This window comes from Amblyomma americanum, chromosome 2 (assembly GCF_052857255.1).
Source record: "Amblyomma americanum isolate KBUSLIRL-KWMA chromosome 2, ASM5285725v1, whole genome shotgun sequence".
NCBI classification, from domain to species: Eukaryota; Metazoa; Arthropoda; class Arachnida; order Ixodida; family Ixodidae; genus Amblyomma; species Amblyomma americanum.
In genome coordinates this window covers 143,718,694-143,790,782 of record NC_135498.1, presented here as the reverse complement: position 1 = coordinate 143,790,782, position 72,089 = coordinate 143,718,694, and the positions used below count along the sequence as shown (strand labels likewise).

The following is a 72,089-nucleotide window of genomic DNA, read 5'->3' as shown; positions in this document are numbered from 1 at the left end:
CAAAACATTCCGGAGAAAAACATGATAAGAGTACTAGGGATGTGGCTGAAAGCAAGCAGAAAATGCAGCCACACACTCTGCCTGCTCGGCAAGTCGGCCGAACAGGTAGGCAGAATGATAACCAGAGTCTCCAACCGAGGACATGGAATGAAAGAAGAAGACTCGCTAAAACTAGTAAGAAGCCTCATAGTCAGTAGAGTCATCTACTCGCTGCCATACCACCCCATGATCAAAACGAAACGAAACAGGCAGAGACAATCCTAAGGAAGGCCTACAAGACGGCACTCCCCCTACCAAGAAACACATCGAATGAGAAGCTGCTACAGCTAGGAATCAGCAACACCTTTGTGGAGCTGGCAGAAGCTCAGCACGAAGCACAGCTGCAACGACTAAGAAACACGGCTGCTGCAGGAAGTGTGCTCCTGGCAAGGTTGGGTCGCGACCCAAGGGGGCATCTCGATCGATCCGCCGATATACCCGACGAGATCCGTAAAACCCTGCAGGTCAATCCCATTCCGAAAAACATGGACCCAAATCTCCACGCGGCCAGGAGACAGGCGCGGGCAGACTATGTGGAGAGGTACTAAGCCAAATTAGAAAACACAGTCTTCACAGATGAAACCATGTATCCATGGAATAGACGCGAAAGCTACTAAAAGGCAGCTTCGGTGGTAGCTGATAACGCAGGCAATCTAATCAACTGCGCAACTACACGTAGCGTCAGGATAGTGGAAGCGGAGGAGGCCGCTGTTGCGCTGGCAGCGGCTGAGGGCTATCGAAAAGGCGAATCATTGGTCATACTAACGGACTCAAAATAGGCATGCAGAAACTATACGAAAGGTAGAATCTGCAGGGCTGCCTTAGCTATCCCCCGCGACGCAGTACACCTCAGAAAAACAGCAATCCACAAATTAATCTGGATTCCGGCACACACGGGGATAAAAGGAAACGAAAGGGCAGACAGCTTGGCTCGAGATATCACGTACCGAGCCGAGCGGCCATACGCCCTGGGACAGCACTTCACCGTGGAGATCGGATTTTCAGAATACCTAAACTATCAAAGAGGCAGGAGAATTAGATACTGCCCGCCACATAAGGGCCTCACACAACAAGAAGCAGCTAGTTGGCGGAGGCTACAAACGGGAACATTCTTTAACCTGCATATATATACTTAGCAAGATGTATCCTACACAGTACAGGAACACATGCCCGTAGTGCGGGGCAACCCCCACGCTTTACCATATAACCTGGGAGTGTAAGCGAAACTACACGTTCCACCAACACAAAACCCCGAGTGCGGAGCAGTGGGAGAGCCGACTCACCAGCTGCGAGCTCGCCGCCCAAAGGGCAATGGTGCAGCACGCAAGCGAAGCAGCGCGACTCAGTGGAGCCCTGGACTAGGGGCCCAACCCTGCTTTGAAGGTCAAGAGTCTGCAGCGATGAAGACGAGGATCGAACGCTAAACCCTTAATGGACCCAATAAAGTTTTTCTCTCTCTCTCTTAATAATTAAGATAAGAGAGTTAAAGTACCATGATAATTGTATACCTATTTGTGGAGCACCTAATCTAATCCTAATGATAACGGCAAAAATGACTGCACAAGGAAAAGCGCTATTCCCGCGGTAATGAAAGAGGTAGTAATGATAGCCTTGCAAGCAATGGAACTGTATGAGAACCAAGCAAAGGCAGAACTGCCGAAGGACCGTGACAGTGTGCTATGGAAAATCTTGCCACCCTCTAAGGGCGCTGTCTTGTGACCTGAACACAATCGGAAGCTTCGAATAATGCAATACATTAATAACTTATTTGTTTATGTTTGATACCCAGTGGCCCACAAGACATTACTGGGGTGCATGGTATATAAAACATAAAAAAAATAAATTGATTACAGAAGGCGTTACTGCAAACCTCAAAGAAAACGCTACACACGATAGCGCTAAAGAGAAAAGGAGAAAATAACGGGGACAAGTACATCAGTCGAAAACTCAGAACACGCGAACAAACTATACAAAAATTTAGATAACAAAAGAGCAAATTAAGACAGACAATTTTAACCAAACACCCAAAATTAGAGAGGGAAAAAAGAACATAACGATTGCAACAAATATTGAATGCAGCAAATGCGTACGGTGCAAAAAAAATATCACAGAGTGCATGGCTTTAACGAAAGGAAATACGCAGAATCACAACAAAATGAATGAAGGCTATGGTAAGGAATAATGTAATATATACGTTTTAAATTCATCGGTGCCTTTGGCAACTTCAATGCCTGGTGTTAGGTTTTTCCACTGGGACCATGTCCTTGGAATGAAAGAATTCATGTAGAATGTTGTAAAGCACCGGGGAAGGCAGAGTTTTTATGGGTGAGTATTGCAGGATGAAACATAATTTGGTGGCGTGATCAATGCACCCTTAACAATCGATTCGACCTCTTATATTTTAAGACGCAGACATACGCATGACACGTTTCTGCGCAGCGAATTAGTGGTTAATAACAAGGTGTTTTTTATTCTTTGACCGTAACCATCACAGTTACGGACGACAAAGCGTTCTGTGTGGTTCTGTACTGCTTCGAGGCCGTAATTTAGAGATTTAGTGAAAGGATCCCGTATAAATTTGCATATTCTAATTTGAAGCGGCCAAATGACTTGTACAGAAGGAGCTGGACAGGCGCCGGTGCTAAGATGCAGTAACGTTTCAGATATTCCAGCATGTCGTTAGCAGACGTGACCATAAAAGTGAAACATGCCTTTGAAAGTTATATTTCATGTTAGAATGGCGCTGTGAAATTTCTAAGATGATACGGGTGTTAGCATGGAACCACAATGCAGGGAAAGGAAAATGTATTCGTGCGACGCCAAAAGTGTATTTCTTTGCATTAAATCACGTCAAGCGCCATTTGTCATTGCGAACAGCGGGTTAGTACAAAGGTTAGATCTCCCCGGAGTAATCATGAGTATTTTTTTTTATATCAAAGTAAAACACAAAGCCAACCGCAAAGAGTCGTACATGCTGCGTGCTTAGGGAAAATCGGTTATATAAGCAACAGCAAATGGTGGCGCATTCGATTATCTTGCAAGGAATACTAGTTAATTATATTGATCGGTAGTTGAGCGATATCTGCTTCCCCCCCGATTAGTGGAGTGGAACTACCTTACCCAATTTTCATTCGTTGGGGGGGTCGCACATTTAATGGGATTGCTCAAGTATTGTGGATGTCATTATCAGGATGAACTTTTATGATTTTGATTATTTAACTGATTATATTATTGACAGCACTAGAGGAGGATCATTTTATATGATCTATGATACTTATATTGCCTTCAAAGTGCGCGTGCGCAAATACTCGACAATCTTGAATAGCAAATCAAATACTATCCTATTGAATTATTTGAACTACACAAAAAGCGTACGCTCAAAGTTAATCGCAACTAATCCAGTATATCAAATTGTGTTAGTGAAAATACGGGCTAAAGTGCTCAAAAATTTTCTGATTTAAACGACTTGTCAATGATAAAAAGATGCAAGACATACCTGTGCCAGGAAAATTAAAGTCAGCGGAAATAAAAATGGGGCGATCGGGAATTCTTGTGTTGCAGTATTTTCAGAATATCATGGTCAGCCCAAAACCTTGACGGGTGTAGATGAGGATGAACTGAACAGAACTGAACGTATACAGAGACAAGAGACAAAGACACAACGGCGCAGAGGCTTCTTATACTTTCTGCCCGAAGGCAAAACACGTTTTCAAGACCCGTCACACCAAACATAAGACGTGACACAGGAAATACCATGCAACCATTCAGCCCAACCAGGGTTTAAACGATCAATTTCTTTTTTTTTGTTAGCGTATGGACGGCGTTCTAACACACTGGTCATCTATCTCAAATACCAATTGCTGTCTGTGTCTACCGAGAACTTTAAACGTGTAAATTCCGGCGAAGATTTGGCGGGGGCAATCTCCGAATTTAACTCATCGGTGTGCAAGAGCATGCACAAAATAAGAGTCTCATTGTTAGCTTCCATCTGTGGGCAAATTATTTCCACAACAATATCAAAGTTGCCGTCAAACCATTCGAAATTCTCAGATATGTACATAGGTTAAAACGCCGCCACCACGGCCCGATGCAAGGTCACAATGAGATACACGGTAACGGCGAGCAAAATATTTCTTTTTTGCACAGATTCACAGATCCAAGTTTCCTCGTGGAAATGATTGGCAGCCGTCATATAGGCGGCGCCGATAATCAGTCACGATGACGAATCACGGCACGAATATAGTAGTAAAAGATCATGATGTTGCGAAGTGTCTGCCCCGGTCGATGCTCATATTTACTAAGCTACCTTTGAGATGAAGAGCCAGCGTTTGTTGAAACGCGTGTTGTTTTGCCTCAACTCAATCATTTACTGGGAAGTATGCATAACCCTTTCTTTTCAAAATAGCTTGTTTTAACGAAGACTAAACGATTTGTCGAGTACAGTTCCCCTTGCGAATTCTGCGACTCTTCTCATTATGCAAGCCGCTGCAATCCACTACGCCACATCTTTCTGTCTTCTTTAAGTTTTTTTTCTCCCCCCCCCCCCCCTCACATCATGGTTGATCTGAACACTGATAAATGCGACAGTTGCTGCCCCTTTCCTTTCCTCGAAGCAAATTTCACTCCACGGATATTAGACTAGTGTTTCGTGCTGCAGAAAGCACACCCAACCATCAGGTTTCGTTTGATGCGCCGCTGTATTCTCATTCACTCAATCTAGATTTATCGGTTCATGCCTGCATCCTAAAATTGTACAACTAGGCAGCTCATATTACCCGTCATGAAAGGATGAAATAATGTTTACGCCATTGTATTGACGATGTTGAGTTCAAAAGGCGAATGTCTCTGTGGCCATTTGGCAACTGTGTTGCATCCTGAGCAACGGAATTTGTTGTTTTCAGAATAATTCACGCTGTCTCTAAAAGACAAACCTCCATTCCTTCAGTCATAATATTGTGCTAGTTATTTTATACCGACTGACACTTCGATTGCAGGTGTTTGTTTGGGTTCGAAAGTCAATGCGAGAACATTTATCAGGTACATTTCAGAACGTCGCTTAACGTTGAAAGTGCAGAATTTTCGCTAGAGGCTCAAACTTTTCTGACTGAAAAACGCCTCGTTTAACGCTTTCAACTTTGTAAACTTACGTTGAGTGCAGGTTTTTCGGGGAGAGTAGGCCTGTTTATTAAAACATTGCTAAAGTAATTCTTATTGAGTTTCTTCGGTCAAAATCTCTTCAGCTCGTGCTGTACTCAATGCGCCTGGTCACTTTTCTTATGACGCAACGAACTATTGAGTATAATGAAAGGAGAGTGAAATCCTAATGTGGTTGTCTGCGCTTTCGTTTCATTTAATTGCTTTTTAAGAGTCGTCTACGCTAAAACTATTCTCGACTGTCACTTTCATATTCATCAAGCTCCGATTGTTCACGGAAAAAAACTTTCTGCATCACACTATATTATTTTTCATTCGTAAAATCGGCTTTTTAGTACGTCGTTGACTTCCCTCTTTCTATTCTCAACAGAGCCAGTAAGGATCTTACTGTGGACAACTTCTTCATTCCGAAGGGAACCGTAATTATTTTCAACCTCTGGGCGGTGCACAATGATCCCAACTACTGGAAAGAGCCCCAACGATTCGACCCGAGTAGATATTTCAACGATGATGGATCTATAATGCCTAACAAACCGCACAACTTGATTCCCTTCTCAGTAGGTAAGATTGCCTGACATTTTGCTTCTCATGTCTTAGTGCAACGTTTCAAGCGGGCTTCACATGCACATTGAATGTACTGGTGAATGTGCACGTCATGCGCCAAATAGTTTGGTCACTTAGGTTAGAAGACTTATTTATATTTTTGGCGAAAGAAAGTGTTCTGACCGAGAGTTTTGCGTGGTGTGAAAATCAACCGCATATCGAAATGCCAACAAATAAGATTTATATAGAAAGGCGAAAATCAGAAGCATATTGAAATGTCCACATATAAGAGTTATATAAAAAGGCGATACTGTTCCTGCAGATTCAGCACATAATGAAGACTAAACGTTGAGGTAAGGAGAGCGCATATCGAACACACATTTTATTGCTTTTTCTTCGCATTGTTGTTTGTCAGACAAATGCGTTCTGAAAAAAAGGACATCTACACAACGGTTGCCACATTTCGGAAACTCACTACATTAGGGCTCTCTTCTGCCTTTTAACCCCTTTCTTATCGGGCCCCCATCCTCGCCTCATGATTTCAGTACGTAGGCGTTACCCAGCTATGCTTCCTTGATACCTGTTTATTCTTAATTTGCATTCTACCATACAGCGGCGACATCTGATAGCACGGGGGCGGGCATGGGATAGTAAGTGAGATAACACGAGATAAAATGTTATGAAAGACGACTTCTGAAAGAAAAAATCGACACAATTTCGTTTAACGGAGCAGAAAAGCAAAGGTGTTGGCGTCAGTGGGACTCTCACCGGACAATCCGGATTCATATATTGCATAGACACAGGGTTCATATCATCGTTCATTTCTTGATTTCATCAGATCAGCTCAACTTTTTTCATTCATTTAAGTATCTTACTCATATTTCACTTTATAGTTTTTATGCCCTGAGGCAATAAACACCGCTTCAAAAAAAAAAGCAAAGGTGTCGCTGCTGGCACATACTATACATATCCTTGGAAAGCATCTCATTGCAAGAGTATTTATGCTAAGAATGACAAAATCATGCAACTGGTCCTTCACTCATCTGGATACTTTCTTTTAGATTCTATTAGATATTAGTGCTTTATTTTATTACTGGTGTTGAGAAATCCTTCTATGCACATAACTTTTCCAGAAACTCTTGCCTGCCTCTATTTTTTCTGCATACTCAACGGTGATCGTTTACAGACTTGATTTACACGCTCACACTTCCCAGTTTCCCTCTCTTGTCAAGCGCCATTTGAGTTTGCAATTCTAGCCATTCTAGGTGGCCTTACAGGAAACGAAGTGCGTTAGAACGTTCATCGCATTATCTGCAGCAATGGGCTCTTCAGATGCGGAATTACCATAATATCCAAGCTTCCAGATAGAGCAAACTTCTGCACCCAAGGCACGGACTCTTAACTGATGTCAGCGCTTTTAACGCGACAGCGTTAGAAGCCTTAGCATGGAGAAAAAAACGACGCGGGTAGACATCAAATTGATTGGTCGAGACACTGATGACATCACAGGGTCACGTAACTTGGCCGATGGCTTGTGGCACGTCATGAGCCCGCGTGATTTAACCGAGTTGTAAGGTGAAATAGAAAAACGAAGCAGTTTCATAAAATTCGCCGATTGGTCGAGACTGTGTTCACGTTGCAGGTTATGTAACATGGCCGAGCCGAGCGCTGATTGGTCGGCGGCGTGAGTGACGTAATTAGGCCCCGTGATATGGCCAAGTTGGCAGGTACGCTCGAAAAACTCGGCATATTTATTCATTAAGAACACGATATTGTTTCATTAGGTTTGCTAATTGGTCGTCATAGTGGTCGCATAACAAGGCTGAGCCCTAATTCATCGACGAGATGTGTGATTAGGTGAAACAACGTAAAGTAGGCGGTTTGGCAGGTGCGTTGGCAGGCGGCTTGGCCGAGCGCTGGCATGCTGACATGACCGAGTTCGCAGATGTGCTGGCAGTTAGCAGGTGCATTGTTCACTTGACATGGTCGAGCGCGGTGGCGGGATCGGCGGCAGTTGATAGCTGCGCTTGTCTACGTGCAGACGTCTCTATAGTGGAATACAACTCAAGAAAGAAGGTGATTTTCCCCTTCAAAGGACTCCTCCAGCTAATGACGTCGGCTAATTCTCATGAATCTGCTAGCATGACAATGCAGGTAAAGGAATGTACCCGCGCATGAAGGGAAGGGACAACTGCCTTTCAACTGCCACTCCCTGCATTGCCAAGCTAGCGGGCTCATGAGAATCGACCGACGCCATTTGGCTGTTAGGGGTCCTTTGACGTGGAAACCTCGCTTCCCTTTAGAGTTTTATCCGAATACAGACAGATCCGTGTATCAGATTGGAATGGAGCCCGAATCAACGCCTCGTGTGTCTACTGTGGTCGAAAATCCCCACAAGCGGAAGGGTGACCACAGAAGTGGGTGGTTGAAGAATACTGGCGGCTGCACTCGCTCAGCAGATAGAAGAGCAGCAATGACGGAGGACAAGCAGGTCAAGTGGACTTCAGACTTTAATGCTTTACTGATATCGCATTCTGTCACTTAGACGGGCTCTGAAAGGGGCTGTTAGTAATGTTTCAGTATGCCTAGGAAGTTAACGGAAGGCGCTTCACAAATATCCTCAAGCAAGATTTGTTTTCAATACGGTTTGTGGAAACCAAGTTTTCGGCAGTAAAAATTTGAATTTCCGCGTGCGCCGTTCTGTCATTTCTCGACACTTTTTGCGCGCTGAAAGTCGGCGCTCCTACGCCAGCCCCACTCACTCGGCCCCATCAGCCTGTTGCCGACGCGCGCGGGAATTCCCCGCAGGGCGGTTTTGTCGTAGTGCATCAATGGGCCTCTTCGGTTTAGCGTGCTCGGGCAGCCCGCTAGCTGCCAGCAAGTTCGCCCCTGACAGAAAAGCGCGTCATGATCGCTTAGGCTGGCGGCCACCGGAACCTGCCTTTCGGCAATCACGGCGACGAGCTGCACACGGATCACGGAGGGCAGATGCTCTGCATAGCTTCGCGTTCTGCTGCGTCTCGTTGCTACGCGCGCGTACGGCAGAAATAGGTTGCTTGAGATCGAAAACAACAACCTGGAGTTATTGAGGGCTGCCGCAGACTGCAGAACAAATAGCTGATCATGGTCGCAGCCGTACACGTCGGCGACGACAACGCTAGCGTGTGCCTTCGGTGCGCAGTGTGTGTGTAAGCTTCGAGAAATCCTCAAAAGCATGCGATGAGCAACCGCAATCTAACGTCTTTCAGTCGACACCCCATCGGAGGGAGAAACTGCCCGTGCGTTCCTCATAAGACGACACGCCGTACTCTCGGAGTATCGCGTTTGGTTACTACGCAGTAAGTAAGATTGGTATATGAGCGCAGACGATCAAGCCTGCATGGTGATTGACTCTGCGCTGTGGTGATTACGATTTCGGCGTTCGTGACCTCCTGAGGGCTGTAGTCATAAAAAAAATCGGGATAAGTTCCGTTCAGTTGTAGTCTGTCGGCCGCCGACTTTTGCTGTCAGCAAGGAATGCACGCATAATAGAGCCACAAAAGCGATCAGCTGATTGAACGTTCATCTAGAACAAGCGGGTGTACTGTACAAATTAAGCTGCGTATTGTGTCTGTAATGCTACAGTTTTAAAGCAGAGGACTGGTACTTGAATGAAAGGCGCTACAATAATAGACCGGCTTTGCGTATCGGCGCCTCACGTGCCGCCGTGTGCATGCATGCATTATTATCCGCACGGGGAAATTCTTTTGATCTCTCTAATGAGCCAACCGCGAAGAGATGCATGCGTAGGGTAGTTCTCAGATATTTTGCCTGTTTTGGCAGAAGGTCCAAGCATCAAGCTGTACGACCGTCGGCGATGGCAGAATCGGCACTCTCCTCGATCGGTTGCCTGTATGACTCGAGCAATGTGCTCGTGAGGGCTTTCTATAAAGGACATGTTATAATCAATCAAGCGTATCTCAAACTATATCCGCCTTTCCACTGCACAGAACGTAATGAAGACCACGCTCTTGAATCGCGCTCAACTATAACGCCTCGCCAAACACGTTCAGCGCATGCATATATGCGCACGTCTGAGCGCATACTCTGAGCTGTAATCTGCGGCCGCTCTCATGAAAGGCCTCGAACACCATCGCAATATCAGCCGGGCGCACGAAATTAATAGCCGAAAAATTTTGTGAATTAGCGATCGTAATATGAAGCGAGCATTTGTGCTCGCGAGGTGGTGAGACGATCGAACTGCGATCACACACACGTACGATAAACAATTACATAAACAGCGAGAACTATCGCAGAAGGCGCCATTGCAGGCTACACAGACGATATGCACGGTGGTCTAGTCGAAACAATCGCCTGCATCGCGCAAAACACCATATGAATAAACGCGGTCCTTCTTGTGCATATAAAAATGGCCGCGCGCGCTTCCCGCTACCATACCACTTCTCCGTCGTCTGCTAGTTGCCGGAGCGCTTCCAGCACAAAATCGTCCTGGCGAGTCTGGCTGCCAGCTGGCCGCCCGAAACTGCCCAGCCAGAGAAAAACGAACGCGTTCTGGGCAGCCACCGGAAGTGCGCGGAGATGCCCGAGAAAATCGAGCGCCTGGCGCCGCGCTCTGGCATCCCGCGGGCTGCCCGCGGGCTGCCAGAGGCGGATAATCGAAGAGGCCTTATGATAGCGGTCCGCTGCTGACGTAATGAGCGCTGCATGACGCGTTGTGCGCGGATTCGAGCGAAAGCCCGGCACCGCTCGTCGCCGCGAGACGCGGAAACGGGAGTTTTTAATAATATATTGCAAATTATCAGCACCCCTTTGAGATCTTCTACGTACCAGAAGCGCTCGCTCTCACAAATACATTTTATATCCAGCCTCAAATAGCCTTTCTGGGAACTCCAAGTTTTGATTGCCTCGGATCCCTCACTTCAATCCAATGTAGCCTGCTTCATTAAACTTGGAAGCAATCATGTTAACTCAAATGCTTGCTTCATTATTTATTATTGCGCTTGGCATGTTCGGTGAGCCCAAAAAATCTACCAATTCAGAGTTCACTGCTCTGATGGTGGAAATGCTCTAAGCTTTTTACAGACAGAACATCACTTAGGGGACACTTAAGCTTCGTCTGAACGCGTACAACGCAACAGCGTCATCGAGTCCTGTTCGCATCACCTACTCACATTCACACAACGACGTAATTACTAATTACCATGTTCACAATTACTCCTGTACGTATCATTACATGTCTCTAAGACAGTTCATTGAGTCAGCGACCAAAACGAATTCACTAGTACACCTTTATCTAGCTTGAACCAACGAGCCTTAGTGGCCTATGGACTGTTAGCCATTCGCCACGAAGGCTCGTGAATCTTTCCTGTGCACGTGCAGCAGAAGTAGCGCGGTTTCTTTCTCTTTTGAGGGGCCAACTGCCCCATGTGTGCAAAGTGCGAGACAGCGGAACACGTTTTCCTGGACTCCAATACAGTGTCAATATACTGGGATGCAATGCGAAGTTTCTTCCCTGGCAGTTGGGAGGTCACATGGGCCGGCCTCCGCCGCTTAGACTCGGCGGACTCGCCCGTAATGACGAGCTGCGTCCTAGTACCGGGGCACCACCACCTCTGGTGGGCACGGACTGATTAGATAGAGCGCGTACACAATCCCAAGCCAGCCTGGCAGCACTTCGTCGACAAAGTTGAACGGGTAACGTGACTTTCCGGTCTGGCACTCAGAACTGAAAGATGGGCTTACACGCGGCCAACAGGTTGCCAATACATTAATACGCGCCAAATTAATCGTTTCCTGTCACACTGATTGAAGCACCCGTCTTTGCCGGGTAATCATGTACAGTATATATCATTGTAAATAAACATGTTTTTGCTTTCAAAGAAAAAAAGACTTCGTGACCTATGTTCTATGAACATGAAATATCTCTTTTTTGGGCTTATTGGTACATACTTGAAATAATGAAGAAATACTGGCAAATCATGCAAACCCAACAAAGAATGAAGACGAGACAAAGGCGCTGTGTCTTGTGGGCGTCATGGTTTGGAGCTATTTTTTCACCAATTCATGTGCACATGAACTGTGTACAAACCATGAGAACAGTCTCAAATCAACGCAATGCATAATACGGCACAGCTAAATAGACAAGTACGAGAAAAAACGCAGCACTGGGCACATCACTACTACATCATAATACCACACATTGCTTCACTGTAATAAATACCATGTTAAAAGAAACTTTTTCAGCATATAGCTATCATGCCAGCCTCGCAATCCAAAGATCGGGGTTCAATCTACCTGCACTGAAGTTAACGCAACTTCCTTTTCAGTTCATTTAATTTCCTTTGGTTGCAGGAGACCTCCCAAATTAATTTGGCATCAATCCACTCGTTATTTGACCTGTTCCTGAATTTTGTTAATTCTTTGCATCCAGCGACGGCAATTTTCGCCTTTCTTTTTTCGCCGTCTTTGCTGCGACACGGGACATTTAACGAGATCGCGGTTAAACGTGCGCGCGCTTTGTGTTGTGTCTTCATTTTGTTTTGTCCCGTAAAAAGCTCAACGCGTTGCTACATTTATCAACAACCAACTTGACCCGATTCTCACACCTTTAGCATTTTTTTCAGCCGCCAGTATATGTGGAAACGATGGAAAGAGAGAGAGAAACCTTTATTGCCAGGAAGATGGCCGTCACTGCAGTCACCTTTTGGGATATGGTTGTTATTAGGCCACCGGACGGGCCTCGTACAAAGCTGACACACGACAAAGCTGTCATTATTTTTCTGTATTACTCAAACAACACTGATATAGTTTTAATATTACTCGATGCCTTTCATTGTAGCAGTATTATTGTTCTCGCCGCTCAAAAGCCGCAGGGCCCTTTTTAATCGAACTGCATTGTGAGCACTCGCATGCTTTTGTATCCCTGCTTTACAGGCCGACGATCGTGTCCCGGAGAGGCGTTTGCCACGGTAGAGATGTTCCTGCTCATCACTTTTGTGCTCCAAAAGTACCGAGTGCTTCTGGATCAGCCGATACAGCGTGACTTAGACGATCCAGACGCTGCACTGCAGGACTTTTACAATGTCAAGTTTCGGTTTTCGCCTCACCGATCGGCCGAACCCTAACAGTATTTTTCTCAGTTCCTTCGGGAACTGTTCTCGAGTCTTCGTACGTACCCGCATGTAAAGCAGCGGTCGTTTCCCCATTTTGCACGAATTAAAGAGACAAGCGTTGTACAATTCATTTAACAGTGGATTGCCTAGAATAAAGACAGAACTTACCGTTTCGTTCTTCTGGTGATGCAATGCTTAAAAACCGTTCTATTGCATCGGTCACAGTTAACCCCGTCAAGGAAAACCGGGACCTTTTTACTTCTTTGCGCGGCTGGCCTATCCATAACGGCTTGAGAGCCATAAGTGTGTCATGCGTGACCACAACCGAGACGCTGCGGCGTACCACATTTCTTGCATTCTTTGTGTTACTTGAAAGTGTACACAAGAAAGTATACCACTTCTTTAATAACACCGGCATCGTCTTGTGAAACTCCTATTGGAAGTCGCTCTCATCCGTGATCGAACGAACGAAGAAGACCGCTGAATATCTACGGAACATTACTTCGCGTAAAAAACTTCGCCCGAGGAGCTCTCAGTGCAAGCTCTGTTGTGATGATATGCACGCTTTCATCAGTCAGCGTATGCGCGTTCGGATAAAGAGACCCCGCCCTTTCTGCCGCGCTTGCATCGGTACAATTCACTTTGAACCAACGATCCTCCGCGGCCAATGGATAACAGTCCATAGGCCACGAAGGCTCCTTGGTTCAGGCCGAACACACACTAACCTAGTGAATGCGTTAGGGTCTTGGACATAGTGAACTGCCTGATTGGCCTGTTCTGATGCGTGCATGAGTATTTATGAGCATGGTAATTACGTCGGTGTGTGGGTTGAGTTGGCGATGCGAACCGGACCCGAGAACAGGCGAAGTTTAAGCATTCCCTATGTTCTTGTTTTGTCTGAAAAAAAGTTTTGCGCTTTGCTGCCGTCAGAAGAGCGAGCTCTGAACTCGCAGAAATGCTGCGATGTGATGCGCAGCGCGAAAATTATGGGGGCGCCTAAGCAATCCTTATGATGTGTAAATGCGAGAGCCTTTATGCTTGTCGCTGAGCTATTGTCTGGCGGGCACATGACGTTCCACAAGCCATCGGCCAATCAGCACTCGACCAAGTAACGTCACACTGTGACGTCATCAGAGTTTCTACCAGTCCGCAAATTTGATGACTAACCGCGCTGTTCTCTTTCATGTGTTGGGGCTTCTAACGCTACCGCGTTAAAAGCGCTGACACCAGTTAAGAGTCCCCGTTTCGGTAGCAGAAGTTGGCTATACCTGGAATCACGGATATTATGTCAATTCTGCATCTCAGGATAATACGATGGAAGTTCTAACAAAGTTTGAGTCCTCTTTAGCTTTTGTTCTCAAGTGTGAATACAGCAGGCAGGAACACCGCAGATGTAACACTTGCTGGAATGTGTATGTCTGTTTGTTTGGATGTGCTCAGTTGCACGGGCCATTTTGTATCAATCTATGGTAGAATGATTTACCATTCGTGTCTCCCAATTTTCGTAAGTTAGGTTTACGTAATCGCATTTTTTTAAATATCTTCTCTTTCGCCCTGAAATCCACTTTCGTAAATTTTAACAACCTTTCAATCTTGACTGAATAGGGTATATATTGATCATGTATCAGCTATATTTTACTTTGATTGTCTCCCACATCGATGTCAAAAAATTATTAACACGTGTGCTTGGATAACTGAGACAGGTACTCTTTTGGAGGCCTATAGAAGAGTACCTACTACCTGCTAATCGCGGTGAACCAGAACAGATGAACTGTTTTGTTAGTGGCGAGCTAGATATTTTCCGTGAGTGTTTAGAGCTGGGTTTTCATTCATAGCCTTTCTATTTAGAGCGGTAGCTTTTCTTAGCTCGTTCCTCTGTTTGTCGCCGTCTTAAGTCGGCGGCATCGCGTAAAGACGAAGAAGTCGAAGCGCTTCTTCGTAATCGTGTGGCCGCGCTCGTGTCACCCTTTCGTTCACACCGGGGCATTCGGTGGCGAAAGCAAGCGGTATTCGCCGCAATTGTAGAGATGCCTACCAAAATATCTTTTGAAGCGAACCGGTCGCTGAGTTCCTGACTACATAGAAATAAATTTAAAACTCTTTCTGATGCTCTTCGATTGTTACTGCAGGATTCACCGGTTGCCTCTGCCTTTGCCCTGTGCTAAAAGGTGTAAGCTCCGTTCGCTTGCGAAAGCCGAATTGTTATTTCCCTAGCAGTATGTTTAAGAGACGTTGAAGTTGAACAGTCTTCGCTAACGGCTAAAAGGACAACAACGAAGAATGAAAGGGCTCAAGATATTTATAAGGTATAGTATATCTTGCTAATCTCTGTTGTTTAGGCTTTCTTTAGTTTAAGGTTTTAACTAATACCCCAACGGTTTAAGGAGGCCGTACTTTAAGCGAAGCGAATAAAAAAAAACCTCTCTATACTTTTGTAGATGAGCACGTTTCCGTGGTGTATTTTATGGAGGTGGCATTTAATGCGTCAACGTTAAGGGTCCCTTTCAGCGGAGGAACTGCCGCGGTTGGAGTTGACGTCATAAGAAACTGGTGATTGGTCGAGAGGATCGCGATGTCAAAACCAGGAGACCGGGTGCGTGTAATTAAAGCACCCTGAAAGCATTACATAGTGCAAGAATGAGCACGTCACTACAAAATTTTTCATTGGTCTGCAAGGCCGTGACGTCATTACTCCGCCATTAGATAGTGCCTATAAACAAAGAAAACCAATCGCGCTGAAAAGAAAAACAGTCGAGCCGGGACTCGAGCCGCTGCGCCTTCAGGCGTAAACCGGGCACGCTACACCTCGACCACTAAAGAAATTCTTTTACGCGGCAGCGTATACAGCTTGTTCGGTCGAAAAGCCGTCGGCGTCGTAGTAGTACTTGTAGTTGTGCGTCCGTGCGTCGGAAATATTCGGGGGCTGCGTAAAAATCTACGCATTCTAAATGAATAAAAAAGAGGTGGGGTCTAGGCTGGGAAACGGATCAGGGCCTTTGGCGTTCGAGACGAGGTCGCTTCCACCCCGCGACGACGGCTTTTTTTTCTTTACTGCATGAAAACAGCGCCGAAAATAAAAATCTAAGCATGCTTACGCCACAAAGCAGAAGGCCCCTGCACGTCCCCACCTTCCCTAGCATCAAAATTCTGGGAGGCACACACATGCGTCTAGATAAGGGAGCTAGCTAGGCGGCTCTTCCAGGCCAGCATATACTCCCTGCACCAGAGCGCACTGCTCACGAAAAAAGATTTCGACGACCGTGGTAGCGTGGCGGTCCATCATGCAGCTCCTCCAGAGACTAAATAGTCAAAGCGACATAAATAGATCACATAGCACAACAGGTTTCCTCCATAGGCAGAAAACGCATTTATAGGGTGTGATTTCAATTTCCTTAATTGTTCTTTTGGCATCTGAATACGAATAAAGGCGCATCCACTGAATGCACGGGTTTCTCAGAAACGTATCTTCGAGATCTATACTGAGGCGTGCGTGACAAATTATGACCACGTAAATTGCAGGCGTCGCAATTAAGCGAGCACCATGCGTTTCCAGTAAATTTACTTCGTGCTTGGCGTGCAGTCCTAGCGCCATCGTGTGGCACCAACTGAAACCCCCTTCGTCATGCACGGCACTGGCCCGGCAGATGGCGCGCGCGTAGGCGACCTTTTTGCGTCACAGTAGTGTCGCTCGTTTCTGAAGAGGTGTGATGGAACCGCAGCCGTCTACGAGTGCTAGTGTGGAGCAGCGTCGTGTTGTTTTCAGAAGCCTGCTAGAGACACCGAGCAATTTTCCCAACGGGCAAGGCGATGGCGTTCCGTAGACTGGATGGCGTTCCACTCTTAAAGGCGATGCATAAGCGTCCTCCAATTTTTTTGTTATTGGCTTCAAAGATGTGGGAATAGAATGCAGAGCAAGCCAGGTGGTTATTTACAAAACAGCACCACCCCTAGCTGGCAGTGAACATTCAAACTCTCGCAGTTGTGCTAGATTTCGAAACAGCAACCCAATTTCATCATCGCGCTCTCAGTTCCTCATCACGTCTGGACTACTAAATGATCGTTCGACTTGGTTAAAGCGAAGCCTTGTGAGGAATATAAAAAAATATAATTGTAAAATAAAGAAATAAACAAAAATTTAGAACAGCATTCAAGTCTGAGAAGTAATATGTAAAGATGGCTGCTCAAGGGACGCACTGAGCTCTCGCATCATGCCCTTAAGGCAGAGCTAAAGTGCACTCCAAGTTTTCACCAACAAATAAGAAAGAATTATAGCGACACCGACTTCAGGATCGTCAAGGTATAGTTAATAAATTCAACTTTCACTAGCGCATCTTGAGAACTATTTGTTTTAGTCTTCCTACTACAAAAGCAAGGAATTCGCCAGCAGATGTATTTCACGCTGCTGGCACATGACCCCAATTGCCCGCTTGTGGAAGACTGCGTCATTTTATTGTGCTTACAAAGTACACAACAAAGGTTCTGGGAGCACGCAAGCATAATGGAGAAAGTCTTGCATTTTTGTTGACAGCCCCTGCAACTTTAAATCACCGTGAAGGGGCATTGGTTTTAGCATAACGGTAAGCCTGTCTATGTCCATTCTGCCATCGAGTGTGCAGAAGCGCAACATGTATATCATCTGTCTGCCAAACAACGAACTTACAAAGAAAGAAGACTGGCCGGACTAACAGCATTTCGTCTCTTTCTAATCTTCCCTTTCTTGTCAGTTCGCTACCACCTGATTAAGCGCTCACAGCGTTCGACTCACAGCGGCTTAAAAATTTTTGGTACACTTTTCGTTTGACAGCGAGTACTGTGAAAGTAAACGATACACTGAAAATCTATTTTCCATACGAACATTCGGGTTCGAACCCGACCGCGGCGGCTGCGTTTTTATGGATAAAAAACGCTAAGGCGCCCGTGTGCTGTGCGATGTCAGTGCACGTTAATGATCCCCAGGTGGTCGAAATTATTCCAGAGCCCTCCACTACGGCACCTTCTTCCTTTCCTCTTTCACTCCCTCCCTTATCCCTTCCCTTACGGCGCGGTTCAGGTGTCCAACGATATATGAGACAGATACTGCGCCATTTCCTTTCCCCAAAAAACCAATTATTAATATTATACGAATATTCTGACACTTGCATATTCAGAGAGCGATATCTAATAACAGGACACCGAATTAATCGAAAGATAGTTTCGGAGATAAGTATAATCGCCACTGCCTATGCCTGTCGGTTTTACCTGCACAGTCTGAAGCTTTCGTACTGTGCTTTAGTCTTGGGTACCACTACAAATCATAATTACAAAAGATTAATTAGCCTGCAAAAGAAGTGTTAAGAATATTTGAACAATATCACGGCCCACCAGAATTACTGAGGAGAAGGCCGCTTTTCCCGAAATACAAAATTTTAAGGGCCAATTAACGTTATTATTTCAAATTGCTTCAGTACATAAAAAAGCGAAGCTTTGCAGTGTGCAAAAATTCAATGCAGCTCCAGCATACACACTCCGTAAGGAAACTTTACTGCCACCAAAATAAAGGACGAATTATGGACGACAACATATTGAATACCAAACAGCTAACTTTCTAAATAACATTCAATAAAGAACAAATATGGGTGCTAATGTCTCCAAAACCACGCTTAGAGGTCTGGGTCTGGAAAATAGCTTAGAACTCAAAAAATCTTCCATATTTCTGTCACTAATTTGTATTTTTAGGAGTTCATTAGCGATTTGAATCTTGCTGTTGTGTTTTGCTATTATGATTTTGCTATTTTGTTGCTGCTAAGCTTGCAGCAACCGTGTTCAGAATGTTGTTATATTTGCATCTTAGTACCAAGTATTTTGTGTAGGCATGTACGGATTATTGTTTGCTGCATACGCTTATTTTTTTCGGTACATCATTTATTCACCTTTTTTTCCCCTCAGTGTTGTGTGACATTTTCTTATTTCCCCCAGAAGATTTTGGTGTGAAACTTTTCGCTTCAAGCTATGTTAAATAACCGTTTGTGCCAAACTGTTTGCGAGGCAAGAGCCATCATCAGACGTTTCGCCTTTTGCTCTTGCTCCTCTTTCTATATCAGAAAGGAAACAAATAAATCAAACCAAATCAAATGCGCGCAAAGCCTTTTTCTCAAACTACGCAGCAGCTGCTGTTTTCAGCCTGTCTGGTCGTACTCCATCCTTTCTTACGATGAAGCCAAGGAACAATAGCTCATCTTAAATTAAGTCGCAATTATCTGGCTTCATATTCAGCCCTAACAACTAGATAACCTACAAACTTTAGCTTGACACACGCTCAGCAGCAGTGGTACCGAATGCTCTGCAGACTTGGTCCCTCAAAAATGCGTTTTACCTCTGCATGTTGGTGCAGGTTCTTTCATATATTTGCTGATAGCCTACAGTGGTTCACAGGTCTTGCCCCTCATGAGTCCACTGATGACTAATTTTATCTGTCATGCTGAGAGTGCACACAACAGTATCATGTTGGATCTTTCTCGGGAGTAATTGAAAGTGCGTGCGCACCATAAGAGAAACGAAGGTGCTAGAAGTTCCTGAAAATATGCAACATTCAAAACTGCGAAAGCGTGAAGCGGACCAAGCATCGCAAAAGAAAACGCTGAAATCAATCTTGCTTAAGCAATTTCAGACATGTATAAAAAGCGACGTGAACTACTAAAAATAAAGACTCAAGTCGATGCCCTTCTGAATATCGTTGCCACTGCTGATGGCATCGAAAGATCTATGCAGGCAATGTCGCAATAAGTTTGACTAAGTGCTAACACAAATTAAGCAGCAAAACACTTACACATCTAGCCTCTAGAACCGGGTGGTAAACATGGGCTGGAAGCCAAAAAAACAGAAATTGGTAGACTCAAGCACTTTAAAACCTTGTCATCGAAGGAGTGCCTTTTTTCTGGTGAGTCCGCGGCAAGCATATTCAATGACAACTCTTAGAAGGCTGGGCTTCAGGGTCGTCTGTAATATATGATTGTGATGCCACATCACATGTAACTTATAAAGTAGAAGCTCGACTTCTATGTCCCCCCCCCCCCCCAAACAGAAACAGAGATTTGTAACCTGCTCCGAAATCAAAACTAACAGCGCTTCCGGTATAGAAGAACTAAAATCCTAACCCATTTAAACACTATCTACTTTAATTAGTCAGATATTCTCCTACATATGCGACCTTATTATCAGTTCTGGCATATTACCACGAAAATTAAAAATCGCGAAGGTACCTACTGTTTTTAAAGATGGTAACAGAGAATACCTTAATAACTGCAGGCGCATTACTGTCCTCTCAATTTTTTCTAAAGTTATCGAAGAAGTTAGTATGTGCGGCTCTCAAAATTTTTACAAAAACACGATCTCATAATAAAAGAACTGCACGGCTTTCAATAGCACCATGCCCCGGAAACAGCATGGCGCAATATTAAAGACAAAATACTAGAGAACTTTGAACATCAACTGATCGCAATAGGTGTTGTTATCGACTTCAAAAAGGCTTTTGATTCTGCTGAGCATTATACTTCCATAAATTTACTGATATAGAATTATGGGAGCACCATGCATCTAATAAAGAATCACCTGCAAAATCGCCTTCAGGACCCTAACAATAAAAGCAGATCAAACAGATCCGCAATCATGCATGCCGTCTCGCAAGGCTCCGCGCTTGGTCCGCTTCATTTTTTTTTATGTACATTCAGCGCATCACAACCATAACATTCACACGAGCAATGATCTTGTACGCTGACGACGCAAGCCTATTTTTCTGGGGGACTAAACTGCGTCATCTTCAACATTGCGTCAGAATATGGTTGGAAAATCTATCTCACTGGTTGAAAACAAACGAGATGGAATTAAATGCCAATAAAACAGATACTTTTTTGGTCACGTAAGAAGCAAATTATAGTTGAAAAACTTATTCATTTTGAGGACAAGTCAGTGATCGAGTTACGTCTGATAAATTTCTTGAAGTTGATTGCCACGAAAGCACGGATTGATGGCTTCAGGACACATGGTAACTAGCGCTAAAGACAAGGCCAGAAGAGAGACAGACACCACGAACGCTAGACATCAACTGGTTTTATTCCAGACCGACACAATCAGTATATAGGCAAAACATGTACAAAAGCTCATACCCTAAAGCGCATGTGCAACGGCACCTTCCTGTTCAAGAATCGTAATTCCTTCGATGACAATGTTAAGGATGGGTTGCTTACGCACGACTGTCGTTCCATGTAAATGAAGAAGGCTTCAAGTACTTCACGCTCCTACAGGTCTGAACTTGAAAAAAATGACCCGTGTCTGAATATATATCGGAGCACACTTATTCTCACAACGTTTGCAATGTGCCGCCAAGTGTCCCAAGCATGATAGTGCCTCGAGAGCCAGCCTGTGCTCCATTAGCCGAACATTGATCCAACGGCCAGTTTGGCCGATGTAGCATTTCTCTCTTAACAGAGGAATTCTGTAGACCACATTGGTTTTTCAAGCCACACAAGGCATTTGATGGTTTATCGGTCAATGTATTTTTTAGGCAACATTCACAGCTTTGCACAGTTTGCCGAGTTTATCTGGTGCAGTAAGCACAACTCGGACCACGCATTTCTGTGCCACCTCCTTTAGGCGGTGTGTCAACTGGTGGATATAGGGCAGTGCCACGCATCTAGCCCCCTCATGAACTTGCAGCTCAGTTGTAGTTGCCTGTTTCACAGCGTTTGTCGCTTTTAACCGGCCTTCAGCAACGGTCTCACGAGCTCTCTAGGAAAACCTGCCTTCGCATTGCAATCTGCCTGTAGGTGCACACTTTCAATCACCTTCTGTGAGCAGGACTTGTATAGGGCAGTATGGAGGCATGTCTTGGCGATACCTTCTATCACTAATTTAGATTGGGCCGAATTGAAATTCAAAATTTCTTGTGTAGACCTTGGCTGGTACCTATAGCCAACGCGTACGTCACTCTGAAAAATCCGAAAGTCCTGGAACTGTAGGCTGCCATCTTTAGAAGTCTCATGGGTGAAATTAAGAACATACGCATACGACTTAAATACTTCCAGGGTTCGTTCGACTAGAACATCTTTTCTGTCATCCTGAGTAGCTTTTGCAACTACCAAGAAGTCGCAGACATATCAAAAAATCTTTAAAATCTTGTCAAGGCAGGCTTCAGTGCGTCTGTCCAAACTGGCTAAAAACATTTCACTCAACGAGGGGTAGACACAGGAACCGATGCACACACCCTCGCGCTGGAGTACATCCCGCCATAAAAATTTACAAATGTGCTATAATGGTAAAACTGTAAAACCGTTAAAAATTAACCAAAGAAATACCCGCATCGTTATGAAAGCCCACAGTCCATAAAGATTCAACGCCCTCTTTCACTGTAATTAAAATTTAGCTTTGAGGGGTAGAGTAAAATTTTCGACGTCAATCGAGAAGGCAAAGTTAGCCCCAGAAGACAGCCCTTCTTTCGAGAAAAAATCAATTAGATATTTGGACGTAGTCACTCTGAACGGGTCATTAACTGGGAAGGAGCTTCAACCGCTTTTGGGTAAACCGAGAAAGGAGACACGGCCAAGAGCCTGATTCGGTGACAATCGCACGCATAGGGATTTCAGGCTTGTGTGTTATAGCCGACAAGAATACTGTCCAACCATTCTTGTCAGCACCTTCAATCCTTTCATGAAAAATTGAAAATGTGGTTTTGGGGAAAGCAAATGCCGCAGTAGCTGTCTCACGTCTCGGCGGACACCTGAACCGCGCCGTAAGGGAACGGATGAAGGCGGGACTAAGAGAATACAGGGAGAAAGAGGTGCCGTAGTGGAGGGCTCCGGAACAATTTCGACCACCTGGGTATCTTTAACATGCACTGACATCGCACAACACACGGGTGGCTTAGCGTTTCGCCTCCTTCGAAACGCTGCCGCCGCGGTCGGGCTCCAACCGGGGTACTCCGGATCAGTAGGCGAGACTAGCCAAATTCAGGTCTTTGCAAAGGGAAATCGCATGCTTTTAAATCCTTGCACCAGCTAAACGCTTTTTCACAAAATTTTCTCTATAGCTTCACGTGCTTTGCCCAGGAAGAAGTGTCTTGGCATCACTACAAACCCACCTTTCTTGTCAGCAACAAGCAAGGTGAGATCATTAAATTTTAAGTAGTCAACACTTGCTTTCGCACTGAGCTTAGCCTTCTCAGAAGGGTAATCCTTCCTTAGGAGACAGTGCATGCCTACAGACATGCAACGACTTTTCTCCTCAAGAGCCGAGTTAGCAATATTTTTCGCCATTGAGACAAGTCCCATTGGCGTCTTTTTAGGCTCCGTGCAAAACTTTGGCCCGTGACTTTGTACATGATCAACCTCCTGTGGCAGGACAAACCCAGCTAAGCATGTAACACTGCCGCGCACAGTGTTCTTCTTTTCACTTGTTTTCTTCCAGATGCACTGCCTCGGTAGGCAGGACTGCCAGGAAATCAGTCATTCGCACACCTTGTCTGCTCCTGAACACAGTACTGAACACAGCATCACAGCATTCCGGGTTCGCACTTCTGCTCGCGGCAAGGGCACGCAGGCCCATCTGCAGGTGAGGCACATGCCTCCTAATCTCCTAACGGCCAACTTTGGTTATCCTCTTGGGATGGCGTAGCGAAGGAAGGCACGGAGAGAACAACGCTTGGATTTCGAGCAGAACGATAACAGTATTCAGAGAAAAACTGAACATCTTAGCACGGCCCGTTGTCACAGCGATTGGATTGATCAAAGTGGCGGGAAGGTTCATACATAAAGAACGGGGAAGGACAGGGCCCAGTGTACTAGAAAGTAAGGCATTTAAAGCAGAAGGCTCGGCTAGTTGGTGATCGTTAGATTCAGGGCGCATGGCAACTAGCATGGCAAATGGTCCCTGTCTTTAGCGCTAGTTACCACGTGCCCTGAATCTAAAGATCACAAACTAGCCCAGCTTTCCGCTTTAAAAGCATTGATTGGTCTATTCATACTAAGCATGTCGGGGATAAAATATCGCGTTCTATTGGTATAATTTGTAATATAGGCGATTATTTCCGATTTGACTAAAAAAGGAGAGTGACTACTCATTAGTACAATCACATATTCAATACTGTTTGCTTGTATTGGGGACTACTACAAAAATTTAACTGACTCTGTAGGCTACAGAAAAGAGCATTCAGTCTTATAGAAGGAACGTCCTGGCTTTGCCATATAGCACCATTTTTTAGGAATCATTTGCTTCTAAGTATTCGCAGTATCTTGCATGCAAAACTTGCCTTCACAATCCATAAATAAATAAAAATCAACCATGCAACCTTCTTGAAGAAATTTCTTGAGAAACGCTACTAATGATTTTCGAAATAAAAGTAGCAAAGAAAAACTGCGAACAAGTTACGATGCCCAAAGAATACCTTAAACAAGCATCAGTATGTCAGACGAGTACTAGAAAAAAAATACGTCTACAATAGGTGTTAAGACCAAATGTTTTTATTTACAGTCGTTGCAAATTTTACTTGATTTAATGTTTTCGTTTTGACAGTACACAAACTGCAAATCGGGAGAGAGCAAGCTAAAGGCGTCTAGAAACGCCTGAAAGAGTCCTCCCCTCCTCATATAAAATACAAAGCGACACTTGGCAATGGTGCAAAATTTCCATAAGTAATACAAACTTCAATGCTGCGGACATAGTGACGACGAAACGATGAGATCAGTCATGCATAATGCTAAGCACAACACAACTAACCTGGTTAGCTCGAGAAGACACCGCAATTATCTATAACAGAAATATTCGTGAACAGTTTTATGTCTGGCCCATGTCTGACAATATAAAGTTTATCACAGTTTTATAATAATGATATAGTTACTCTTGCGCATATATTTTTGCCTTTTATTCATAGTGCTTTATGCTAGCATTATGTGTACTTGAAGTGGCATGCTGACGGCGTTGGATCAACTGGCTTTGTGTACTCTATTGATAGTACTCTATTGATTGCTTTGGTATCCATCTTGAGCAAATTTCAACATTATTGGGAGGGAAAGATGACAGCGCTTTGTGAAGAATTTCACTGCCTTTTCGCCCATCTGCCAGACAATTGCACTTTCACTTCTCAGAAAAAAAAAAATATTTTTATCTTATTTTTAACACTGCCCGAAGTCTTTTCCGACGAGTGTCAATGTGCGATTCGAAGACTACGACAACATCCAACTTCGACGGACGTTCTGCAGAAGTCTGTGCTTGGGCAAGGCCAAGTTCATGGCAAATGTGGCTCCGGAGTTTGAGTCAGTTTGATCGTTGAAAACGAGTCTGAAATGACGAATTTATTGTTCAACTAAGTCATTTCTTCCAACAAGGTTACGATCATGCCTTTATTTAGGTGCTGGCACACGGAGCCTTGTCCTTTGCAGAATTTTCAGATGCCTCTTTGCAGCTACACGCTCCATTCGGCGAGATAACCATTGTTTATGGCAGCAGAGGGGATACGGTGACCAGGATGCTTGAAGAAGAGACGCCAACTTCTTCATCAAGTCCACTGAGCGCAGCACAGCGTCGCATCGTCGAGCTCGACCGTAGAGATTCGTCAGTAGACAACGCGATAGACTTGGACTTTATATCGATGCTCGCTCAATGTTGTATAAAGAAAGTTATGCCTAAAATCACGCCACGGCAGCGCTGTTGTAGCTCGAAGACACCTGCAGGGTATTTGTGTCCGTTGAATGTCACTCTTGCAACACGCCGTACTCACGCTGTGATGCCGCTGCCTCAAGCTGGGCATATCTGCGGGCCGTCCGAAGGGGTCTTCTCTTTCTTGGGCTGCGTGGCCAAGGGCCCACTTGTCACGGCATAGTTTGCTCCCGTGTCATCTGTTGCAGTAGCTTTACGGCCGCATATAGCTGCTTGGTGGTCAGAGGTGCCCTCAAGCTGTACGTCGGTCTCGGTTTAGGGTAACGGCTTCGTCGAGTACTACAAGAGCGGCTGCAACGCGGTGACGTCGTTTTGAAGTTGGGTCGGTTTGTCGTCTAACTCTTATTCGCGTCAGCGCGGGCCGTGGCTTTGCGTCGTCGGCAATGGAGGATCCTCCACTTTTTTCTGTAGAGCAGTCTCTCCTCTAAAGGTTGCGTTTTCTAGTTTTCTCTGCGTGCATGGTGTTGGAGACCGGTGGTCGGCTCCAGACAAGCTGCGGCCTCGAAACAACAAACATATTGCTGACGGCGATTAAGAGCGCGAATCATGGCTGGTTAGGTACTCTGTCCACCGCAAGTATAGTCTCCTTTTTACCACGGTCGTCCTCCTGGTCCTGGTACCTGTGCTTTGAAGGAGAAGCCCCGAAGACCAATGCGATAGTATGGGAATTATCTAAGGATATGGCAGGATTCGAAACAGTGAAAGTTGACCGGCAGTAGTGAGCAGTTCTCTAGACGTCACGTTTCCGAGTACTTGAAGGTGGTTTGCGAGTCGGGCGGATGAAAAACTGGCGGCGCTCTAGCGCAGCAAGTTCATATCGACGGCTACTTGATGGGTCTTGGCGAGGGCCCAAGCTACGTAGCACGGCACCATCCATCATACATAGCCTGCGGTTTTTATGCTACCGCCACCGGTGTCGAAATTCCAAGCGCCTGCTGCACTGCTTCGCGTACAGCATCTATGGAAGCCGCTGCTCGAGGATGTAAAGACGACGGCGCCGGTGTCTAGAGAAGTCTTGATGTCAAAGGTAACATAAGGGTTCTCGCACACATGCCGCTCTCGCCATTCACTGATGTTCCGCATTGAATATGCGGTAAAACAGGAAGTTCTATGTCCGCCGCAATGGACGGGGAGGATGCTGGGGAGCACTCTCAAGGTTACGTTACACGCAACATAAATGCGCCCGAAAGCACAAGGTTCGACAGCCGCCGCCATAGGTCAGTTGGTAGAGCACCCTACGAGAAGTACGGAGGTCGCGGTTCGTATACCGCTGGCAGCACATGGTTTTGGTGCGAAACCACGACTTCACGAGGTTTACCAAGCTCATCGAGTTTGTGTAAAGCACGACGGTGAAGGGGACCGTTCCAAGCCATATGTAAATGAAATAAATATTGCCACTACTCGGACTAGAATCCGCGGTGGCGCGAACATATCCGCTTCTCTGGCCACTGCAGGATAGCACTATGCTAAAATCACCGCCGATCACGCCTCGTGTTAAACTGCAACACACTCCCGCGCTGTGTATTTTACATCGTCAGCCTCAATTCGTACTACTATCGAAATAATATGCACACTCTCGCGCTGTGCATCGCACTCGCTGCCTTCATCAATCATTACTACTGTCGAGCTAATATCGTCGCCAGACGTTCAGACGACTTAGCAAAGCAATACCATGAGCCAACCAAGCTAAATACGTGCTTTCGTATTTCTATTCGTTTAACTGCGTGAAAACTCTTCCACTTTTTTCTTTTTTCATTGTAATCAATTATCTTTCAGGGACAACATTATTGCGCTAATAATTTCAAACTAAAGGCCAAAACCAAAAAACAAACAGTTCCCCTATGCTTTCCTTGGTAAGCGCGCCTACTGGCAGCCTTCATACGTCATAACGAGCCCCTTATTTCGCTACCTTTGTCAGCTCAGTACCTAAGGAGGGCCTCGGCTCTGGCAGTGCTGCTGTCATAGGTAGTATAAGAGGACGAGGAGAAGGAGGAGGGACTTTAATGAAACAGGAGAGGTCTGCCTGGGTGTCTACCTGGCATGCTACTGCAGAGTATAAGAGGGTTCTCGCTCAGATGGAGCCCTCACCGTTCGCTCACGTTCCTCGAGGCCCTTGCGGTAGCACAGAACGCTCTATGTCCACCGTGATCGAAGAGGATCGCGCTGATAAACTCTCTCATGGTTAGGTCACGCGCGACATAAATGGCCCCAAAGGCAGAAAGAAGGTTGAACAGCCTCCATACCTCAGTTGGCGAAGCACCGTATATAGGACATCAAGTGATGATGGGTTCGAATCCCACTGGCACCGCTGCGCTATTCATTTCAGTCTTGTTTCGCGCATAAAGTTATTACTAATTTCTCGATAATTAGTACCTTATTGCTTTTGTCTCCATTTTATTAAAGGGGTGGAGACACCAAATTTTTGGTTGGCATATTCTTTGTTTCAAACGTTGCGTACTGCCCTAAGACGTGTTATACACGTTGCGCCATTCATATATGTATGGTAAATAATATTACTGCATTATTTACACTGAGTGATTTTGGTTTCGGTTTCTGGGCGCCGGTGTGTGCTGCGACGTCGCGATCAGGGATGAGTAGCAACCTCGCTCACGTGGGGTCCAAAAGTAGTGACACACGAAGTGCTGCGTCGTCTGCTCGCGTACGCATGCTGTGCATAGCAACGCCTTTCGAAATCATGTGCCGGCAAACTTGGTCGGTAATGCGATATGCTGAGAAAAGCCAAGCGAGCGAGGAACGAAACAGCCCTCAACCCAAGCGGCTCGCTTCGGCCAATCTCAGTCGCCATATACCGCGTATGCCAACGCGGTTTCTGCGCTGTATTTCGCTTTGCCACGCCAACGCCGACGCTCGGTGGACGTCTGTGTTGGTGGCCCGTAGCTGACCCTGGCCACATTACAGCGACACGATGCCCCACTTTTCCAACCGACCAATGCCCCTCTCCGTCTTCACTTCGCACCACCCGAGCAGCCGCAATGGGAGACTGCATACTCAGGGTCCCGTGGCTGCTGATTACGATATCTGCTGTTAGTTTAGCAAACAGTCCATGTATTCGCTAAATGAATGCTTTCAGGCCATTGTACAGGGTTCAGCAATAACCACACGGGTACGTAACTCCTCCTGGAATGCGCCCATGACGACGACTGCATCTCGGCGCTACTTTTGTTTACATATCTGCATCTGTATACAGGCAGCAATTGCGCGCTAGTTCGGCATAAATTTCAAGACGCGTTCCACTTATTTTAAGCAACATCTTCTCTTTCGAGCCGGTTGTGCGTTTACTTGTTTCCGCAGTGCAATAACGTTGCAAGAATTGCCGAAGAATGCGAGCGCCGGCCTAGGGAACGCTTCATATAGCCAGGTTGTTGACAACGCGTAGGACCGGCGTTTCTGGCTCGTTGTAACTGCTTTTTTGCTTTTTCCGATGCGCCCACTACTTGAATTTCAATTGGTTTATCTAAAGGTATGTTCGCCGCCCATTTGAGATCAATGAAATGGCTTAATTTGTTGCCCTCAAGCGACACCGACGACTCTAGCTGCCGCCGCGGGCGCCTGCAGCCTTGAACGAAAGACTGGGTCACACCGCCTAGCTGCGGCGCTTCTCGCTTGATGTATTTGCGTTCTAAGATGTAAACAATCCTCGATTTCAGGTCACTATTCCCAAAACGCTCGATGACCATTTGTACGCGCTAAAACTATTGAACTCGCTCTCCACAATCGCCGACATCGCACATACGAACCCGGCGGACTGGCTAGGCCTATTCGTACTGGAGGTGAGCCGAAAGGTGAACATACGAAATGTAGTCGCTCGTTTCGCTTATTCGTATTACGGAGAAGGTGCAAACAAGAGAGTTATCGTCTCATCGACGTGAAGATTTCAATCAGCCGCCGATATATGGTGCTGGTTGGTGCGTTAGCAACGGCATATATGCCGATGAGCACACCGACCGCTGAGCAGCGGACACACCGCCTCGCCGATGCCGCGCGTCGCCGTTCATAGCAGTACGTCACGTTACTGTGCTGTGATGTCACTACTACTCATTGATATCGTTCCCAGGGCTCTACGTCACCACCTATAGCGCTAGCGATGGGCCTCCATCGTGAGAAAGAGCCTTTAGGGACTCTCTGGAGCTCAATTAAAATATTGCTTGTTGCATCCAATACTTCGCGTGGATTACCTTACATACGCAGGAAGCCCACAACAAGCTTATTACAGAATCAAAATTTTATGCCCCAACCCTTTTAAGAAGACCGTTCCCAGCAGTTTGCTTAGAACAAAACTGTTCCATGATCCCTTATTTCTAGTGCGTTCAGCCTTTCTCTGCGTACTTATTTCCAAGCGGAACACACACCTGCCTTCGATGCTGTAGTAATATGTGGCCAGCAAGATACATACCATGATTCTTGCCGACAAAAATTCTGCTACCTGACCTAGTAAAGGCCACCCTGTAAGAATAGGGAGTATAGTCCGTGTGCGCTATATGACAAGCTGACTGCCTTGGGGTGACTAGCCTGGATCATTTTGTATTTCGCCGACCCTTGCAGTTCCGGACGTAATAGTACCTGCCTGTTCTCAATTTTAGGCGCCCACCAAAACTTTCCAGAGAACGAAACCACGAAAAAAGCCTACGTCACTTGCTGGCTTCAAGCACAACCGGCTATTGAGCGGTGCATTATGCGTGTTGCGCCGAGGAATCGAAATTTCAGCATTCAGTTTGTGCCTGCTGCCTTTGATAAGAAATAAAACGAAGTACAAAACTCTAAAAATGCTTTCTTATAATTTTTTCTCGCAAACACTAGCACTCTCCCGTCCGTACGGTACGCGACAAATACAACGCACGAAAAGGAACAGCCCGAGGTACTTTCGAGGTCAGCCTACGTACGAGACGAATGAGGTCCCTGGGTTCCTTGAGAGGCTGCGTTTAATCTACACTAGACGCTATCGAGGATGTAGCCCTCGTCACACTGCAGGTCTCTCCTACATGAAGGGGTCAGCCCCTGCTAGTACAAGTTTCGTCACTGCTGTGTATGAACTGAAGAAAAGGGGCCAGAGGTTTGACCTGTTCGGTAAAGAGGGTGCGCTCCTCCGAGAACCTGAAGCTGATACGTCAGAAGATGAAGCGGCACACCACGCGAACAAGAGTTTTATTAAAGGGAATGCGGGAATCGCGCAACAAGTAGAACAAGTTGTACAATTTGCTACTTATGCCAGGTTCGACAGTAATGCCAACAAAGTTAAAGAACAAAATACTGACCAGAGTGCGCAAAACGAATAAACTGTGGAGGAAAAAATGTTCCTTTGTAATGATAGAACAAAGCATTAAGTGCCTCTATGGTACAAAAGCATCTGGCGCCTGGTGAGCAAAAAGTGGCATTCGGAAAATATTGGGAGAGAGGGTGTCCTCTCATCGATCCTGCCTCTTTTTCGCAAACAACGCAAGATAAGTCAGCAAGATCATTGTTTTGAATTCCTCTAATATTCACTGAATCCGAACAGCCCATGCAGTTCAATCTTTACAGCTTTCACATCGATCCAACGCAAGGCAGTTTTATTACCGTAAATGGCGGCGCCTGTTAAATATATGTTATGAAGTTTTTCACTAAAGCAAACAACGAAAAATAATACTTTGCTGGAATAACACTTCTTATACAAAAATATCCACTGATCCTCTCCTCACGTTAATGTAGTCCGTGCCCCAAAACTACGTAATATAAGCCCCTATATGTCTGTGGCTCCAACTTATTATACAGTGTTTATATTATCCAATATTTAAATACAATATTTTCCCGAGTGCTGAGACGGTTAGTGGCAGATGAAAGCCGGTATGTCACCAAAGTCACCGCAGGCACATGCACACAAATCTCGCAGCGCTCACACCAAACCCCTAGACTCAGTCGCGCAGCGACGACCCGGTCTGGCTTTCCTCCTTGGCTATCGCCGGCGCGTAGGTGTCCGCGAAGTCATTGAGCGGGAATTGGCGTGCCGCCTTAGCATGCGCCAGTTCGTGCGTGCCTCCAGTCGTCCGGTGCTCATGAGCTGCGCCGGCGCGCACCCTCGGGTCGTCGCTGAACAAGCTCGGAATCCTGTCCAGCGCCATAAGCTTCGTCTCGGGGAGCAGACGCACGAGCACCGCCAGAGAGAGGCCCGTCGAGACGCCGGCCAACACAAAGTAGAGCACTTGACTGGAGCTCGCGCGCAGGGACCAGCGGAAGGCGAAGAACAGTGTGTGGCCCACAGCGTACGTGAGCCCAGCCAGGAGACCATGGCGTCGGGGTGGCAGGATCTCTGTGCACACGAGGTACCCGACGGGGCCCAGGCCGAGGGAGTAGGCAACCACGGAGCAGAGCGCGGCGCACATGACTGCACGCTCGTAGATGGCGTTCTCAGCCAGCGTATCGGCGACCGTGGTGCGCCAGACCAGATAGGCGCTGACCAGCAGGATTCCGGTGAGCAGCAGCGAAGAGGCGAACACCAGGAAACGTCGGCCCACAGCGTCCGTGAGAAAGATGATGCCCGGCATGATGCAGATCTGGAAGATGATCACGACCATGTCCTTGCGACCGTAGAAGATGTCCTTGTCGGCCACGAGCTGTATGTCTTGGTACTTTAGCATCTGCGGTAGGCGATTAGAGAGGCCGAAATGCTCGACATGGTATTTTTCCAGAAAGCAATATTTCGTTTGATTGGATTTCTGCTGTTTGTGTCGGCATTCGACGGAGGCGACCCCTTTCATGTTTACTTTAAATTCAAAAGTCTGGCTATGCATTACATGCCGCTTTTGTGAAAGTGGAAGGTTCACTTATGAATACAAGAAGTGAACTAGAAGGGGAAACCGCTAAACGGCATTTTGAAAAATCTCACAAGTTAACACTTGCTCTATATTAATCTTTACCCTGTTTACAGCCATTATCATCATTTTTTCTCATGCCGAGTTCGCACTCGTTCTTTTTTGTCAACGTTCATGAAGGGTATAGACCAGAATAGGATACTCTCGCACCTGGACCGGTTGGCGCGTAATCTCCAATCCGGGTATCAGGCGCCATATTCCACCGGGCTGCCAAAAGCTACGAAGTGCCTCTACGCCAGACGAAAAGAAGCAGCTAGGTTGTAAAACGCTGCGTTCAATTTTCACAACGTGTGTCGAGAGCTCTGCTGCTGCGGAGTGTTCAGCCTGCATTGTTTCCCATCAAGCGAAAAAAATGCCGACCTGCGTCACGAACGAATTATGAGGCTAGTACGAAAGCACGAGCAAGTACTGCGTTTAAACCGTCGACTTCAATGCGCGGCCGTCGCAATACATTTAGCAATCAGTGACCGTGTTATGGGAATGTGCAGGTATGTTCAGGGTATTCGCGATGGGGTGACTCTGTGTTTCGCTGAGCGAAGCGTGAACATCTTTGTGGGCTGGGAATACTGTTTCCTTGCTGCAAGCAGCTCTGCCGCTCTCCTTCCGTCGGATGCTGCGTGCGCCGCAGCGGTACCGCACTCTACGTATGGTGACGGCTGGTCGGGGACATAGGCTCGTGCTTAACTCGAACCCATGGCGGCTGATGACTATATCCTCAGTAGTAACCACAACACCGACCGAGTTACACCCTGCGCAAATGCTGCTGCTAGGCTACACAAGATGAGCGTATGCAGCCCGCAGCCACAGCGTTGGATTTCTGTGTTTACACATTATCAGCATCTACCTACGTATATGTGGTCGTTGAACAACGCGATGGCTCGCAGTATGAGCGGTAAAAGCCAATGAATTCGAGTGAGACGATCAGCCACGAGCCCATTTTGGTCGTTAGAACTGCCTCGCTTGCGTTTGTACTTCGAATTATATATGTAAGTAGCACTTTGTCAGGGTTCCCCGAATTATAGAAAACCCTAGATACGTAACATCGCGGCTGCGAACGTTCGTAATTCGTGGCTCGCAACAAGTGCCAGTCACGAAGGGCCCGAGATAGTAGCTCGAAAAAGTCATATCACACCTGCTGTCTGTGCTGGTATTCCCGCAATATCGAACAAAGGGCAAGCATGCTGCTTTTAAAAATTCTCGCTGCAATTCTAAAGCTGCCTCGTCGTTTCGCGGAGTTTCGTGGCCTTCTAACAAGACGCGGTTTGTGAATATCGCTTGCGAACTCCTTCCACTGGAAGGAGGCATTTGCCCCGGAGATGGACAAGGGGCCTGCAGAAGCTATCTCCAGTGGCCACCATGGTTTGGCTGACTGTCACAGGATAATGAACTCGATCACTGCAAACCATGTTTTTAATTGTCATGCAGCGTTTACTGAGTGCTGTTCGGCTGCTGTTCCTGCATGCTCCCCGTGTCGTGTTGCCTCGTGTGGCCGCCCGGAAGTTGTGTCTACTCCAGATGGCGCCACAGAGCTTTCAAAATGGCGGCGTCCAAACTGCTTTCGTGTTCTGGTGAATATTATCGAGAACAAAAAACATTACCAATGTGCCGGACATTTCGGCCTGCTTTTTGAACTTTATAGGGCGAATACGGACACCCGAGGGAGTAGAGGAACTAAGGACACAAACCCTATCTTTCCTCATACTTTATTTGGCTCCAACATGATTTTTTAAGTGTGTACGAGTAATTTTGTTAGTCCGTTCAATCTTTTGATTAAAAAGCAAGTTCAGTGAAATAAAGTATAGTGTAAGTCAACGCTTGTATCTTCATTATTCTCCTCGCCGCCATTCCATATTCTTTTTTTCTTTTTTACGCTAGGAACGCTCATAAGACATAACCATCGTCGAACTCTCACACTGCTATCTCTTTTCTCGCTCCTTCCTAATGCAACGTACGTTGCACCAGCTTGTAAAAGTACCGCAACGGGATACTACTGCTGGTGGGCTCATCACTCGCTCAAGCCACTCATACTCGTAAGCCCCTCACGAGCCACTCGTAACAGGGATACAAGCTTTTTTTTTTGCAACCGACTGCACAATGGTGGACAGTACCACAAAGTAAAACATTTCTAATGCTGCGAAAAAAACGCAAAAGTCTTCGATGTATAGTTGCTACGGGCAGTGCCCACTCTTTCGCAATGCAGTGAGTATCTTGGCTACAATTTCTATGAGCAAATTCGCGTCATCAGAATAACCACTCCTCGAGCATTCTGTTAACGTCTTCGTCATGAACGTATTCTTTTATACGTCTTTGTCATAAATCTGTTATTATATTCTTAATCTTTCCTACAGATACTCTGAAACAGTGTGTCATGCCGAGTGAGACACGGGTTAAATGAAGTAACAAAAAGCTGATTACACTTAGGAATGTAGCTTCTATTCTGTTTTTCTCCTCGCATTCCGCAAATCATAAGCGCACACGTCCCTCATAGCCCGAGTCGCTTTGGGACGTTAAATCCCAGAAACCATAAGCGCATCATGTCATATATATGTACCCATATCCTTGAGAGAGAAAGACAGAAATACATTTTATTAATATCCTCTGCTTAAGAGTGTGGTTCTTTTAATTCCAGGAGTCCAAGGGTGGTTGCTGCCCGCCAGGCTCTCTTCACCAGCTGAAGCTGGGCTGAAGCTCCCAGCTGGCCAGTACCGCCTCCCACTACTACAGGCTCCTCCTGTTTTCCTCAGAGTCTGAGTTTGCTGCACATTCCCAGACTGCGTGGTAGAGGTTCGAGACGTCTACGCATTGTGGCCATAACCTATCCTAATTTTCTTACCAAAGTGCATGGCATCTTGCTAAGTTTCGGTAGGTGCCGGCCTGAAGGCCCCTGCCAGCTACTGCCTGTGCCTTGTTGAGTGTTTTTTCGGGCGGCGAACTATTTTCAAATCGACACGGGACACTAAATACATTTTGCTTGTAGTGTGCAGCGTTGTTCCCGGCTCCATAAGAAAACCACATACCCCAGCACACCCGGTGGGCGCACGCTGATCAGAATTCGACGGCTACATGATCGGATGTCGGCGCTGTGCCTTCTCGGCTTGCCTGCAGCTCCGCTCCCTCCTGGCTGTGAACGAGTCCTCTTAATAAATTTGTGGACCCCAGGCACCTTCGGCTTGTGTCTGGGATTTGCTTTCCGCAAACTGGTGACTCCAGACTACAAGCTGCCCGGTGTTGCGTTGCAAGACACTGCTGGCCTGTGGGCCCGCGAGCTTCGGAAACTATTGATGCCGCGAACGCTCCGGCCTACCCTCGGCGCCGCAGGGTGCCGGCCTCGTCGCAGGCACGGGGCTCATGTCCGGCCGAAGACGCACCCCTCTCGGACTTGCCATGTTTATGAGGGTTTCGAAGCTCGGCTGCTCACCACTCCTCTCGCGTCGGTACTCTGGTTGTTCTGGATTCGACCACCAAGGACGCTGCCTTCATAGAACCCGCAGCTTGGTCACGTGACGACGCCGTTCCAAAACGCGACCGTCTGCGGACAAGTAGAGTCTTCCTCCAGCAGCGGAAGAGAGCAGCTGTTCGAGGAACCACTCTGTATCTTCCAAGGACCTGGAGCCCTCTTTTCTTCTTTTGGGTCAAAATCTCTAAACAAAGACCCAGTTCCTAACCTTCACCGAGTCCGCAGCCTGTACCTCGCAACACCGGCCTGTTTCCGGCCTTAGCCTGTGTCAGCCTACGCCGACCACTGCACGGAGCTCGAGATCACGGTTGCCTTCGACGCCTGCCAAAGATCCTGTAAGCAATGGCAACAGCTTCCTCCTCGGTCTCATCGCTTGTGTCGCCCCCGCCCCGCCGCCGCCCCGCATGAGCACGTCTCCGAGCTCCAGCTGCTCGAATTCTGGCCCTCGGACTCGGAACTCTGGTTCCAGACCATCGAGAACAAGTTTCGCCTATGCGGCATCAGGTCCCAGAGGGACATGTACGATCATGTCATTGGTGCTCCCCCTCCTGTCACTGCTGCGGTCGTCCGCGACATTCTGCTCTCCCCGGCCGCTGATCGTCCTGACGTACGATCGGCCGCTGATGTACGAGCGGCACTCATTTTGCGCACTTCTCAATCGGAGCAGCGTCCAAAACGTGCTTGAGACGGAAGATCTCGGCGCCCGCAAACCCACCGAGCTCCTGCACCGTGTGCTGCACCTGGCTGTTAACCATGTCTGTCTGTGGACGCATCGCTGCTGCGGGAACTGTTCCTGCGATGCATTTCCTGAGCATGTGCGCGCAATCCTCAGTGCGTCGACGGCAGACATCGCCTCACTGGCCCAAATGGCCGAGCAGATCATGGACGTCTTGCATGCGGTTCAGTGTTCCTCGGATCCAATCTCATCGTCTCGATCAGCCACCGGCGTCCGCTTAAACTGTCTACTCGCCTCCATCGCTGCGCTCAGCCACGAGATCGGCACGCTGCCTTCCGACAATACTGCCCTGCAAGCACATCGCGCTGGCGCCTCATTCCAGTCTCGACACTATGAGGCACTCCGCAGGGAAGATCGTTCCTACTGGTCTCGTCGCAGATGCTCGTCCCACGCGCGCTGTTTCCCGAACTCGCCATTGCTCGCAACCCTGCACCTTCTCAAGCAATCACCGTGCTTGGGATGTGCCTCTGTCAACGACCCCGGACGACCTCTTCATGGCCAGCACAGCAGCATGCCAGGAGTCTTCCACTGCTCCGACTTCCCTGCGTTTCCGATCCCTCTGTGAGCCGCAGGTAACGGCTCCACCAACTGGGACCACAACTCCGGCACCTGTTCCATCACTCCTGCCCCCTGTTTTCTCACCATCCCACGCCTTCTCACAGGCGCCTTCGTATTCTGCCACTCCCACTGTTGAAAAGCCGCACGACCCGCCTACCACTGATTCGAGCCCCTGCGCCGATCGAAGCGCACGTACCTACTCCGTCTCCCTCACCACCCGGTCGACATTTTCACACTTCCTTTGAGCCGACACCCGGCTCCCTTCCACCCGTACCGCATGTCCTGGCCTGACAAAACGGTGCGGCTTCAGCAGCCTCCTTTGTCCTTGCCAAAATGACCATGCCGCTCGCAGTCGCCATTACTGGTCCCCGCCTGGCATGTTTGACAGTATCGGAAACGTGCACTGCAGTCTCCCCGTCTGGGCCACACATTCCTGATCGCTGTCTTCCGGACACCTACCACATTCCCCGGCCGACCCACTACAGGCTGCATTCGCCGTGCTATTGTCGCACCGGCATGTCACCTGTCTACAGCACCCTTTCAGATGCTCTTTGTAGCCGCTAAGGGTCTTGTGCCCCTTGCCACTCACACTCGGACACACGGCATTCAGTGCCTCCGCCTTCGACTTCATCGCCTCTTCCTCGGCCAACACGATTCAGCATTGGCCGACCGCCCGAAGCCTGAGGTTTTTACCGGCAGCTCCACCAGGCCCCGTTTTCGCGTTGCCAACGGACTTTTCCTAACGTCCCCGTTCCACCCTGCGTACCGCCTCGCTCTCCCACTACTATATCGCCCGTCTCCCTCATGACTTCCTCGCTAGAGGGGGGGGGGGTCTGTAGTGCGCAGTGTTGTACCCGGCTCCAGAAGTGGTTTGTCGCCAAACAGAAAGCCAGGCTCGGCGAAGGCCAGCTAATGATAAACCTCAATGTGTTGTTTCTCTCTCCTTTAAGGCATGTGCTCTTAAGCATGTCTTCCTCCTAAAAATGGTTTCTTGTGGCGTTTTGCGTTGAGCAACACGGCGTAAACACAAGCACAAAGGATGTGATGAGAGTAGGGTAAACAGGTAGGACAAAAGGGTGATACGAATGCATGCTACGTGTTTGAGTCTCGACTCTCCTCCCGCTTGTGCTATACTGTTTCATGTCACCTCACAACTTCTTCGCACTGATGCGCAAGCTAAAGCATGCGCCAGAAATGAAGGGGCTAGTTCTCAAAGGACATCCTCAAAGTCGCGATAAGCCAAACGTGCATGACGCAGCAAATCGACGGCAAACGGTGTAGCGCTCCGCCGCGCAAACTGCATAGTAAGGCTTCAGCCCCTGCTGGCAGGACTTGCTATTTTCCTGCAGTTTGTTGCTAATAAGTCATAAGATATAGAGCCTAGCACCCAGCGCTCGTGGTCACACTCTAGAAAGGCGATCGGCAAGTCCACTTACGCCCATCGGACCGCCCATCATGCGCAGCCAGTAGACGAATAAGGTGCACACTACAGCCCGCAGCGGCGTGTGCGAGCGCTGAACGCGTATCGCCATCAGCGCGCACTCGTCACCGGTGAGCGCGATGCCCAGCAGCTCGTAGGCGCGCTGGGCGTCAGTGGTGCGGTCCACCTGCAGTACGGGGAAAAGTGGACGGAAAGCATTAGTAACACAGAGAGTGCTAGGACACACGTTTAACGGCATCCTTCTTATCCAGGTTCAGTCTTTGCTACGGAGGTAGTGAAGGCGGGAGTTTTGGGCATGAAGGATACCAAATACTAAATGCTGCAGCGTTTACGCAGCAAACTCTTCACAAGGTCACCAATGCAGCATGAAGCACACAACGCAGACAAGACTGTGGAAGCGCTGAGGCGAAGGTGTCATTAATAGATTTTATGAAAGGGACGTATACGCGATATTTTATAACCAGTTCAAGCATGAGATAAGCTACTACAAGACACCGTCAGAACTGTACGATTTGAGTTCAGAGTAGTCGGGAAATGTTAGGTAAATTGCCAGGTACATTCAGTGTAAGCCATATATACATGGCTGTACAAATTTATCATTCATACTCGAGTACTAATTCTACTGAAGTTTACTACATTATGAGACTCAAACTGTTTAGCAGAAAAAATTTCACCTTAACTAGTTGTGCGATTAGTGCTACTTGACATCCAGTGAACATGAGTTTGCTAGTACTCCAAGAAATTTATAAGAAGAAACGCCTTTTTTTTGTAACAGCGAAGAAAAACTTGCCAGCAGATTAAACGATGAGCAAGAGACTAACGAGGGATCGAACTCCAGCTTATCAGCACATGAAAATCGCGCGAGAGGGCCACGACTGCAGTAGTACTCGATTTTTTGATGAGCAGAATGGCGTCTAAGCCCATCGCCACTGTCCGTCGCGAAGCGGATTGACTCTAGCACGAGAAATACTCTTCGTAGAAGCAAAGCGAGCGAAAGCTGAGAAAGTCCATAAGCGTGCATACAACGCGCCTCCCGCGTGTCAAATCTGAGATGGAAGAGTTGTTTTGTCAAGTACAGGTTATTTCGGTTCGTTTGTTGATGTGCACACATCGGTGACACTTACAGAAAGTGTGGATGGCAGTCAATTTACCGTCGTCGCTTCTCGGCAGTGACAAATAAGCAAGGTGAGCTACGGATGTTTATATTCGTTTTCAACAGGCCGTAATGTAAAGGCAGCAAATTGGACCGCACTATGCGCAAAAAAATCTAAGATATAACATCGATTTGTATTTGTGAAGTACAGGGCATAAAGTATATATAGGGTTCAGGATTTTTTTGTCAAAAACATGATTTAGAGCGCTGTGCGTTTGCTGTAATGTCAAAACCATATGTCAGCAAAATATAGATTCAATTTATTTCTGTCGAAACAAACAACGGAGGAGGTTCGAACAAAAAGCGAAGGAAGTTCACTTGAGTCCTGTAGTGCTCACCCTCCCTTCCTGCTGTTGAGTTCGGCGAATTTGAACATGGGGAAGATTCCCTGAAAACCACAGCGAAGGTGAATGAGCCCTCTGGAAGAAACGAGGCTGCAGGAATTTCGGAAGCAGCGACGACAATGGTGTTCGAACATCCCACGTGTTCGAACATCCCATCGGGTCGTCGCACGGAGTTTTGTCCAGTCACTGCTGGAGTTGAACAATTGCCGAGAGCTGCGCCTTCGACAGAGGTTTCACGTTCCGGTCATCAGACGACGAAGTACAAGATCTTTCAACCCCTGCTGGGCGACAGCCCGCATTCCTGTGTCACGCAGGCGCCTTCCTGTTCCACATGGACGCGGTCCGGACCCACGTGCGCGCCCACCTGGAGGCAGTGTGGAAGACAACGTGACCGGGTCCTGTTCCCTTTCCATCGACCGAGCTGTGAGAGAACATCAGGACCGCCCTGCCGTGGGTGGTACCATCAGTGCCATCGTTTGATTGGACATCATTCTTCGAACTGTATTCCCCAGCAGGGGATCTGGTGAATACGAAGAGTATTTAACGAGCTGCTGGTTTGGTACCAGAAGAGAGCCCCCCTCTTGAGAGATACCCTTTGCTGGGAGAGACACCCGACCGCTATGAAGCTCCCCTTACTGAGAGGCACTCTCAGCTGCTTTTACTTGTACATTATGTAAATATTCTTTGTATAAAGTTTGCCAAGTTTTCTTCCTCCGTTCGTCCTCGTCTCTTCTCCGGCCCAGTCACGCTACCTGAATACCAACAACTGAATGGCAGCTGTGGGACGCCCGCGTGAAGATACTGGCTCCAAAGGACCTCGGCAGCTACGGGACTGATGGGCGTCAGCTATACCTTGGCAGGGTGAGTGCCCAATGTTTTCCGTTCATTTCGTAAGACCGCACTAGCACAGGCAGATGCTAGGTGCGGATTCCTGTTGTCTGGGAAATTGATTTAGAGAAACTGTTCTGTTCACTACAAACTAGGGCTTTTGTTTCAGTGGGCTTGCTAACTCATGGTGGAACTCACGATGGAGAAGTTGAATGGCAGGAGCTGCTCGAAATTTGACAGGAACTGGGGATTTCGCTACATTCTGCGAAAAGAAACAAGAAATTCTCGAGGTTATGAAGAAGGAGGAGGTGACTGTTGAGGAGGTTGGCGAGGGTTGGGAAACGATTATTAGACGCAATGAAGAGCAGAAAAGACGGGAGTTGTGCGAGCAGAAAGAAAAAGAAGAGCTTCAGTTGGCTCAAGAAAGACGGGTGTCGTTCGAGCAGAAAGAAAAAGAAGAGCTTTGGTTGGCTCAAGAAAGACGGGAGGTCCGTGAGGCAGAGGAAAAAGCGAGAGAACATGCGCAAAAAATGAAGGAGCTCGAAATCGCGTCGAAAGGAGAGAATATGGCGCGTCTTAGCCCTGTACGTTCGGTACAGGAGCAAGGGAGGCATAGATTGCAAGATCTTGTCTCACCATACCGCGTGGGAGGCGATTTGCACTCTTTGGTAAATTTGGAACGTGCATGCGGGAAGGTGCACATCGACAAGAGCGCTTGGTCCGAGAAGTTCCTCTCCTTTCATGCGAGGCGGCCGAAGTGGTGGCTCGTCTCTCACAGGAAGAGTGGGACGACTACGAGAAGGTAAAGAGCGCACTGCTTAGAAAGTACCGGCTTTCTGCTGAAGCCCTTAGGCAGCAACTCAGGCAGGCAAAGAAAGGCGGAGAGTCGCATACCGACTTCGCGTACCGGCTTAAAGTAAACATAAACGAGAGGCTTAATACCGCTGAGGTTCACGGAAGTCATGACAAGGTACTGGAGTGCATCGCACTAGAGCAGTACTATAGCGCGAATCGAGAAGATCTAAGGATATGGCTGCAAGATAGGCTAACAGATATAGACCTGGACAAAGTGGCACAGCTCGCAGACTAGTATTAAGTTCGCCGAAACCTAGAAAGCGAAGCAGGGTATTATAACATGTTAGGAAAGGGAGAAACCTATTTAAAGAGAATCCGCGACCGAAGGGTGCCACCAGCACGCCGGGATCACCGAACAGAGGATAAGGGATCAAAAGGAGAAGGTGGCGAAAAGAAGATTGAGTCACCCAAATCAACCGATTCGCCGAAACAGCAGGCACCAGCAGCTCGCGCGTTTTAAGTGCGGAAGGCCTTTGTCTGCTATAATTGCAGCAAGAAGGGTCACATCTCATTGAACTGCAAACAGCAAAAGATGGCGTTCGCGTGCATGCGAGAGTCGGAGGAAAACCTTAAATTGCTAGAGCCATACATGCGAGACGTGGTGATAAATGGCAAGAAATTCAGAGCACTGCGGGATTCAGCGGCTACCATGGATGTTGCTCACCCGTCCTCTGTTTCCTCCACGGACTACTACGGCGAATGCGGCTGGATTAAGCAGGTCGCCGAAGGACAGGGTGCATGCTTGCTTATAGCGAAGGTGACCCTAGAGGGGACTTTTGGCAGGCTAGACACAGAAGCGGCAGGTAGCGCAAACTTGCCGACACGCTTGCCCTACCTGTTTTTGAACAAATCCGAGCAGCTGCTGAAAGAGAAAGGTCTCTCTTTCACCTCGGGCTTTGCTTGCATGGCGCTAACACGTTCTCGAGCGCGAAAGTTCGCAACGAAACTCGACTGCGCACCGATAAATGAGCAGGTACTAAACCATTCTCCCGACCAGCCGGGGGATTCTTGCAGGAAACCTGATCCGTCTAAACCGCATGAGCATGACCATGAAGGTGTTCCCGAATCAGCGGTAGCTCATGAAATCCAAAGAACTGCCGATTCCGTAGAGATTGGGGCAACAGGAACCAACGCGAAGGATTCTACATTAACACCTGCTTCGACTTGTTGGGAGGAGTTGACTAAGGTTGATAGGAAAGCACTCGTTGCAGAGCAGAAAAGCGACCCATCGTTAAGAGCTGTAAGCAATAATGTGTGTGAGGGAGTCGCCAGAAAGAGCATCAGTTTTCATGAAAAATCAGGCCATCAGTACCGGAAAAACTGCGACTCAAAGCGACGCGCATATGAGCAACTCCTGGTGCCTGAGAAGTACCGGCGGCAGCTTCTAGAGCTCGCACAATGAAATGCATGGGAGGGCCACCTGGGCATAAAGAAAACAAAGGCTAGATTAGCCCTCGAATATTACTGGCCTGGCTGCTGGAAAGAAGTGGAACAGCTTGTTAGTTCTTGCGACACCTGCCAGCGGGTCGGCAAGTCGACGGATAAGTGGAAAGCGCCCATGACACTAGTTCTCATCATTACAGAGCCCTTTCGGCGTCTTGTAATGGATACTCTCGGCCCGCTGCCGGCGTCCAACTTGGGTTGTCGCTACATTCTGACCTCACTGTGCGTGGCAACCAAATTTCCCGAGGCCATTCCCTTTAAGGAGCTAAGTTCCGCATGTGTCGTAGACGCCCTTTTGTCAATTTTCTCTCGCGTGGTGTTCCCTGCAGAGATAGTGATAACGGGAGCGTGTTCACAAGCTGCTTGACAACAACGTTCTTTAAACGGTGTGTGATTAAAATAATCCGCAGTTCCATTCACCACCCTCAGTCAAATCCAGTCGAGCGCATGCACTCAGTGCTAAAGCGGATACTTAAGTCTGTGTTTTGAGCATAAGAGAGATTGGAATGCTGCATTCCAGCAGCACATGAGATCCGTCCCCCACGAAAGCACAGGATTTGGCCCCGTGAACTAGTCTACGGGTGTGACTTGAGGACCCCGTTGCACATGCTGAGGGAGTCATGGGAGGGTTACGGAGAGGATCGCTGTGTAGTAGAATACGTTCGAATGCTACTGGAAAGACTTGCGAAAACCTGATACCTCGTGGAAGCAAATGTCAGAGCAGCGCAGTCACTGTCTAAAGAGTACTACGGCAAATCTGCACGCAAGCGCACCTTTCAATCTCGCGACCAGGTGATGTTGCAGCGTCCGCCAAATAGGAACAAGCATGAAGTGCAATGAGAAGGGCCAGCTAAGGTGCTGTCCAAGCTTTCGGACACCAACTACGAGGTAAAATTTAAGAACAAACTCAATCGGATAATGCACCGTAATTAGATGAAGCGTTATGTGCAGCGTCAGGCCATGGTTAACATGGCGCTGAACATGCCAGAGGAAGAAATGTCAGGCATCCCTTATGTCCGACATGAGGACGAGCAAGCAGCGAATGAGCTGCTAAAATCGACAGAGAGCCACGTTTGACGGAAAGTCAACGAGGAGACATGGAAAATGTCGTCCGCGACCTCGGGGCGGTGTTTTCAAACAAGTCAGGAAAAACAACCCTCATCGAACATGACATTCAGCTGTCCAGCGAACAGCAGATCAGGAGCAAACCGTACCGTGTCTCTCCAAGACAAAAGGAAATCATTGAGACGGAGATCCGCCATATGTGTGAACTTGGCGTCATAGTGTCCTGCGAAAGTGACTATACGTCACCAATCATTATTGTAGAGGTTCCAGGCAAGGATCCGAGACCTTGCGTGGACTACCGGAGACTGAATTCAATCACAGTGGACCAGACTTACCCCATTCCGAAAATCGAGGAGAGGGGTGAAACAGTCGCTAAATCAGAATATATATCCACACTGTATTTAGTTCGTGGTTACTGGCAGGTGCCACTCACTGATCGCGCCAGCAGGTACGCAGCATTCGTGTCCCCAGCAGGCACGTTTCGCCCAGTAATGTTGTTCATAATCAGGTAACGTACCTAGAAGTACGTTTTCCTTCTTTCGGTCAAGGATAAGTAAAAGCGAGTGGTATAACGTACCTTGACTCTGAGGTATTGGGGCGGGCAAAATTGAACGCCACGTCGGCCAAAACCAGTCGCATATTCCCGTACCGCGTGCCCTCTAAGCACCAACCTGATTTCATTTAGCGATTTTTTCCCTTCCAAGTGCACCTCAAGCGGGAGCACACGCCTTGGACAGGTGCCATGTCTAAACTGCTCATCGGGAGATACCATATGTTCATTCAGGCAAAACACTTCATCTCTTCAAGTTTTAGTTGGTTTTTAGCTAAGTGCAGTTTTGGCCCTGAGTTTTGGTCTGGCGGGATGAGTGCGTTCTGAAGGCGCTTGCTTTTGTCAGGTGTGGCTTGGCGCCTGTGATCCCTTTTGGATACCATTGCAGACAATTTCCCAGAACGGCCATCTGACGAGGGGAAGCGATGCCGAGCTACGGCACTGAAGGTAATCCGAAGACTCCCAGAGAGCATCTGGTTTCTGGCACGCCCAGTCAGCCGAGCTACGTGCGAGCAGTTCATCTTCTGGGCGCAATATCTGGCGGCGGGGGTGCTGTTGTGCTCGCGCTCCCTTCCTGCTGTTGAGTTCGGCGAATTTGGAGATGGGGGAGGATTGCCTGAAAACCACCGCGAAGGTGAATGAGCCCTCTGGAAGAAACGTGGCTGCAGGAATCACGGGAGCAGAGACGACAATGGCGTCCCCACGTGTTCGAACATGTCATCGGGTCGTCGAACGGAGTGTTGTCCTCTTCAGTCACGCTGGGGTTGAACAATTGCCCGAGAGCTGTGCCTTCGTCAGAGGTTCCACGTTCCGGTCATCAGACGACGAAGTACAAGATCTTTCAACCCCTGCTGGGAGACAGCCCGCATTCCTGTGACACGCAGGCGCCTTCCTGTTCCACATGGGCGCAGTCCGTACCCACGTGCGCGCCCACCTGGAGGCCATGTGGACGACAGAGTGACTAGGTCCTGTTCCCTTTCCATCGACCGAGCTGCGAGAGAACATCAGGACCGCCCTTCCGTGGGGGGTACCATCAGTGCCATCGTTTGATTGGACATCATTCTCCGAACTGTATTCACCAGCTAGGGATCTGGGGAATACGAAGACTAACGAGCTGCTGGTTTGGTGCCAGAAGAGAGCCCCCCTCTTGAGAGATACCCTTTGCTGGGAGAGACTCCCGACCACTAAGGAGCTCCCTTTACTTAGAGGCACTCTCAGCTGCCCTTACTTGTACATTATGTAAATAGTCTTTGTATAAAGTTTGCCAAGTTTTCTTCCTCCGATCGTCCTCTTCTCTTCTCGGGCCCAGTCACGCTACCTGAATCCCAACACTGCGTTCTAGCCCCCTTTTTTAATGGCATACAGAAACGACAGGTTTGTATTTCAAGAAAACACGCACACAGCGTACACAACAGCAGAAGAAAATAGCACAAAGTGAAGCAATTGGAAATAACGCTTTAAATTCCTCATGCAGAATTTATACAATTCTATGCTAAGTAATGCAAATGTAAAGTACAGAGCGAAGAATTATTTCTTAATCAACAGCAGTCACCATGCTTTGCTCTAAACAGCAATACGTTTGAGAAAATCTTGAGTGGCAAAGCCAAGAAATTTGTGTGCTTCCGATATAAGGCTTTCATTTCCTGTTCCGAACTCCTTGTTAGGATGGTTTGGTCATATCCACGCTAGGTTCCGAAAGCAAAGGTCGTTGGCTGGAATCCTTGGTATATCCAGGAGTTTTCTTTGCTTCATTTACTTCGATTGGTGCTGTCGGAAATTCTCCTGGTCTAAATTACACGGAAATTCACGCTTGGTTTGCATTTATTTCCCTTAAACGTCTGCTCCCTGGGACCAACTGTTGCACCTCATTCCTAGGGGACGAGCATTTAGACCATTTTCCGTTAGTCCCGAAACGAAGTGGTGGTTGTAGTAAATCAGTTAGTCCCAAAAAGACTAACCGCTCACCCACTTTTATTCACCTTTCTGATAGAGCGCTACCAATGGCTTGCGCTGGATTTCGTGGCGACTGTTGTAAAATTATTTCGAGGTACTGCGGCAACCAATTTCAACACCACCTTTGTGAGCGCCTGAGCGACGGCGAGCTTACGAGCCACTGGCGAGATCATGTGGCGCGCGGACGTCAAAGTGAAGAAGGCTTCACTTTTCGCTTCGCCTCACGTCTTGCTAGCCCTTTCATTTCTGTCGAATACATTTTTCTGTTGAAGTATTAAACTGAGGCCTCATGAAAGATAACATGTTAGTTTTCCAACCATTTCCATGAGCTCATAATTTAAAAGTGTGGAAAATTTCGCCCCAAGCTTCTTAACTGATTTTAGTACCACAATCGAAATGCCGATTGTCACGACTATTCAGATTATTACGAAAACACTTTTTGTTTCAGATATCCACATTAGACTTGAAACTGTGAAAAAAAATGATGTTATTAGTGGCCAATTCTGTCTACACAAAAAAATACCGGCTGACGTGCTACCTCGCTAGCTGTTCTGCGAAATATTATTCGCATCATTCACTATATGGCGTAAAAAGCCATCTTATACGGCAAGAATGATCTTAAATTCACCTCAGACAGTGAAACCGCTTCAAGGTGCAGCACACACTGAAGCTAAACTGCGAGTTCTCTGAGAACATAATACTGTACACAGCGCCTGAAAGCGTTAACATGCTTCGCTGCAAAATGGCGGACGCATAAATTTCATGTCAATGCGCACCAATAAACCTATCCAGCATCTTCAGACAGGACAACTCTACTGAAAAGTTCCGTGTGAGCCGCGCATGAGGATACAAAGTCCGTTTGATATGTAAAATAAAAGAAAAATCATACGCTTTTTTGGTGTCTTGGGTGTGCTCTACATATTGCATAGTAGCCGCCTAATCTCAATAGGATATGTATGAATTCCTACAATTTTGTGTATATTGTCCATATAGTCCATACAGACTTCATATGTTATATTCTCTTTCCGTATGGGGCATACGGACAAGATTTGAAACGGTGAAACTCGTCACATGCTGCGCTCCTCCAGATGAGTGCACAGAGGCTCGTGCGCATCGGAGGCCGCACCTGGAGCAGCCAGCGGGGTGACTCGACGAGCCAGCCCATGACCGAGACGAAGAGCACGTAGGGTGCGAGCGAGAGCACGGCCAGCCACTGCCAGGGTAGCCGCTGGGGGAAGGCTCCGGCGGCGAGTCGGCCCAGCAGGTAGAAGCAGTGATGAATGCCCACCACGACGCCTCGGTCGTCGTCGGGCGCGACCTCCGAGAGGTAGACGTGCGAGCTGAGGCTGCCTACGGCGAAGAATACACCCTGCACTGCCTGGAACACGCAGATCAGGAAGCCCGGCCCCGTAGGCAGCGGCGGAAGCAGCGTCGACACCACCGTCGCCAAGGTGCCTGCACGCCGCCACAGAGTAAAATAATACTGCTGTCACAGGGGCACTTTCGATCGCAATCCAGTCGATTGAAATCGAACTCGATGCAGATCCGGCGTTGCTACACGGCGAATTCAATCGCGATCGACCGCAATCCTGCTCGACTGCATGGAGCACGATCGAGGCGTCGCTGCGAGCTTCGTTCCCAGACTATACGATAACTGACAGAAAATATTCGAGCTAAAACAAAAGAGTACTGAAATAGTTGTCAATGAAAAAACGTACAATTCTAAAACAGCATTCTTTTATTTGCGAGCCTCGTTTTGCAAAACGGTGTTCATACTCTCGACACCGCATACCCGGCATGCCCATTTTGCCAGTGGTAAACAAACGCCAATCCGGCTCGCACGTGCGTTGGCCGCCGAGTGTTTTTGCTGCTGTTCGCAATGGAATCCCCTGCTGGTGCTTCGCGTCCTCGGAAGCTATGGTCGGAAGAGGAGACTTCCGTGCTGATTGACCTGTGGGAGGACCGCCTGGACGATTTAAGGCGCCATAAACGCAACAGCGGCGTCTACAATGGCATTGCGGAGGCAATGGGCGCGGCTGGTTTTCAGCGCTCTGCTGTAGAGCTTCGCCATAAAATGCGCAACCTGACACGCACATACCGGTAAGTGCCATGCCTCTGTTTAATAATCAAGCGATATACGTCAACGCCCGCATCCTTCATTGTACAATTGCGGCTAGAAATAACAAGCATGTTTCGGTGTTCCGCAACTCCACATGTAGTACATAAAGGCTCCTGCCGTTCATACGCGAGCGCACCAGACATCTGACAGCCTATGTATCATGTGGCACCTAATTTTCGCTAAATGAGGCGCGAAAGCAGTTTCATCACCGATGCTTGCTCCGTATGATTATGGGCACGATTTTCGCTGTCAGTGCTGGGCCTCAGTGGTTCTGTGTACAAGTAAGCACTTTTGTCTCGGCGAGTGGATTTATTTTGCATTAAATGAACTACACTTGCACAAAGAAAGGTGGAAGAAAAAAGACGTGGCGACAGGACAGAGTTTTGTGTAGCACATGTTTGCATGGCGAGGTGTAGGATACCCCTAACCTCCGACTGTTCTTATGCAGCGTCAATGGGTGTCACGGCAAAGCTAGCGAAAAAGCCACGTTGGTACAGTTTGTCGAGCCCAGTTGACGTCCACCCGATAACCATATTTACTGTGTACAGACATAAAGGAACAAAAAATTGCGGGATGCGGGTTCACGGAAAAAATGGTGTTTGTGCATAGTGCACAAAATTCGAGTGGACACACCTTCTTCATCCTACCAAACGAATGCAAGCTCATTAGCTAGCGAGGCAACGCAGAATTCGACTCTTATCCGCGAATCTGCATTATGAAACATTTTTCCCAGTTTTTAACAAGAGCTAATGTCGGGCTATTTGGTGATCATCTACAGACGCCAAGTTATAATGTGCTAAAACCACAATACAAACCCCTGTGCTATGTGCTCTCTTTTGTGTTGTGGTTTTAGCATGGTTTTTCTCAGCTGTACGCACGGAAGCCTGGTCTCATTATGCCGGCCTCAGCTTTCAAACACTTATTTTGCAGCTGTTTTCTGTAGTGCGGTATGTGTCATACAAAACATTCAATTTGTGCAGGCACTCTCTCAAGACCGGAAAGACGACCGGTTCCGCTGCCATCAGCTGGCCGCATTTTGAGCGCCTTCATTCTTTTCTTAGGTATTTACCGGTAAATGATCCTACGCTCGCCCAGGAGTCAAGCTGTGGTGGCCAGAGTTCTGTAGAACATGTAACTTGCATTTCGTTGTACAGACATCTAGCAAAGGGTGGAACAATGATTTTGTTGTCTCATATTGTTCTGCTTTATAAAAATCTATTTTGCATTGGCTGTCATATCCTACAAAACGTGCAGGATATTCTCCGTATAAACTGAAGTACATTTCGTGGTTAACCACGCCTCTAAAATCAAGTGAAATAAATTGCCTCGTACAAGCTATAATTACCTGCATAAATCAAAAAGCTACTTTTTATTTGTGCACCTCATTGGACAAATGGTGCATGGCACCAATAGTACCAGCAGCCGCACTGCCACGCCTGCAAGTGATGCCTTTGAAGCCTCAGCGGAAATCAGCAGGCCACAGAACCTCGACAGCAGCACTTCGGAGAGGAATGAAAATACTCCGCCACCACAACAACCGTCTCCTCAGCAGCAGCAACCATTGCGCAAGAGGAAGCGTGCCACATGTGCGACAGAATTCCAGGAAGCTCTGCTCACAGAGCAGAGGCTGCTGAAAGAGAGCTTGGAGGCTTCTCATGCTACAGAGGTGGTATTGCGAGAGCTGCAGTACAAGCTGCAGGAGAAGATGGTCAATGTCATGACTAAATTCTTTGAGACACCCTAAATAAATTATTTCAGCCATTACGCCCGTGTTGCGATTTTACCAGTGTGTATGGATTCAGTCCTACACTGATACAGTCTAAACTGAATGTTACAAGAACACCACACCAAAAAGAAAGTACAGGAATGACACATATGTTCGTACGAAGAGAGAGAGGATACAAAGCTTTAATTCAGAATTGTAGTCACATAGAACGCGTGGAAAAGAACGTACTGCAGAGCACATTAACTTTTAGAACTGGATGGTATGTTGTGTAGCCTTGAAAAAATAAGAGAACCAAGAACATTGAAAACAGTTAACTACACTGAATGTCTGAGCCTGTTCGAAGTGTTACTTGGAACAAATATCGGCATCCTTAATATGACATTTGTCCAGTATTACAAAAGCCCCAAAACAAAGCCGTGGCCCTGCAATCTGTTGGTTTCTGGATTGCGTTGGGATTACGAGCAATGAGACAACCGATAGACGTACTGCGTGAGCATACAACAAATCAAGAAGTGAAATGTTTCCTCTGAAGATTGCATATAGTGAGAGTAAGCTGAAAAAAAAGTGTATCTCTGATGAACAGTTAACTCCACGTTGTAACACCAAAAAATTCGGAGCCCTTCACTGCGGCGTCCCTCATAGCCTGGTTCGCTTTGGGACGTTGAACCCCCATAAACCGTAAACCATCCTTAAGAGGTGGCTGCAAACTAGAAGGCAACTGGACCCTAACATTTCAACAGTGATTTCTTGCCATCTCTGCATTGGACATGCACACTACAGACAGCTTCCTAGTGGTGAGCCGCATGTGATGCGGAAACATTGTCACAATAAAATATATTCATCCTCGTGCATTAAACTGTACAAAAATTTCAGAAAACATTAAGATAGATTTTTTCGATGTCCCTTGCTATAGGAGCAAAGTCACATCTGGATTGTTCATGTATTTTTATGGCATTTTAAGCAGTCAAGTTCATTTCCAGCTAAAAAATACAATATGCAAGAAACTGAAACATTGTATGTGGTGCACAATAGTCTTGTGTTCTAATGAGCAATAATACGGCATGTATTAAGTACACAGTAATACACAATGGAGCCTCCAATTCTTGTGGTTGATGCTAATGAACTCTTTCGTTTGCTGATTAAGTGTAGGCCTCTCGTGAGCCACAGATGTCAAGCAGTATTTTAAAGCAATCAATACACTTTCAAATTTGTGCCGACGGCAGTAACACTGGGCATCCCCGCTAAATGTAACCAAGTTTTTAGAAGGCGGAGCGTCCTAGGCAAGCGAGGCCAACGAAGTGCGTTAGAGGGTTGGCTGGACTAGTCTGCAGTGTTTTTTTTTCTGCACAGTTAGTTTACTAGCGAAGACTAACAGCTAACTTTTCAAATGCTAGCTTCAAGAAAAAATTTAAGCGAAAGTTGTAGACGTCTACAACACTGAAAAATAGCGCTTGAAATGTTTGCAACATTGTACCATTTTCATAGTTTTTATAGCCTGCCCTAAAAGAAATTGCATGAAATTCAGTCTATACTTGACATTGGTGCTACTTCAAATCGACATATCTGCGGAATGCTGTTCCTGACAGAGTTTCGCGTTGTACGTGAACATGGGATACATGCCGGCAGCCGATGCGCGGGAAGATTTCACATCTCTGAAAGGGTTAGAGTAAGGAAAGGAAATGCGAGGCCACCTGGATAGTGCGTAAAAAAGATTAAGGAAGGTGTCAAGGCATAGACATTTAAAGATAGGCACGTATGTACACACACAGCGTAGTGTATTCATGTGAGGAGCCCTGCATAAGTGCGGCTCGGATAGAAGTGGTGCATAACAACCTATTCGATCAAGCATGTGTCTCCTGTTTTGCACAAGCATCTACCGTAGCTGGGTGAGATCATGATGTGAAAAAAGCTATGTGTCTGGCATGCACCTTAAATAGTGCAGAAGCGTCTCTTACTACTGCTAAAAACAGTTATAGATACGCACTCTTGGCAACGTGTCCATAGCTGCCGGCACGCATCCCACGCCCAGTACAAATGCACATCCCTGCCGGGAAGCACTTTCCGGAGATAGCAAATGTCGTACTCTGATACCACAGTAAGAAAGCAGTTACTTGTTTACAGGTATACAGTTTTGTGATGTTGAGTCTTGCATCACACTGAATAAATTACATCTGTGATGACCAAGGAATCCTTTATGGTGTATCCGAGATCCATGTTGACTCTCATCAGCAGCGTAGTGCTAGCAGGTTGAGCATGTAGCAGGTGCATGCAAATGGTCATGTTGTTCGAACAAAACAAGAAATGTGGGATCCGTTTACCAGCCAAACTCCACATGTATGGCCGCAACCGACAACAATGGGTTAAATTTTGACAACAAGATGGTCAGGCTCCACAGGAAAGCTATGATCCTGAGCATGCCAGCATGGAAGCGATTTCTCAAGGCAGATGGAGTGCCTCATAACAATGTGCACACACACTTGCATTGCTGGTGGTTAATGGTCCTCGATGCAGCTTACTGGGATACAACTGCTTTCACCCACACGGCATCTAGGTCAGTTTCATCTGCCAGATGTATGCAACATCAGGGTTTAACGTTGCAAAGTTCTTACATGAGTACCAGCTGGGCTGTGTTTTTTTTAGGGGTAACAGGGCATATCGGAGACCATGTTCATGGTGCAATTACACAGGAAGCAATGTCGAATTTCCCGGGGCTCGATCTGTCCGTTTGCTTTCTCTTGTGGAGTTCACGCGCAAAGTGGCATTCTCTAAAACCACATGTCTGAGATCTATGTGGCCGCTACCATCATCGTTGTACATGAAGGCATTGAACGTGCTCATTAGGAGCAGGTGGGTGAAAGCAGTCACTTTTTCTTAATGGAACAATAAGCTTGAGCTCAGTTTACCAGTTTAATTATGGCAGATACCTTTCTGCAACAACAACACTGTGTTAACGCGTTACAAATAAAGTTTTCCAAAGGATTTTTGCAGGTGCTCACCAGCTGTGTTCGGTAACTTAGAGTAATGTGTAAAAAAACAAAATAAAAATGCAGTGAAAATGTAGGAGAACAAAGAATGGAAAACACAGCACCAGACACTGCAGATGTGTTCAATATCCTGCAGCCATGTGGTGGGAATAAACTGTAAACAATAAGCACAATACAGAAACGGCAAACAAGGCACCAGACACTGCACACATGTTCAATAACCTGCAGTCATGTGATGGAAATAAACAAACTAAAAGTGTTGAGTGCACTGGAAACATAGCACACCTGCCGCGGTGACTAGGTGGTTATGGGGCTCGGCTACTGAGTCAGAGGACCCAGGTGTACTCTTGGCTGCAGCGGCTGTGTTTCGAAGTAGGCAAAATGCAAAATTCACAGGTGAGCTGTGCAATGTCACTGCACATTAAAGAAGCCCATGTGATCAAAATTAATCCAGAGCCCTCCAGTATGGTGTCCTTAATTGCCCATGCGCTGCTTCAGGATGTTACATCCCACAATTTACAATTTATGAACACAGCACAACACTGCACAACAAACTATATAACATATTGCACAATACGCAATGCATTTACATTACTGTTGTTCCCGTTCCTTGTAGTACCGGACAACAGCGGCTCGAGCTGAAACTCCGCTTGTGGTTGCAGTGTCCGTGACGTCCTCTGGCTGCTCATACAGCGCGTTGGTCATTCTGACGGAGAAGACCCACTGCAGCATGACAGGCTCGTTAAACTCCTCACAAATATTTTTCAGCACACAGCAGGCGCGAATCACATCAGCAGCATTGTCCAGGTCACATTCCATTCGCTTCATGCAGTATCTAAATCAAGCCTTCATCCTCCCAAAGGCAATTTCTACCACTCTTCTCGCTTTTGAGAGCCGGTAATCAAATTCCTTCATCTCATCATCCAGGTGGGTCCTGTGGCTAAATGGTTTGATTAGATGTGATGTCAGGGCGAAAGCCTGGTCACAAAGTATGAGTGACCCGACTGGTGTACCACTGATGTTTGCCACAGGCGACTGCAATTCCGGGCTTCCCACAAACTCTGCCAAGTTGGACTGCTCATATACGTATGCATCGTGGCAGCGACCGGGTGTGCCAACCCTGACAAAGCGGGACTTGTACTTGAAGTCAACAAGGGCCAGCAGTATGATGCTATGCCTGCAAAGTAACAACAATAACATAGGTCAGTCATAGTTCAGCTGTAATAATATTTGTAATGCCCCATTTCTGTCAACACAAGATATTGCACTGCGTGCAGTGACCAAAGCTGTCTCAAGGTGGCTGCCTGGCTCAGACAACATGCCTAAAGACAATTCGTCTCTTTTGCAAGAACACGGCTGTGCAATCTTGAAATATATAGTAAACAGTAGGGGCGAAAACTGCTGATGCGCTAATATCATCAGCAGTATAAAGCAACATTGAATGGCACTATTTTACGCGTGCAGAACCGTTTAAGCAGTGATAAAGTTACTGCAAAGGCTAAACAGGCAGTAACTAATAATCATATGTTCACTGCAAACAGCGTGTCAGTGTCGGCCCGCCAAGAAAAGAAATAAAAATGATTTCAGCTGGGAAACCTTACCATCCTTTGTAGTTATAATAGTCTGTTGCCTTCTCCTTCGGCGGCGAGACTGGAAAATTACAGCCGTCCAACGCCCCAACTGCCTGTGGAAAGTCCAGCACGGCACTGCACTCCTTGATGTGGTCAGTGAGCCCCTCTCCGCATGGCATCGTGAGCCAGTCGGGCTCAAGGTCAGCAATTACTGCCATACAGAATTCTCTGTATATGGTGTTTACTGTTGACCGGCCGACTCCAAAGAAGTTCGCGATCGACAGGTCTTCCGCCGACGAGCACAGTTTGTACAAGCTTATGGCGACCCTCTTTTCGACGGAAATCGCCGGCCACATGACGGTATCCTCGCGCAGCAGCAAGGGCCGGCAAACTTCCACTATAAATCGAAAAGTAGCTGGAGAGACGCGGAACGATTGCTTGAAAAAGTTCTCGCCTAGGTGAGGCAAGGTGTCCTCAAACCCCCTCTCTTTCCGGATGAAAATCCAGCGCTCGCCATGTCAGCACCGCTATAACTTGCGGCAGCAGCGGCAGTTGCTAGAGCACTTGTGAGGAGGACGCGTCTTTTCAAGCTTTCAGTCCTTGCCCTGGCCACTTCGATTTCTGCTTCCAAGCTTGCAGACGCGGCCATCATGACGGCAATTTTGCGCTTTTTTTCGGCACTCATCGCTCTTGACGAAACAACACAACGATCGAAGAAATGAGGCACGAGAAACGAGCACAGATGGCACAGGATCGAGGACCGATCGGGGAAAGAGTCAGCGACTGGACGCGGATATGGCTATTATTGCCGGTTATCGCAGAGTGCCAAGGAATCAGTGCAATGCGCAACCATGGTTGCCGCAGAACGTTAAGTTGCTTTTTATGCTCACAAGTTGAAATTTTCACGAGAAAGTTTTTATAACTATTGTTATTTTCAATTAACTACAAACCGATCGAAATGATGATAGTACGCGCAGCGCCATCTCGTATGCGGCGATCTAACTAGTTGATCGCAATCGAGTGGATACGTGTAGCAGCTGTCAATCTCGATCGCGCTTCAAACGTCAACCGCGATCGAGACCTATCGCGCTCCGAAGTGCCCGTGTGACAGGGGTATTAGAGTACGAACCCCAGAAGCAGCCGGAAGAAGAAACTAAAACTCGGGTTAAGGCGAATAAATTATTTCCTAGCAAATCTTTGCCCGAGTAGCGGCACTAAGCAGTCATCACATTCGCGTTACTTCAGCACACCGAATTCCCTATCCTTAAAAGAAAGAGTAGATGTGAGCATGAATTACGGGGAGGCCTCTAGCATTGTCGATAAAATGTAAGCGTTGTATAAGAAAACAAGGACGCTGCTCTCACGCAGGAACGATTCCTGCGATCCTATAACTCGCCTAATTACCACTCTATTCAGACTATCGAAACAAAACTGCGACCTCAACAGCTATGACTTAATCGCCGCTAACACAATCCCTGCGATATAATGGCTAACGAACACCGGAAACATAGGGTCGGGCAACATGGCGCTGTCTGTACGAGTACGGCGGGAAAAGCCCAGGACGGAGCGTGGAATGACCGATATCCGGCAAAGTCATCAAACAAAAAATGGCTTTGGTTTAGCTCTGGTTAAACCTGGTGGGTAGCGAAAGCTACAGGTCATGGCTACGCTTAGGCTTCGCTTGTGGTTAAACGATGCTATGCTGGTCGATTTACTCGGCTGATCTCTGCATGTGTATGCTTAGAGAAAGACAGATGGTTAAGCAATGGTTACAACTTTATCCTTCTTCACGGGATCGGCAGGGTGTGGAAAGACGTTTACACTGCGTTTCGTCATGGACGTTTACAACCGCTACTGTTAAACTCGGGAAATCAACTACGGCGAAGGAGAACTTTCGGGAGTCAACGCTGACATAGCGTGTGGCACGACCGGTAAGGTGGCCGTTGCCTTGAACGGCATAACCGTGTATTCCGCATTCAAGATACTCATGACTACCGCACGGGATGAGAAGATTTTGTAGGCCGGTGACTTGAACACGCTTCGCATTCCGCGGTGTGTGATTATAGACGATGTCAGTATGCTATCGGCCGATCTGCTATGTCGTGGTTTCACTATCAAAAGCTAAGCGCGCCCGTCTAGCCGCGTCGTCATTACGACGCTTGTCTGGAGGTTGTCCGGCGCTTGTCTGGCGTCTGACGGTTGCTAGGCAACGGCTCAAGGGCAAGTGCGACAACGGCGGAAAGTGCGGTCACGCGAAGAGACGAAGCGGCTGACTAGTGTTGATCTCGCAACAAAAGTGACAACCCCCAGTGACAAGCAGCATAGCATTTTATTGGCCAGGATCCATTTCGGCGTGTTCAGCGAGAGAAAAAGGAAAGGAGCGACTTCGAGAGGCCAAACGATGCAATGCTCACTCCCGGGTTTGCTTTCCTCGATGCGTATACATGCAGACCACCAAATGCAAGATGCACTAGGCATTGCCTTTCCGTGAGAATATTCCCACCACAGAATCCTGGCGATGAAACGCGCAAAGTTGTGTATCGGATACCTGCTAGGTTTTGCAAGTAACCAGGACGCGGCTTCAACGGCCGGAGCAGGCGAAACTAGGCGAAACTAAAGTCACTCGAACGGGAAAAGTACCGCATTCGTTTTCTCTCGCCGCCGCGCCGGCCGGCCAGCGCGCGCGCGTTCCCGATTCGTTCTCCGCGGTGACGCGGTCATTCCCCGCCATAAATGATCCGCTCGCTTCTTTCTAGCGGCCGCCGGCACAAGATAATCCGGAGCATTACGTTGCACTTGCTCTTATAGGCCGAGATAAGCGTGCACAGCAAGCGGCGCTGGACCAAATATGGCGGCTGGTTGCGGTACTTTTCCCGTTCCAGTGACTTTAGGCGAAACTGCATCGCTGCGCCATCTACCTATGACTCCTCTGGTTCGGGATCGAGGAGCTAGGACGTGCGTGCGCTCCCGCTTTTATCTCGAACCACACCAGTCATCGCTAGATGGCGCAGCGAAGCATTTTCGCCTTCTGCGGCCGTCGAAATCGCGTCCTTGCTACTTCTGTCCCCAACAGTACGTGCTATTTGGTGCCTACGGAGCTAAGTCAGAACCATCAGACTATATAAACAGATATATCAGGCTTAGAAATAGATTCACCCATTAGAAGCGCTTAATGCGTTGCTTCTGAATGTTTATTACTGCTTTTTGTTCCCTCAGACATACAGCTCCCGTCAAAAGTATACAGCCCAAGGGGTTTGCTTCTACGCTGTTAAGATGGGGCGCCCTAACACATCTAGCAGTCCAAAGCTTGGGGAAATTAAGGACTCGAAGTTATGCCTCTATCGAAAAATTCTGGCTGCTGAGGATACACAACGAGGCAGGCTGCCGCCTCACAAGCAAACCCCTTGTCACCACTTCGCGCACTTTAGCGTGCACTCCCAGACACCCTTAGAGCTGAAGGGGGGAGGGGGGGGGGGTTGCGGTCTCGGTCACAAAAGAGATGCCCTCGACTCAGCGTGGCAAGCACAGCCGGAGACCAGCTACCAAGTGGCAAGGGGGTTGGTCGTTTGGTGTCCAGCTTTCGCCTGTCGTAAGCCAGAGAATTGGTCGGGGCCAAAGGTTCACAAAAGAAAACGAAGTTTATACAGCAAAGAGACAATACGGAGGATTTCACAGTCACTTTACGAGCGCATACAAAGTGATTTACAAACACAATGCAGCCAATGCAAAGTAACAATCGAGACAGATTACAATTCCACCTTTGCACCTAAAGTGCACAGACACCGAGAGAGACAAACAAGCAAGACACAATTTGTTCACCGGGCAACGCGACAGTCCGACGAACTGAGGAGCATGACGGGGCCGAACCGAAGTCTGGCACACGCTGCCTCGCTGGTCCGTGGCTGGTCGAGTGGTGTTCTCCCGGGAGTAGGGCGGGCGCGCTTCTCGGAAGCTTAAACGGCGGCTCGGGCTTACAAACAGCGGTTAAAGCCAATCATTTATAGGTGCAGTGCGCATCTGTTTGTTCTTCGCGCCAAGGCATGCGCCCACATACACACATTATCAACTGCACAAGCTCCTTCTCCTTCTCGCGCCGCGCGCGCGACCCCATTGGTCGAGTGCGGAAACCGCCTTCCAGAAGATTCTGGGTACTTCTCGCGATGCGAAGTCGTCGGCGCAAGAGCGAAGGGGGAGGGTATCACTTTAGCGCGGTCAATGTTACGCCCTCTCCGTCAACAATGAGTAGAAACTACTGGGACGTTCTAGAGACGGCAAGCTTAGTAGAAAGGGCAGAAGCACACGAAAAGCTACGCGCTCTCCGGGGTTCCTTCTCCGCTGTTCTTGTGTTATTTTGCAGCGCGCGGGCGCGATTGCTTACGCGCAGCGCCGTTTTTTCGTATATGCGCCGAATTTTGTGACACTGCCCCTTCTTTTAACAATATTGTGCAACAATATTCACAAACCACAAAATTCGTGCGCACATGCTTACGCTCACAAACTGATTGGCGAATGCCAAAATACACATATCATTACAATGATATCCCCTTATATAACACTTGGCAATGTTAAAATACTCTTAAATACATACCGCAACTTGGCAACGCATTAACACAACATAAACGGGGAGAATTCAAGTTCGAGGCATGCTTGCGCCTATACTTCCAGATTCGGCCTGCACAGTGGGCTCGGAACAGGACTGCTTCCCTCAAGTTTTCGGTCGCGCTTTTGATTCTCTTTCGCACGCAAATCTGACCGTTCCTCCTGTCGCGAGCTCTGCTCTTCCGCCTTTTACTGAGGCTTCTCTTCCGAACGCGGTTCTGACTCCGCTTTCTACTCGTACTCCTCTGTGTGTTTCTGCTCGGACTTCGAGCACTTCGTCTTTTCCTGTGGCTAGCGCGTCTGTTGCGAACAGATTTTACGCCAGTTCGCTCATGACGGCTTCGCTTCTCGTTGTTTCCTTCCCGGAGTGCGCACTTCTGTTTGCGCTTGCGCCTCTAGAGCGAGTCCATGGTAAACGCTGGGCTCGTTCGTCTGAACTTTTTTCTCACTTTGCTGCGATGTTCGTGCAGCTCTCTTGCACCGGATTCAGCTGTCCTCAGCTTAGCTCTCGTTCTTCCAAGTTTCTTCCTGAATATTCTCCAGGGCTTCTGCTGTTCGGGTTCACCCGCTTTGGTGGAGTTCGAATCGCTTCTCCTTCTTTGTACTTTCTTCCGCGTCATCTACGGGGCACGCCTGGTTCATTTTCACTTGCATCATTCAAGGTAGGTTCTCGCGATGAAGCCACTGGTTATGCTCCTTTTAGTTCTTTGAGCACTGAACTTTCTTCCTGAGTTCCTCTCTTGAGCTCGTCACTTTCAGTGCACTAGTGCTTCATTCCTTGCACTCCACGTTCGCCTTTCTCACAGGCAAAATTTTCATGACCTTCCTCATCGGGAAAGGCCTCCTCGCTGCTCAAGGGTTCACTCGGAACAGATTCCGGTTCTTCACTGTGGATGGTCTCATCAGCTGCAAGTGCGTCGGAGCTTTCGCCCTCTTGGCATTTGACCATTCATTCCCACAGTCACTACTGCAACAATCAGGCGTGCAGCACTCTGACTACTCGGTCAAGCTCCTGCTTTCTTCCTCAACTTCAGGCGCCTTCTTTAAGATCCCCTCTGACTGAATGTTAGGTTGGCCGGCTCCTCACTGTCTACTACCTCGGTTGTAGCTACACTCTCAATTTCCTGAGGAGGCAACACACCGGTCTGGTCCTCACTCTCTTTGATCCCATTTGTTGGAACGGGCTGTTCCACAACCACACTCTCACTAGTGGAGCTAGTTACAACCTCTTCCGTCCCAACGAAAGCTAGCGCGATCGCAGTTTCCTCGGCAACCTCTATGCTCCGCCCGCGCAAATTGGCAGCTGTCACGGGGTTGCCCCGGCCGCTGTCGACCGTTGCCACCGTAAAACCGCCACCACCTCCCGGCGCGTCTACATAGGCAACATCATGTTCCGAAATTTTGCCGAATCTAATTTCTAATTCCTCGGCTCATTTTTGCCTCCTGTGTTTGTTATATTCCGGGTGCATGTTTTTTGGCAGGGTATGGGGATCATCGGATTTTGCCTGACTTCCCTCTCTACGTCCATTTTTTGCGTGGGTCCCCTATCCGGTTTTATTCCAACTTTGATCAGAATGGCTCTTCTTGTCCTCGTGGTGCTAAGACTCCCAATTTGAGAGGTTCGCACCACCTCCGCCAATTCTGCCCATGTGTTGTGTACCTCTAGAGCCATTATAGTCTCTCTGTGGATGTGCGCATGGGCAGACCCAGACCTCTTATTATGCATTTTGTCATTAGAGACTCAATCTTCTCTTTTTCCACCGCTTTCAAACCTGCATACGGCGCTGCGTAGCTCAGCCGGCTGAAAAGGTACGTCTGTACCAGTTTCATCAATTTTTTTTCTTTAACCCCTGGCCCCTGCTGGCCACCCGCCTAATTAGGCTCACGGTCTGCATCGCGTGACTCTCCAGCCTTCTGATAGTCTCGCCATTATGTCCGTGTAACTGGAAATCAGGCCGAAGATTCTGATTTGCTCGACTTTTGGGACCTCCTTACCCGCCACTTTAATTTTGATTACCGACGGTGGCTTGCTTCTTAAGTGCTTCGGATTATATATAAATCATTCTGATTTCTGCGGCGAGCACGCTAGGCCTCTCTCGGCCGCGTACTCGACCATGATGTAGGTGGCGGCCTGGAGCAGGTTTTCGACGGCCGAACCTTTTCCTCGGTTGACCCAAAGGGTGATATCATCCGCATATATACTAAATTTTAATCCCTCGAGCTTTGCCAATTGCTCGGGGAGCTCTTTCATAGCAACGTTGAAGAGTAGGGGAGACAGCATCGATGCCTGGGGCGTACCCTTATTCGCTAGCTCAATTGCGGGGGATTCCAGCGTTTGGAACTTCATGCAGGCAGTTCTGCCCATCAAGAAGTCCCTGATGTGCCGATATGTCCTGGTACGTACATTAACCTTGTTCAGCCCTTCCAGGACCACCTCAAGCTTCACGTTGTCGAAAGCCTTCGTGAGGTCCAGCCCCAAAATGGCTTTCGCATCTTTAGACCTTCAGTCTGTTATGTCATGGTTGATTTGGATCATGACGTCCTGTGTACCCAAGTGAGGTCGGAACCCGACAATCTCATGTGGCCACAGATCTCCCTGCTCCATGAAGCTCATCTGTCTGGTCTGGACGACGTGCTCCATCAATTTCCCAACGCATAAAGTTAAGGAAATGGGTCGCAAATTTGACAGTTGAGGAGGCTTCCCTGGTTTCGGCATTAAAATAATGCTTGTCGTCATCAGTGAAATGAAGTTTGTCATCTGTGACAGCAAAACTGCCATACAAAATTTTAGCAAGGGAAGGATCTCACCCTTAGCGGCCAGAAACATCGGCCAGATAAAGTTTGATCGGAAAATTCAAATAATTTGGACTCCGGTGCACGAAGCCGTCCCCGGCAACGAGGAGGCCCACGAGCTGGCTCGAGATCTCTACTGCCGAGCCGCTACAGGACCCCTCGATGACCGAAGGAGCGGAGAGCGCATGCTAAAATATGGGGAGATCACGCAGCGTTATAGATTGGAGCGTGTACTGGTGCCCCCGCCGGATCCAAAATTAGACAACAAACAGTCGCATGGAGGCGACTGCAAACTTATACGTACCCGGTTATGGCGAACCACATGTTCCCCGAGGCCAGGAGCGATAAATGTAACTTTTGTGGCGCGAGAGGGACCCTCGAGCACATAATATAGGAATGCCCGTACTCTCCCGGGTGGACGCACAATATATACAGTAGAGAAACCCGGGAGACCCTGCTGCGCCCCTCGAACCCTGAGCTCCAGCTCCTGCTCGTCCAACTGGCAGAAGAGGCTCCTGGGACCCAAGACCTCCCAGCCTGCCTCTGAGACGGCGGCACCCGCCCCCTGAGCTGCGTGTCGGAGGTGGGTAGATCGCCTTATCCTTTGGAACATGAAGTTTAATTTAACAACTTTACCTAGAAATTTATTAAGTTCTGCTCCCTTCAGACCCTTCTGAAGGCCTGGCGCGGCTATCTCCTTGAGATTCGTTCTGAGCCTGAACTTTTCAGATGCAGCGCATAACCGCTGCTCTGTGAACCTCTCCAACCGCTTCATCGCGGCACCTTACAATATCACTCTGCTGCTAAACACTCGTTTACGACCACTTCGTAAACTCCATCCGACTCTTTCTCCGTTCTCTGCGCTTACAAAGCACCAAACGTCCTGTCGTAGACGCCAGAATATGTCACCACTTCGCGCACTTTAGCGTGCACTCCCAGACACCCTTACAGCGTGTCAGGGTAGCTGTCTAGGTCACAAAAGAGATGCCCTCGACTGAGCGTGGCAAGCTCAGCCGGAGTCCAGCTACCAAGTGACAAAGGGGTTGGTCGTCTGGTGCCCAGTTTTCGCCGGTCGTAAGACAGAGAATGGGTAGGAGCCAAGGTTCGCAAAACAAAACAAAGTTTATACAGCGAAGAGACGATACAGAGGATTTCACAATCACTCGTACGAGCGCATACAAAGTGATTAACAAACACAATGCAACCAATGCAAAGTAACAATCGAGAGATTAAAATTCAACCTTTGCACCTAAAGTCCACTAACACAGAGACAGACAAACAAACAAAACACAATTTGTTCACCGGGCACTGCGACAGTCCGACGGCCTGAGGATCACGATGGAGCAGATCCGCAGGCTGGCAGACGTTGCCTCGCTGGTTCGTGGCTGGTCGAGTGGTGTTCTCCCGGGAGTCGAGCGGGCGCGCTTCTCAGAAACTTAAACGGCGGCTCGGGCTAACAGACAGCGGTTAAAGCCCCTCATTTATAGGTGCAGTGCGCGTCTGTTTCTTCTTCGCGTCAAGGCATGCGTGCCCATACACACATTATCAACTGCACAAGCTCCGTCTCCTTCTCGCGCCGGGCGCGCGACCCCATTGGTCGAGCGCGGAAACTGCCTTCCAGAAGATTATGGGTCCTTCTCGCGATGCGAAGTCGACGGCGCAAGATCGAAGGGGAGAGGGTATTTCTTTAGCGCGGTCAATGTTATGCCCTCTTCATCGACAATGAGTAGAAACTATTGGGACGTTCTAGAGACGGCAAGCTGAGTGGAAAGGGCAGCAGCACACGCAAAGCTACGCGCTATCTGAGGTTCCTTCTCTGCTGTTTGTTTTATTTTGCAGCGCGCGGGCGCCATCGCTTACGCGCAGCGCCGTTTTTTCCGAATATGCGCCGAATTTCGGGACACCTTTTGCGCTTTATACTTTTGACGGGGTTGTACATTTCACGCAAACCGCAATTCCGCAGCCAGCAGAGTGAGAACGACGTAGAGATCACTGCTATAAAACGCTCTAATATCTGACTAAAGCAGAAATCTCACTGGGAATGTCGAAAACCGCTGCTGAGGCCTTCCCTTCAGGGAGGCTTTTATACAATGAGATACGCTGGGAAGCCTCTAGAAGTAAAGGCCTTGCTCTTCAGCAGATCATTATGATTTCGTTTACTGCGCTTGAGCGGTTAGATCTGCCTCAATAATCTTGAACCTTAAAGGGCAAGTACACCCGTTTTTATGAATTCCGCGATAATGAAGGATTCAAATGTGCATAGGCTCCAGATGAAGCACGCAATGTTTCTATGCGCTAGCATTTAAAATGATGACGTAATCGAGAAATAAATTTTATGCTTCTCCTCGCAGCACCGGTGAAGTGCGCAGGAGCTCAGTATGACGTCACGAAAGGCAAGATCTCCAATTTCCGCTGCTGTCTACCACACCCTGCCGAGTGTCGTTGGATGCTGCCAAATTAACAACGCTCCGCGGACTTTTCTTCGGTGGCATTGCTTTTCGTACTTCAAAGCAAGTGTGTTTATGAGCTGAAAATATACCGGTCCCGAAAATGGCGTCATCATGCGCCCCCCACTTGGCGATTTACACAGCGGAGAAGCCTGAAGGCCGATTACCGTTTACGTCAATATTTCAAATGCTAGCCCAAAGGGACACCGCATGCTTTACGTGCAGGTTTTTGCACTTTCAATCCCTTTAAGTTTGTTGAACCCGTAAACCTCCGAAGTTGCGTTTAAACAGATCGCAGCCATTGTGGAGGTCAGCGCATAGCGTTCACAGTTGTTTCACAATTTCAAATGGTAGCCCCAAGGTATAATTTGCAGTCTTTTCCTCAGCTAGTTTAATGCACGGGTCTTTAAGCATCGAGTTCACTGGTAAACCCTGAATAGAAGCGACGGCAGCAGCCGCGCCCTACCGTACCATATGACTACAAATGGCCTGCCCGTGTGTTCCTTGTGGTCCACGCTTACCTAGCGAATCTGCTCATTGAGCAGCCCTTAAAGACCACTTTTCGGGCCACGAGATACTGCCCCATAGATCCCGTCGACCTCGAAGTCTGTCATTGCTGTAAAACCACGTTTCTCTGAATGGCCTCCGCTTCCAAAGAGGACTCTCTGGCAGTGGCCCACCAGTGTCGTGCGCAAGCCTTACAAAAATTCCTTTCGACAGTCTACAGACTGTCCATAGTCTTTTGCCCATAAAGTCAGCAGACATTCTATAGACAACTTTTATACACTTTAGTCTTTATCCAATACAAACCTATAGATGGTCCATAGACAATCTATAGATTTCAGGCTTTAGACTGCTGTAGAGTTTTTATAGACAGTCTATAAACTACGGCCACATCACAGGAAATACCTAAAGAAACGCAATAGAGTCTGTAAGAAGTCTACAGACAAACAATAGAACACTTATATAAGGGCGTACCGAACATGACGCCGACGCCGTAGTGATAAAGCCCCGAGATGCGCCCTACCGCTTGGATGAGCACACTACCGAGCACCAACCCCATGATAGCGCCCACTTCCTTGACGTCAGCCACAGCCTCGGCGATGTCACGGCCATAGCGAGGGTCCTGCGCCATCTTCGTCCACAGCGCCATGTCCAGCGTGATGGTGAAGCCGTAGCAGAAGGTGGCCAACCATGCCACACGCCTTCGGTAGATGCCGGCGGCGAGAGGAGACAGAACGGCAAGCAAAGGTTCACAGAGCCCGCCAGTTGCACGGCACTCAAGGTACAGAAAATAAAACAGCTGTGCCGCTCTTATTCTTCACCGTACAACAACGTTGAGCCTGTAACCCGTATTATAAGCACTTCTATACCAATATGGCGTCCGTGGGAGCATCTTTCACGTTGTATTTTTATTTATTTTATTTATTTATTTCGGAATGCTGTCAGTCCCTTTTTTGTAATTTTTACAGGAATGGACGAGAACGTATGCTAAACAAATATATACAAATATACAAATATATGGCATAGAAATACAAATGCAGACCAAGTACTGAAGCTTAACAGAGGGTAACACACACGCAAATCATATGGCATAGACAAAGAATGACACTATTGTAAACGTGGTCTTGTGCGGGTGCCCTTTTGAGACAAAAGCAGTGGCCTTCGGTGCTATCACATTTTCTTTGATGAAATCCATTTACACGCCAGCGTTCGCGCAAACGATGAGGAGGATAAAAATCTGGCACAGAAATGTGCGAACAAGAGCACCAGGGCTCTTTCGTTAATATTCCTTTTATCAAGTCTTCATTTCCTCTAGAACAACAATATTTAAAATTTATCAATCGCGCTCTGCGTGCTGCAAAATAACAGTTTGTGTTAAGCATATTCTCCATTGTTCGTGGTAACAGTCGCAACTTAAATGGCCTAGCAAATGTTGCTTGACACTGAACAGACGTAATAGAATTGATCAGGAGTTGTTGAGAACCTTTATAAACATCAGTGCGCGCATTCGTGACGGTTGAAACGGTGTGTGTAGCAAAGGATCCCCACACCTGCTCTGTATATGACTGGCTATCCTGTGCCCAAGAGCACTAAAGCCTTTTTGCGGACGCCGAGAGCCCAGAAAAGGGCCAAAGTATACCATGCGCATGATTCTAGTTTCGATAGGTGAGTGCCACCGTGTTTGTTTGACCCGAGCACCGCCTACCACCGACGCCATCTTGGGCTGATAATCTGCAGCCCTCATGGGCTGCTGCCTGAGCAGTGTGTGGTGTTTGGTGGTGCTATTCGCTCGTTTTATTCCTGTCAAGCCTCGAAATTCTCCGGGTTTGTTCACCCCGCCTTCATCTTCGTGTGTTCTGTGCACTTAGCGCCTGCAGCAACCAACACGGAGCAGGCGGCCGTGCACTTTTCTCTTCTTTTTCGCTCACAGTGACGACGACAACGCCAGATTTTATGCAGCACGAGCTCCTTAACGCTTTCGCGTTAGTAGGCAAAGAAAGTGATGCGTTCTAAGTCACCGCTGTGTCCTTCTCACTTCCGTTTGCTACCTTGGTGCGCCACCCATACCTCCCACCGCTAACGCGCTCTCTCTATTCACGACGCCAACTAACGAATAGCGCAATAACTACGCGCACATAAGTTGTACGCGATAGCATGAGATCCCCATTTCGCCGCACCCAGTGGCGGTGTCACACTTTGTCCTCCTGCTATCTCGCATGTGACAAAGGTGGTATCCGTGCACCACCTGCCACGGGTAGTACGCGGAAGAGCCAGCTGCGGCTTGCCACCTGCCATGGTAGATGCTTTAATGGAGAGAGGAAAATCCCATTCACCTCATCTAGGGAAGAGGAAAGATATAGCGCAATGTGGCTGCCACGGGAGAACCCTTTCGCCTGCTAAGGTTAGTAGATGGAAGAGCCAGATACGACCTGCCACCTGCCATGGTAGCTGGTTAAATGTCGAGAGGAAATCCCTTTCACATCTTCTAGGGAAGGGGAGGGATAGAGCGCAAGGTGGCTGCCACCGGAAAACCATTTCACTTGCTAAGATTACTACATGGAAGAGCCAGATGCGACCTGCCACCTGTCATGGTAGGTGCCTTAGCGGCCAGAGGAAAATCCCCTTCACCTCTTCTAGGGAAGAGGAGTGATAGAACGCGAGGTGGCTGCCACGGGAGATCTCTTTCACTGCTAATGTTAGTGCCAGATACGACCTGCCACCTGCCATGGTAGGTGCCTTAGTGGACAGAGGAAAATCCCCTTCACATCTTCTAGGGAAGAGGAGGGATAGAGCGCAAGGTGGCTGCCACGGGAGAACCATTTCACCTGCTAAGGTCACTACATGGAAGAGCCAGATACGACCTGCCACCTGCCATAGTAGGAGCCTTAGTGGACAGAGGAAAATCCCCTTCACCTCTTCTAGGGAAGAGGAGGGATAGAGCGCGAGGTGGCTGCCACGGGAGAACCCTTTCAACTGCTAAGATTAGCACATGTAAGAGCCAGATACGACCTGCAACCTGCCATGGTAGGTGCCTTAGTGGAGAGAGGAAAATCCCCTTCACATCTTCTAGAGAAGAGGAGGGATAGAGCGCAAGGTGGCTGCCACGGGAGAACCATTTCACCTGCTAAGGTCACTACATGGAAGAGATAGATACGACCTGCCACCTGCCATGGTAGGAGCCTTAGTGGACAGAGGAAAATCCTCTTCACCTCTTCTAGGGAAGAGGAGGGATAGAGCGCGAGGTGGCTGCCACGGGAGAACCCTTTCACCTGCTAAGATTCGCACATGTAAGAGCCAGATACGACCTGCAACCTGCCATGGTAGGTGCCTTAGTGGAGAGGGGAAAATCCCCTTCACATCTTCTAGAGAAGAGGAGGGATAGAGCGCAAGGTGGCTGCCACGGGAGAACCATTTCACCTGCTAAGGTCACTACATGGAAGAGCCAGACACGACCTGCCACCTGCCATGGTAGGAGCCTTAGTGGACAGAGGAAAATCCTCTTCACCTCTTCTAGGGAAGAGGAGGGATAGAGCGCGAGGTGGCTGCCACGGGAGAACCCGTTCACCTGCTAAGATTAGCACATGTAAGAGCCAGATACGACCTGCCACCTGTCATGGTAGGTGCCTTAGTGGAGAGAGGAAAATCCCCTTCTCTTCTAGTGAAGAGGACGGATAGAGAGCAATGTGGCTGCCACGGGAGAACCCTTTCACCTGCTAAGGTTCGTACATGTAAGAGCCAGATACGACCTGCCACCTGTCATGGTAGGTGCCTTAGTGGAGAGAGGAAAATTGTCTTCTCCTCTTCTAGGGAAGAGGAGGGATATAGCGCAAGGTGGCTGCCACGGGAGAACCCTTTCACCTGCTAAGGTTAGTACATGTAAGAGCCGATACTACCTGCCACCTGCCATGGTAGGTGCCTTAGTGGAGAGAGGAAAATTCCCTTCTCCTCTTCTAGGGAAGAGAAATGATATAGCGCAAGGTGGCTGCCACGGGAGAACCCTTTCACCTGCTAAGGTTAGTACATGTAAGAGCCAGATACGACCTGCCATCTGCCATGGTAGGTGCCTTAGTGGAGAGAGGAAAATCCCCTTCTTCTCTACTAGAGAAGAGGGCGGATAGAGCGCAAGGTGGCTGCCACGGGAGAAACCTTTCACCTGCTAAGGTTAGTATATGGAAGAGCCAGATACGACCTGCAACCCCTGGAGGCAGGTAGCGAATTTTTGCATGGGAGCTCACAACGAGGCTCGAGTTATTGCGTTCTCACATCTAATGTTAATTAGGCGTGCTTCAACGATTCCGAACAGCACTACGTGCTGCAGGGTCAACTCACCAGGAGAGCGGGAAGCGATGCTCCTTCAGTATGCGCCTCCCCTGGTCGGCGATGTCCCCTCCAACGTGAGTCCGGCCTTCAGGCTTCTCCCCACTGCCGCCTTCGGGTCCCATCGTCGTCTCCTCAGCACCGCGCACGGAACTACGGAAGTTGGTTGGTTGGCCTAAAATAAAGATGGCACACACCCACTTCGGGGGAGTGACCAAGAGCCAGGCGGTGAATTGCTGGAAACAGGAGCGATTAAAACGGAAGTGTGCGCGGCCACAGAAACGCTCTTCTTCTTTCTCATCCAAGGGCGGGCGCGTGCCTAGTGCATCTGCGTGAATGGCAATCGCGATACTGCTGCACCATGATATTTTCGCATTCTGAATTAAGGAACTGCTGCCAGAAAACTTTAAATATTCTTCTGTCGATACATTTTTCAAAATTCACGCTTGGCGCTAATATCTTGTCGTAATCTCCTAAGGAAATGTCTTTTTTTGTACCACTAAACCTTTGCCGCGGTGTAGGGTAGGGTAGAGAGTAGAGTGGAGAAGAAGAGTAGAGTAGAGAAGCAATGTCTTTCACCGTGACCTTGGCCAATCACCCTATTTGGGTATGTGCCATGTTATAAGAGAAATAAGAACAAGAAAACGTTATGTTTAGTGTGAAGTGTACTACGCATGCCCGCCTTTAGTTCCACTCAACCCCTACTCACTAGGGGAAAGAGGGCTTGTTAGAACATACATATGAAGGAATTCGACACCCATCGAAAGCGTAGGGCACGTTTGATATATTTTTATTTAGTGGTGTTAATGTATGGAAGTTAATAGCTTCATAATTTATGGCTTAAAGAAAAATGATTTAAAAGTAGAACAAGAGCTGGTGGGATCCGAACCAAAGACCTTCGAATTTCGCATACGGTGCTCTCCGAACTGAGCTGCGGCGGCAGCTGTCCATTCTTCTACTTTCGGCGGTATTTAAAACGCGTGTAAACTAACCTTGAGAGTTGCCACCAGCGCCACCCATATTGGCAAAGCATTTCCATATTGAAAAATGTTTATAGGTTTGAACGGGCCAGCAAATAGGATTAAGGCACATTTGGATTCGTTTTATAGGATGGACGTCCCAAAGCGGCTCAGTCTATGAGGGACGCTGTAGTGGAGGGCTCCGGATAATTTCGACCACCTGGGGTTCTTAACGGGCACTAACTATGCACAGTACACGGAATTTTCACATTTTTCCTCCATCGAAGTGCTACCGTAATAGGCGGGTTCGAACCCACGACTTGCATGCACTGTGTGATGTATGTGCACGGTAATTAACCACGGGTAATGGTAGTTATACGGAGCCCTCCACTAAGGAGTCACTCAAAGGCTGAATCGCTTTGGAATCTTCATCCTATAATGTTAAACGAAATGTGCCATAATCCTATTTGTCTCCTATTCAAACCTGTACACATTTTTCAAAAGGGTTATCTTTAATCTATAAAAAATTACACTATTAATTTCTAATTTATTAACACAAATTTAGAAAAAGATACCAAGCATCCCCTACGCTCTCCTTTCCATGACTGTTGGTTTCCTAATATCTATTAGGAGCAGGGACTATTGCACTGTCAATAAGAGGAAATTGATAGTGCGAAAGGATACAACTCACAGTTCTTCAATAAGTGAAATTATTTGGTGCTTTTTCGCAGGTGTCCGGGCAAGCATGCAAATAAATATGCACACCGCCCTTTATTATATAATTGAATAAAATCTTCATGTTACTGTTCGTGTATAATGGTTCACTATTCCTTGAATGAAGTTTTCGCAGCCCTCGAATACTTTTGCCGCAGTTCTGCTGAATTTTTCTCCCTCTGTTTACTGAAGATGACGAGCGGAGAATTGTAGATTCGTTCCAACCGTCCAGACATGTGCCGATGGCACTTCTGACAATCTTCCACGCCGCTCCGCCCTTCCACTTTCCTCCGAGAGAATTTTGATTCCGCTACGCGCCAGTGTTTTGTAGCGACAGCTACATTACGGTAGCATTTCGAGCTTTCAGTGTGGCGGCACCGCCACGCTGTCACGTGGTTGGTCACGTGGTGCGGAGCAGCTGCTGCTGACGGCGGCGCGGCGCGCCGGCGATACCGAGCTGCCACACCTGTGCGCATGCGCCGTGTCAAGTAGGACGAAGATGGAGAAGGAACACCCAGCGAAACGTAGCGGCGAAAGACTGATTTTGCAATTCAACTGACCAAGTTCCACTCGGC

The 72,089-nt window shown here is 47.9% G+C and overlaps 1 protein-coding gene across 1 annotated transcript; it reads right to left on the bottom strand.

Moving 5' to 3' along the window:
* Nucleotides 1-31,223: 31,223 nt before the first annotated feature.
* On the bottom strand, nt 31,224-70,096 carry LOC144119141 (uncharacterized). The gene is made up of 5 exons (XM_077651840.1): nt 69,854-70,096; nt 65,999-66,225; nt 47,908-48,236; nt 38,586-38,756; nt 31,224-32,164 (listed from the first exon to the last, which is right to left on the bottom strand). The coding sequence occupies exons 1-5, from the start codon at nt 69,964-69,966 to the stop codon at nt 31,442-31,444; spliced, it is 1,563 nt and encodes a 520-aa protein (XP_077507966.1). The 5' UTR covers nt 69,967-70,096; the 3' UTR covers nt 31,224-31,441.
* Between the last annotated feature and the right edge of the window lie 1,993 nt (nt 70,097-72,089).

What these genes read in the sequence shown, in the direction of transcription:
- LOC144119141 (XM_077651840.1), bottom strand. Translation starts at nt 69,966, where the DNA reads ATGGGACCCGAAGGCGGCAGTGGGGAGAAGCCTGAAGGCCGGACTCAC. An exon ending in CACCCCGCTGGCTGCTCCAG is followed by an intron (nt 38,757 to 47,907) that starts GTGCGGCCTCCG and finishes CCCGTACTGCAG; the next exon opens with GTGGACCGCACCACTGACGC. An exon ending in TGATGGGCGGTCCGATGGGC is followed by an intron (nt 32,165 to 38,585) that starts GTAAGTGGACTT and finishes CGCCTACCGCAG; the next exon opens with ATGCTAAAGTACCAAGACAT.